At 44.8% G+C, this 68,025-nt stretch overlaps 1 protein-coding gene across 2 annotated transcripts; it reads left to right on the forward strand.

The window, feature by feature from the left end:
- The first annotated feature begins 20,643 nt into the window (after nucleotides 1–20,643).
- On the forward strand, nucleotides 20,644–59,978 carry RNF32 (ring finger protein 32). 2 transcript variants are annotated; one of them, XM_080819062.1, is made up of 9 exons: nucleotides 20,644–20,780; nucleotides 22,416–22,502; nucleotides 23,584–23,848; nucleotides 27,446–27,588; nucleotides 36,200–36,232; nucleotides 36,773–36,897; nucleotides 37,080–37,188; nucleotides 58,840–59,007; nucleotides 59,692–59,978. In XM_080819062.1, exons 2-9 carry the CDS (start codon nucleotides 22,488–22,490, stop codon nucleotides 59,941–59,943), a joined length of 1,110 nt encoding a protein of 369 aa, XP_080675188.1. In that variant the 5' UTR covers nucleotides 20,644–20,780; nucleotides 22,416–22,487; the 3' UTR covers nucleotides 59,944–59,978. The 2 variants fall into 2 exon arrangements, with proteins under 2 accessions (XP_080675188.1, XP_080675189.1); XM_080819063.1 differs by lacking the exon at nucleotides 20,644–20,780 and having other exon boundaries at nucleotides 22,187–22,502.
- The last annotated feature ends 8,047 nt before the right edge of the window (nucleotides 59,979–68,025 follow it).

A 68,025-nucleotide genomic window follows, 5' to 3' on the forward strand; every position in this document is an offset into this window, starting at 1 on the left:
AGCCCTATGTTAGGGGTGGAGCTTACTTAAAAACAAATAAATCAGGGCACCTGGGTGGCTCAGTTGGTTAAGTGACTACCTTCAGCTCAGGTCATGATCAAGTCCCGCGCTGGGCTCCCTGCTCACCAGGGAGTCTGTTTCTCCCTCTCCTCTGTCCCTGCTCCTGATATCTCTCTCTCTCCATCAAATTAATAAATAAAATCTTTAAATAAATAAATATTACTTGGTCTGATTCTGCCAGATTTTCAATCAGTAATGGCTTTATGTGATTTTTTATCAAGTACATTGAATCCCAAATCTTACACAAGATTTGTAATTTGAGCTTTGCAATCCCTTTGCCTCGTATTTTTACAGATTTGCAGTATCCCTTCTGCAAGACACTCCCAAGGATCCTGATAGCACAGATGACAGTGGGACAGGGGAAGGGACATTCGCTAATCTTATGTTTCAGTAAAGAAATTTGATAGTGAAAGTAGGATATCAGTACCTCAATGTTTTTATAATTTTCCCTATGCTTTAGAAAAATCTTTTAGAAACAAAAATTCAGTAGTAAAGAACTTTTATCAAATAATAAAACTCAATAATTTTTATTTTAAAATAGTAAATATGGTGTGATTCCCTTTATCTCAAACTAATTTTCACAATCTATCTGTGTATGTGCATTGGAAATACAGCTAAATGATGTTCACCAAATGTTCACAATAATTACTTCTGGGAGGTGAGATGTTAAGTATGTGTACACATGTGTGCATGCATATGTGTTTACTTTCTTCTTTGCACGGTTACATATTGGTAGAAATATTATAACAAATTTCTGTCATTTGATGAAAAGGTAAGGGTATTCTTTTAGAAAGCCCAAAACTTTAAAATATACAAATGAAGATCTGAATTCATTTATTCAATAATTTCCTGACAATTTATGAAGGTAAGAAAACCAGAGAAAAGTTTAGAAATATGCAATGCCAAGTAAACCGTAGACACTAGAGGACAATGTGAACATGGAAAAACATCCTGGGGTCATAGAACATAAGGGTAGAGAGACTAAAAGGACAGATAATGAGGGAAAAAGGAAAAAAAACTAAGGAAAGAGAATGAAAGGAGCTAAAAACACAGTTAAAGGAAAAACAAAACAGTCAAACAAACAAAAGCTTATCCAAACTCACCAATTCTGGTTTTCACTCCAACACACACAGAGCTTGCACCTATCACTCCCACCCTCACACCAAGAGAAAAGCTGAGTAAACTGAAAGTCAACAACTCTTCTTAGAGCAACCAGAGGACTGGGGTCACAGGGCAACCCCCCCCAAAACACCAGAGATAGACAGGAATACAAGACACCTCGGCTTAGTGGGTGGGGCTGCCACTGGCAGACATGCTACACAGTAACTGAGAACGGCTGGGTGCTGAGTGTGGAAGAGCTTTGGGGTTAAAAACCACAGCAGAGAAAAGAAATTAAAAAAAAAAAAAAAAGGAGATCTAACTAACTAAAAAAAACAAAAAAACAAAAAAACACAGCAAATGCCATCTTATGGGGCCACCACACTTTCATGAGTTTTACCTATAGGAGCCTGACCAGGTTCTCACAGTGAATATTTCACAAAAGTCCCCTAGTGTTTGCGGCAGTGGGAGAGGTAAGTAGGCATTCTGAAATAAAGCCAGAACATTCTCTTCTCGTCACTCTGCTCTAGGGATCTGCCCTCGGGGGACGCGTTCTTGTTGGAACCTGTGTGACCTAGACTGAGACCCTGCTTGTTTTCCTGTCTCACGTAATGGGAGGGGGAAAGGACTGAGGGACTCTGTAAAGGTCACAGCCCAAGGATATTAGTCCATTAAAAGAACGAGGATTCAATCATAATATTATAGAGTGCTTCTCCTCCCCAACACCTTGCCCCCATCCATAGAGCTCCAGTATCATCAAAGTGGGTCACAACTCAGTGATCTGATAATGGAGGCACAGCATCTATTTAAAAAGGAGTCTCAAGGGAGGAGTCAAGATGGCGGAGGAGCAGCAGCTGAGACGACATCGGGTAGCAGAGATCAGCTAGACAGCTTATCTAACCATTGCGAACACCTACAAATCCAACGGGAAATCGAAGAGAAGAAGAGCAACAATTCTAGAAACAGAAAATCGATCACTTTCTGAAAGGTAGGACTGGCAGAGAAGGGAATCCAAGGCGACGGGAAGACAGACTGTGGGGGGAGGGGCCGGCTCCCGGCAAGCGGCGGAGCAACGGAGCACAAAATCGGGACTTTTAAAAGTCTGCTCCACGGAGGGACATCACTCTGGAGGCTAAACCGGGCTGAAGCCCATGTGGGGTCAGCGTAACCCCAGGTCCCGTGGGGTCACAGAAGGACCGGGGCTGTCTGAGTGCCGCAGAGCTCACAGGTGTTAGAGCGGGGAAGCCGGCTACAGTGACAAAGCCAAGGAGTGAGCTCTCAGCTCGGGGTTACCTTGTGCTGGTCGCAGGCTGGGTGGGCTCGGAGCACGGCCGGAGGCCACGGAGACGGAAGCGACCGGGCGCTTTTCTCCAAGTGCCAGCAATTGACTGCTTTACTCCAGGTGCGACTGCAGGCCAGGGAGGCAGGGGCGGTTGGGCGCTTTTCTCTGAGGGCGCACTGAGGAGCTGAACCCCGAGCTCTTGGCTCCTCCAGGCCAGAGATTGGGAGGCCGCCATCTTCATTCCTGTCCCCCGGAACTCTACGGAAAGTGCTCAGGGAACAAAAGCTCCCGAAAGTGAACCGAGTTGATTCCTTAGCCCAGCCCCTGGCAAGGGTGGTGTAATTCTGCCTGCGGCAAAGACACTTGAGAATCACTACAACAGGCCCCTCCCCCAGAAGATCAACAAGAAACCCAGCCAAGACCAACTTTACTCACCAACAACAGCGGAATTCTAGAGGAGGAGAAAGCAAATCTTATCTGGACAAAATGACAAGGCAGAAAAACACGCCACAAAAAAAGAACAAGAGGCCATACCAAAGGCTGGGGACCTAATCAATACGGACATTGGTAATATGACAGATCTAGAGTTCAGAATGATGATTCTCAAGGTTCTAGCCGGGCTCGAAAAAGGCATAGAAGATATTAGAGAAACCCTCTCCGGAGAGATAAAAGCCCTTTCTGGAGAAATAAAAGAACTAAAATCTAACCGAGTTGAAATCAAAAAAGCTATTAATGAGGTGCAATCAAAAATGGAAGCTCTTACTGCTAGGATAAATGAGGCAGAAGAAAGAATTAGTGACATAGAAGACCAAATGACAGAGAATAAAGAAGCTGAGCAAAAGAGAGACAATCAAATACTGGACCATGAGGAGAGAATTCGAGAGATAAGTGACACCATAAGACGACACAATATTAGAATAATTGGGATTCCAGAAGAAGAAGAAAGAGAGAGGGGAGCAGAAGGTATATTGCAGACAATTATTGGAGAGAATTTCCCTAATATGGCAAAGGGAACAAACATCAAAATCCAGGAGATGCTAAGAACGCCCCTCAAAATCGATGAAAATAGGTCCACACCTTGTCACCTGATAGTAAAATTTACAAGTCTTAGCAACAAAGAGAAAATCCTGAAAGCAGCCCGGGAAAAGAAGTCTGTAACATACAAGGGTAAAAACATTAGATTGGCAGCGGACTTATCCACAGAGACCTGGCAGGCCAGAAAGAATGGGCATGATATATTCAGAGCACTAAATGAAAAACCATGCAGCCAAGAATACTACATCCAGCTAGGCTATCATTGAAAATAGAAGGAGAGATAAAGAGCTTCCAGGACAAACAAAAGCTGAAAGAATTTGTAAACACCAAACCAGCTCTACAGGAAATATTGAAAGGGGTCCTCTAAGCAAAGAGAGACCCTAAAAGTAGTAGATCAGAAAGAAACAGAGACAATATACAGTAAGAGTCACCTTACAGGCAATACAATGGCAATAAATTCATATCTCTCAATAGTTACCCTGAATGTTAATGGGCTAAATGCCCCAATCAAAAGACACAGGGTATCAGAATGGATAAAAAAACAAAACCCATCGGGGCGCCTGGGTGGCTCAATGGGTTAAGCCTCTGCCTTCAGCTCAGGTCGTGATCCCAGGGTTCTGGGATCGAGGCCCACATTGGGCTCCCTGCTTGGCAGGTAGCCTGCTTCCCCCTCTTTCTCTGCCTGCCTCTCTGCCTACTTGTGATCTCTCTCTCTGTGTCAAATAAATAAATAAAATCTTTTAAAAAAAAAAACCATCAATATGCTGCCTACAAGAAACTCATTTTAGACCCAAAGACACCTTCAGATTTAAAGTGAGGGGGTGGAAAACAATGTACCATGCTAATGGACATCAGAAGAAAGCTGGGGTGGCAATCCTTATATCAGATCAATTAGATTTTAAGCCAAAGACTATAATAAGAGATGAGGAAGGACACTATATCATACTCAAAGGGTCTGTCCAACAAGAAGACCTAACAATTTTAAATATCTATGCCCCTAACATGGGAGCAGCCAATTACATAAGCCAATTAATAAAAAAAATCAAAGAAATACATAGACAGTAATACAATAATAGCAGGGGACTTTAACACTCCCCTCACTGAAATGGACAGATCATCTAAGCAAAAGATCAACAAGGAAATAAAGGCCTTAAATGACACACTGGACCAGATGGACATCACAGATATATTCAGAACATTCCATCCCAAAGCAACAGAATATACATTCTTCTCTAGTGCACATGGAACATTCTCCAGAATAGACCACATCCTGGGTCATAAATCAGGTCTCAACCGGTATCAAAAGATTGGGATCATTCCCTGCATACTTTCAGACCACAATGCTCTGAAGCTAGAACTCAATCACAAGAGGAAATTTGGAAAGAACCCAAATACATGGAGACTAAACAGCATCCTTCTAAAAAATGAATGGGTCAACCAAGAAATTAAAGAAGAATTGAAAAAATTTATGGAAACAAATGATAATGAAAACACAACAGTTCAAAATCTGCGGGACATGACAAAGGCAGTCCTGAGAGGAAAACATATAGCGGTACAAGCCTTTCTCAAGAAACAAGAGAGGTCTCAAATACACAACCTAACCCTACACCTAATGGAGCTGGAGAAAGAACAACAAAGAAAGCCTAAACCCAGCAGGAGAAGAGAAATCATAAAGATCAGAGCAGAAATCAATGAAATAGAAACCAAAAAAACAACAGAACAAATCAACGAAACTAGGAGCTGGTTCTTTGAAAGAATTAATAAGATTGACAAACCCCTGGCCAGACTTATCAAAAAGAAAAGAGAAAGGACCCAAATACATAAAATCATGAATGAAAGTGGAGAGATCACAACCAACACCAAAGAAATACAAACTAGTATAAGAACATACTATGAGCAACTCTACGCCGACAAATTCGACAATCTGGAAGAAATGGATACATTTCTAGAGACATATAAACTACCACAACTGAACCAGGAAGGAACAGAAAACCTGAACAGACCCATAACCAGTAAGGAGATTGAAACAGTTATCAAAAATCTCCAAACAAACAAAAATCCAGGGCCAGACGGCTTCCCAGGGGAATTCTACCAAACATTTAAAGAAGAATTCATTTCTATTCTCCTGAAACTGTTCCAAAAAATAGAAATGGAAGGAAAACTTCCAAACTCATTTGATGAGGCCAGCATCACCTTGATCCCAAAACCAGACAAGGATCCCATCAAAAAAGAGAATTACAGACCAATATCCTCGATGAACACAGATGCGAAAATTCGCACCAAAATACTGGCCAATAGGATCCAACAGTACATTAAAAGGATTATTCACCGCGACCAAGTGGGATTTATTCCAGGGCTGCAAGGTTGGTTCAACATCCACAAATCCATCAATGTGATACAATACATCAATAAAAGAAAGAACAAGAAACATATGATACTCTCAATAGATGCTGAAAAAGCATTTGACAAAGTGCAGCATCCCTTCCTGATTAAAACTCTTCAAAGTGTAGGGATAGAGGGCACATACCTCAATATTATCAAAGTCATCTATGAAAAACCCACAGCAAATATCATTCTCAATGGAGAAAAACTGAAAGCTTTTTCTTTAAGGTCAGGAACATGGGAAGGATGTCCGTTATCACCACTGCTGTTCAACATAGTACTAGAAGTCCTAGCCTCAGGAATCAGACAACAAAAATAAATTAAGGGCATCCAAATCAGCAAAGAAGAAGTCAAACTATCACTCTTTGCAGAGGATATGATACTATATGTGGAAAACCCAAAAGGCTCCACTCCAAAACTGCTAGAACTTGTACAGGAATTCAGTGAAGTGTCAGGATATAAAGTCAATGCACAGAAATTAGTTGCATTTCTTTACACTAACAACAAGACAGAAGAAAGAGAAATTGAGGAGTCAGTCCCATTTACAATTGCACCCAAAACCATAAGCTACCTAGGAATAAATCTAACCAAAGAGACAAAGAATCTATACTCAGAAAACTATAAACTACTCATGAAAGAAATTGAGGAAGACACAAAGAAATGGAAAATATTCCATGCTCATGGATTGGAAGAACAAATATTGTGAAAATGTCTATGCTACCTAAAGCAGTCTACACATTTAATGCAATCCCTATCAAAATCCCATCCATTTTTTAAAGAAATAGAACAAATAATCCTAAAATTTATATGGAACCAGAAAAGACCTCGAATAGCGAAAGGAATATTGAAAAAGAAAGCCAAAGTCAGTGGCATCACAATTCCAGACTTCAAGCTCTATTACAAAGCTGTCATCATCAAGACAGTATGGTACTGGCACAAAAACAGACATATAGATCAATAGAACAGAATAGAGAGCCCAGAAATAGACCCTCAACTCGATGGTCAACTAATCTTTGACAAAGCAGGAAGGAATGTCCAATGGAAAAAAGACAGCCTCTTCAACAAATGGTGCTGGGAAAATTGGACAGCCACGTGCAGAAAAATGAAATTGGACTATTTCCTTACACCACACACGAAAATAGACTCAAAATGGATGAAGGACCTCAATGTGAGAAAGGAATCCATCAAAATCCTTGAGGAGAACACAGGCAGCAACCTCTTTGACCTCAACCGCAGCAACTTCTTCCTAGGAACATCGCCAAAGGAAGGGAAGCAAGGGCAAAAATGAACTATTGGGACTTCATCAAGATCAAAAGATTTGCACAGCATAGGAAACAGTCAACAAAACCAAAAGACAACTGAGAGAATGGGAGAAGATATTTGCAAACGACATATCAGATAAAGGGCTAGTATCCAAAATCTATAAAGAACTTAGCAAACTCAACACCCAAAGAACAAATAATCCAATCAAGAAATGGGCTGAAGACATGAACAGACATTTCTTCAAAGAAGACATCCAGATGGCCAACAGACACATGAATAAGTGCTCAACATCACTTGGCATCAGGGAAATACAAGTCAAAACCATAATGAGGTACCACCTCACACTAGTCAGAATGGCTAAAATTAACAAGTCAAGAAATGACAGATGCTGGCGAGGATGCGGAGAGAGGGGAACCCTCCTACATTGTTGGTGGGAATGCAAGCTGGTGCAACCACTCTGGAAAACAGTGTGGAGGTTCCTCAAAAAACTGAAAATAGAGCTACCCTATGACCCAGCAATTGCACTACTGGGTATATATCCTAATGATACAAACGTGGTGCTCCGAAGGGGCACGTGCATCCGAATGTTTATAGCAGCAACGTCCACAATAGCCAAACTATGGAAAGAACCTAGATGTCCATCAACAGATGAATGGATAAAGAAGATGTGGTATATATATACAATGGAATACTATGCAGCCATCAAAAGAAATGAAATCTTGCCATTTGCGACGATGTGGATGGAACTAGAGGGTATTATGCTTAGCGAAATAAGTCAATCGGAGAAAGACAACTACCATATGATCTCTTTGATATGAGGAAGTGGAGATGCAACATGGGGGGGTTGGGGGGAGGTAGGAAAAGAAAAAATGAAAGAAGATGGGATCGGGAGGGAGACAAACCATAAAAGACTCAATCTCAAAAAACAGACTGAGGGTTACTGGGGGGAGGGGGGACGGGAGAGGGTGGTGGGGATGGACATTGGGGAGGGTATGTGCTATGATGAGTGCTGTGAAATGTGTAAACCTGGCAATTCACAGACCTGTACCCCTGGGGATAAAAATACATTATATGTTTATTAAAATAAATAAATTAATTTTTAAAAATTAAAAAAAAATGAGTCTCAAGGGATACCCAAGAACAGTGGAGATGTGCCCAGTAAGAGCACGGGAGGAAATGCAAGTTTTGACACCTACAAGTACAGTGAAGATTAAACACAACACAACTACTTTCCAGATAAAAGTACAGCTCTCATTAGAGGCCTATTTGCCTTAGTTCTTATTACCCAATACATATGTCTGGCTTTCAACAACAAAAAAGAGATGCCAAAAGGGGGGGGGGGAGGCAAAAACAAAAGCAAGAACACTGTCTGAAGAGACAAAGCGAGCATCAGAATCAGACTCAAATATGGCAGAGACCTCTGGAATTATCAAATGAAAAATTTTTTTAAACTATGGCTAAGATGTTAAGGGGCCCAGGAGGAAAAGTGAACAATATTCAAAAACAGATGGGCAATGTAAACAGAGAGATGGAAACTCTGAGAAAGATCCACAAGGAAATGCTAGACATAAACAACACTGTGGCATAAATAAAGAGTGTCTTGATGGCCAAGGAAATCGGTGATCCTGAAGATGTGTCAATAAAAGCTTCCAAACCTTGTGTTCAAATAGAAAAAGTAATGAAAAAAATGGAAGAGAATATCCAAGAAATCTGTGGCAATTACAAAGGATTTAACATACTTGTAATGAGAATACAAGAAGAAAGAGAGGTGTATAAGAAATATTTGGAGTAGTAATGGCTAAGAATTTTCTAAAATTAATGAAAGATATCAAGCCACAGACCCAGGAGTCTCAGAGAACATCAAGAAAGATAAATACCAAAAACTGTACGCCAAGGCATATCACATACAAACTGCAGAAACAAAGAAAAAGAGAACATCTTGAAGGAAGCTGGAGAAAATCACCTTACTTATAGAAGATTAAGAATGACACCAGACTGCACTTCAGAAATCATGCAAACAAGAAGAAAGTAGAGTAATTACTTAAAGTGTTGAAAGAAAAAACCCCACTAACCTAGAATTCTGTATCTAATTAAATTACACTTCAGAAGTGAAGGAGAGGGGTGCCTGAGTGGCTCAGTTGATTAAGCAACTGATTCTTGGTTTCAGCTCAGGTCCTGATCCCATAGCTCATGGGATCAAGCCCCACATTGGGCTCCACACTTAGTGGGAGTCTCCTTGGATATTCTCTCCCTCTGCCCCTTCCCCCACTCATTCTCCCCTCTCGTTCTCTCTAAAATAAATAAATAAATCTTCTTTTTTTTTTTTTAAGTGAAAGAGACACTAGCAATGAAAAATTTGATAAGGAAATTAAGAAAATAATTCCAGGAGAGGCAAGATGGTAGAGGAGTAGGGAACCCATTTCAACTCATTCCCTGAATTTAGCCGGATATCTAACAAAACATTTTGAACACCCACAAAATCATCCTGAGATAAAAGACTATATATCTGGATCTCTACAAGCAGAAAAGTGACTGCTTTTTGCAAGGCAGGACATGTGGAGTCATGAATCTGTTGGGGAGATACCAGAAGATAAACAGAAGGGGGAGGGAGCCTCCATAAGCTGACTCCTGGAAAGTCGTATAACACTAGAGTGCAAAACCAGAGCCCTAGAAATCTGCTCTAGTGAGAGACATCCCTCTCTGAAAGGGCCTCAGGAAATGAAAAAGCAGAATTCTAGGTAGGGCATTGTGGTCTCGGGATACAAGGAACCACAGAGCAAAAGGGGTTGCCCGAACTGGTAAAGTGCCCTAACAGAGAAGCCAGGAAGCAGGTGATGGTCAGCAAGCCAGGATGGGACTCTCAGCTCAGATCACCATAAACTCTGAGCCAGGCCTGTGGATAACTGCTCTTTTCCTGAGCAGCCTGGAAAAGTCTCGAACCCGCACCCACAACCGGGCAAAAACTCACAGAACGAGCGTGGCCCAGAAGGGGCTTTAGGGCAGCACCCAGACATGATCCGAGAGCTTCTGGTGTGCACACGAGCCTGTGGCCACTTGAGGTTTTGAAATTAAAAAAGGGCAATGGCACTCCCGGGCCCCTGGGACTACCTCTGAGAGAGTTGTTGTGGGCACGCACTGTGGGAGACTGTGGGAGCATACAGAAGTGGAGACTGTTCTTGAGGGCTTATCAAAGAGAGCAGACTGTGTTTTTTTCTGCTCTAGGCCATAGGTTTGGGGTGTGGGCCATTTTTGCTCTGATCCTCGGAAGAGGCATGGAAAGCCTCCAGGGAACAAAAGCACACAGAATCAGTTCCCACTGAGCCCATTCCCCCAACGAGGGGCAGAGCAACCCTGTCCCGGCAGGGTTACCTGAGAAATAGCACGGCAGGCCTCTCCCCCAGGAGACAGGCTGGAAGAACAGCTGGATGACAGCCTTATGGATCCCAAGGCCAAGAGGAAATGGTACATTGAGCTCCAGGTGTTGACTCACAACTTGTTTATTCTTCAGATAAAATTCTCCTTTTCTTTTTCTCTGTTTTTCTCTTTTTACCTTAATCTCATTTCAACTAGATGTTTATTATATCAACTTTTATTTCCTGGTTGCTTTTTAACTTGTATTTTTTCACACCTATATGTTTTATAGATACATGCCTCATTTTAGTCCTTCTCACTCTCTTCAATTTTACCTTCACATGTATATATATATATAAGTTCTACATTCCTTGGAACTTGGGAATGTGTGTCTGTCCTCTAACACACAGACCAAAACACACCCAGGAGCAACGGGAACATCCTGCTTTGCCCTCACAGAGATCAAAGGTCCCCATCCCCATTTCTTTCTTTCTTTCTTTTTTAAAATTTTTTTATTTTATTCTTGTGTTTCATTTTGGCCTTGTTTTTTGGTGGTGGCTTCTGACCACTCCAGATTTTGCTAGGTGCATCTTTCTTGGGTCATGGTTGGTATTTTGGACTCTGCTCACTCACTCAACCATCCCTCAACAGGATGACTAGGAGGAGGAACTCTCAACAAAGAAAAGAACCAGAAACCATGTCCCCTGCCACAGAACTAATGGATATATATATATATAAACAAGAGGTCAGAGATAGAATTCAGGATAGAAATCATAAAGTCAGTAGGTAGGCTTGAAAAAAGCATTAGTGACAACATAGAATTTCTAAGGGCAGAAATGAGATCTAACCAGGTGAAACTTTAAAAATGCTATGAATGAGAATACTCTAACAGCCAAGGTAAATGAGGCAGAAGAGAGAATCAGTGTTCTAGAAGATAAGCTGATGGAAATGAAGGAAGTTGAGGAACACAGAGATAGGCAACCAGTAGCACATATTGGAAAGATTAATGATGCCATGAAACATTCTAATGTCAGAACTCCTGGAATCCCTGAGGGGGTGGAGAGAAAGAGAAGGCTACGAGGTATATTTGAGCAAATCATACCTGACAACTTCCCTAATCTGGGGAAGGAAACAAGCATTCAAGTCCAAGAGGCAGAGAAGACCCCTCCCAAAATCAATAAAAATAGACCCTCATATGTAATAGTGAAGCTTACAAATTTTACAGCCAAGGAAACTATCCTGAGAGTAGCCAGGGGGAGGATGTTCCTTACATATGGAGGGAGGAACATCATAATAACATCAGACCTGTCCACAGAAACCTGGCAAGCCAGAAAGGGCTGGCAAGACATATCCAGGGTATTAAATGGGAAGAACATGCAGCCAGGAACACTTTATCCGGCAAGGCTGTCATTCAGAATGGATGCAGAGATAAAGAGCTTCTAGGATAGGCAGAAACTAAAAGAACATGTGACCACCAAGCCAGTCCTGCAAGAAATATTAAGGGGGATTCTGTAAGCAAAGAGAGACACTGAGAGTCATGCAGACCAGAAAGAAACAGAAAATCTACAGAAATGGGGGCTCTGCAGGCAATACAATGGCACTACATTCATGTTTTTCAATAGTTACTCTGAATTTAAATGGGCTGAAGGCTCCCATCAAAAGGCCCAGGGTTTCAGATTGGATAAAAAAGCAGGACCCATCCATATATTGTTTACAAGAGACTCATTTTGAACCTAAAGACAACTCCAGATTGAAAGTCAGGGGATGGAAAACCATTTATCAAACTAATGGACCTCAAAAGAAAGCTGGAGTAGCAATCCTCATATCAGACAAATTAGATTTTAAACCAAAGACTGTAGTAGGAGATGTAGAGTAACAATAAAGCATACTTAAAGGGTCTATCCAACAAGAACATCTAACAGCTGTAAATATCTATGTCCCCAACATGGGTTCAGACAATTATATAAACCAATTAATAACCAAAATAAAGAAACATCGTGAAAATAGTACATTAATAGTAGGAGACTTCAACAGTCCATTCACAGCAATGGACAGATCATCTAAGCAGACGATCAGCAAAGAAACAAGAGCTCTGAATGATAAAAAAGATGGACTTTGTAGATATATACAACATTCCATCCGAAAACAATAGAATACTCATTCTTCTCGACTGCACATGGAACTTTCTCCAGAATAGATCACATACTGGATCACAAATCAGATCTCAACTGATAACAGAAGATTGAAATTATTCTCTGCATATTTTCAGACCAAAATGCTTATATAGAACATAAGGAATACTGCAGGGTGCCTGTGTGGCTCAGTTGGTTGAGCGACTGCCTTTCGCTCAGGTCATGATCCCCCTTTGTCTGTAATGACATTTGCAAATATCTTCTCCCATTCCATGGGTTGTCTCTTTGTCTTATTGACTTGTTTCCTTTGCTGTGCAAAAGCTTTTTATCTTGAAGAACTCCCAAAAGTTCATTTTTCACTTTTGATTCCCTTGCCTTTGGAGATGTGTCTTGAAAGTGCTGAGGCTGATGTTGAAGAAGTTACTGTCTATGTGCTTCTCTAGGATTTTGATGGATTCCTGTCCCACATTGTGGTCTTTCATCCATTTTGAGTTTATCTTTGTGTGTGGTGTAAGAGAATGGTAGAGTTTCATTCTTCTATACATAGTTGTCCAATTTTCCCAGCACCATTTATTGAAGAGACTGTCTTTTTTCCATTGGATGTTTTTTCCTGCTTTGTTGAAGATTATTTGACCATAGAGTTGAGGGTCCATATCTGGGCCCTCTATTCTGTTCCATAGGTCTACGTGTCTGTTTTTATGCCAGTACCATGCTGTCTTGGTGATCACAGCTTTGTAATAAAGCTTGAAATCAGGCAACATGATGCCCCCAGCTTTGCTTTTCTTTTTCAACATTTCCTTGATTCAGGGTCTTTTCTGGTTCCATATAAATTTCAGGATTGTTTGTTCCAGCACTTTGAAAAATGCCAGTGGTATTTTGATCAGGATAGCACTGAAAGTAAGATTGCTCTGGGCAGCATAGACATTTTAACAATGTTTATTTTTCTGAGAGTGTTCATCATCATTAGCCATCAGGGAAATTCAAATCAAAACCACATTGAGATACCACCTTACACCAGTTAGAATGGCAAAAATTAACAAGGCAGGAAACAACAAATGTTAGAGTGGATGTGGAGAAAGGGGAAACCTCTTACACTGTTGGTGGAAATGCAAGTTGGTACAGCCACTTTGGAAAACAGTGTGGAGGTTCCTCAAAAAAAATTAAAAATAGAGCTACCCTATGACCTGGAAATTGCACTACTGGGTATTTACCCCAAAGATACAGATGTAGTGAAAAGAAAGGCCATATGTACAGCAATGTTCATAGCAGCAATGTCCACAATAGCCAAACTGTGGAAAGAGCCTAGATGCTCTTCAACAGACAAATGCACAAAGATGTGGTCCATATATACAATGGAATATTACTCAGCCATCAGAAAGGATGAATACCAACATTTTGTATCAACATGAATAAGACTGGAGATTATGCTGAGTGAAATGAGTCAAACAGAGAAATTCAATTATCATATGGTTTCACTTACTTGTGGAACATAAGGAATAACACGGAGGATATCAGGAGAAAGAAAGGCAAAGTGAAGGCGGGGTCGGAGGGGGAGACAAACCATCAGAAACTGTGGACTCCAAGAAACAAACTGAGGTTTTCAGAGGGGAGGCGGTAGGAGGATGGGTGAGCCTGGTGGTGAATATTAAGGAGGGCATGTAGTACATGGAGCACTGGGTGTTACATGCAAACAGTGAATCTTGGAACATTACATCAAAAACAAATGATGTATTGTATGATAACTAACATAACACAATAAAAAATAATATAAATAAATAAAAAGAAAAAAGATGATAATACTATTAAGGTTTAGTACTATTAAGGTTTAGTACTACTGGAAGATCTAGTATAATTAAGTACTACCTCAAGTGATACACAGACTCAGTGTGATGAATCCCCTATCAAAATCTCAATAACATTTTTGTAGAAATGGAAAAATACATTCTAAAATGCATATGGAATTTCAAGGAATCCAGAATAGCTAAAACAATCTTGAAAAAGAAGAGCAAAGTTGGAGATCTCACACTTCACAATTCCAAAACGTATTACAAACTACAGTATCAAAACTGTATGGTACCGGCATAAGGATAGACACACAGATCAGTGGATAGAATTGAGAGCCTAAACTAAACTTTCACTTGCTTGTTTAATTGATTTTTGACAGAAGTGCTAAGACCATTTAATGGGAAAGGAATAGTCTTGAAAAAATTGTGCTGGGAAAAATAGATATCCACAAATGAATGAAGCAGGACCCTTGCCTTACATCATACACAAAAATTAACTTCAAATGGATCAAAGATTGAATTATAAGAGTTAAAACTATAAGACTTGTAGAAGAAAACATATGGGAAAACCTTCATAATATTGAATTTGGCAATGATTTCCCAGATATGACACCAAGAACTCAGGCAACAAAAGAAAACAGATAAATTGGACACCATTGAAATGAAGAACTTTTATGGATCAAAAAAGACTATCAAGAGAGTGAAAAGACATCCCACAGAATGAGAGAAAATATTTGCAAATCACATCTATGATAAAGGTTTTATATCCAGAATATACAAAGACTAAAACTCAACAACAAAAAGTGGTTTGCTTTTGTATCCTGGAACTTTATTATAATTGTTCATTAGTTCTAAGTTGGGTGCGGGTTTTCTTTGCCAGTTCTTTGGGATTTTCTACATAACCATGTCATCGATCAACAAATATAATTTTATTTCTTCCTTCCTACTTGGTATACTTTTATTTCCTTTTCTTGTCACATTGCATTAGCTAGGACTCTTGATATGAGGTTGAATAGGTGGTAAGAATGGACATTCCTGCCTTGCCAGAGGGGTAAAGCATCTAGAGTTTCATCATTAAACATGATGGTTTTGCAGTATTCTTTCTAAGTTGAGGAGTTCCCCTCCATTTCTTATGTGCTGAGAGTTTTTATTGAGAATGAGTATTGAATTTTCTCAAGTTCTTTTTCTGCATCTATTGATATGGTCATATGAACTTTCTTCTTTAGCCTGTTGATGTTATGGGTTACATTAACTGATTTTTGAATGTTAAATAAGTCTTGTACATCTAGGATAAGTACCACTTGGTCATGGTACATAATTCTTTTTATACATTGCTGAGTTCTATTTGCAATATTTTATTAAGGAATTTGGATCTGTGCTCATGAGGATATTGGTTTGTAATCTTTTATTATCTGGTCTTGGTATTAGGGAAATTCTGACCTTATATGGAATGAGAATTCCCTATACTGTCTGCTTAATTTATCAGCAAATGTCTTTAAATAAAAACTATTTAATTTAAAAAATTTGCCTTGGTTTAATCAGGAAACAGCTCCTTCTCTATGAAACATACCAGCGCACAAACCAATTTAAGTTAGAGAAACAGTGCTTTAGTGGCAGCGGTTGGCAACCAGCATGCCAGGTTATTGTAGAGTCCCAGGTTATTGTAGAGACTGTACTAGTAACCTGGAGTTTTTCCTGCTTTTACACACCTCCTAAAACTTTCAGTTTGGGCAGAAAAATCACAAATGTCTGAAATAGGTTCACATTACCCAATCAAAGTCCTTTGATACAATGAATATGTACTAATTGCTTCTGACAAGACTTTTTTAATGTCTGGTACATGGTGATCAACAGCATTTTTAACATGAATATCTTTATCATGTCAGTTTTTAGATCATAACAGGACACTCTTCTTTACCAAAGTGATAAATTGCTTCTAACTATATTGGATTCAACAACAAAGAATGAATTTGCTCCATTTTCTGTTCAGAAAACGAGTTTTTAACAGAGCTCTTTTGTTACACCCATGACTTTATAGACAAAGAACTGAAATAAGATAATTCTGCCTCATTTCTCCGGTGCTCAAGATATTTTCATCAGTGTTATTTTACCACTCTATTGTAATGTGAACAGGAATGACATAATCACCATACCTCTTGCTAGAGATTTTTTTTTTTAATGTACGCATTTTGCCAGAGGAGTTAAAACAACTCATCCTAAGCTCTTTCTCTTTCTTTATTAAAAATAAAATCTAGTATAATCTCTAGGAAAGAAAATATTTTAGGAACTCCTACCGTATACCTGAGTCTCTACGGGGATCACTGCTGTGGGAGGAGGAGAGACTGCAGATCGCCCCCAAAATGGCTGGACCTCATCCGTCACAAGATACAGAAAAGGACTTGAGTTATTTGGGGGGTGGGGAAGAAAGCACTGGGGTGGAAGCAAGTTTAGGAATAGAAATCAGTAATAAATCTAGAAGTGTTCGTAGAAAATTATAGGCAATACTAAAGATTAAGAGAAATAAAGTGCAGGAAACTTGTTTTCAGTGACAATTGAATTAAGGAAGAAGAGGGACTTTGTGCCACAGACTTCTGTTCCTCCCATTTGTTTTCAGGGTGAAGAGTTGGGCTAAGAGAGGCAGGAACAGGACAGGCCTCGCGTAGGGTTAGAGCGCTCTGTGGATTACAGAGCAGAAACGTGGGAGCACTGAGGTAGTAAATGGGAGAGGGGGAGGATGTTGAACCGCTAGAACCGTTCTGACCCACGCAGTGTCTAGTGGAGACCACGCAGGTGGGCACATGTGAACCCTGTGGACACGATGTACCAAGGGTCCATATGCTCCCAGCACCACTATCCGCGACTGGTCTCTAGGGTCATTGTGGAAAAACCTCACTGTCAACCGGCAAACTCCAGCTGTCGTTCTAGAATTTGGACACGTTCTCTGCTTTTCTCCTATGCAGACAGGATACAGTATAAGATTCCCCTCTGTATCAATGTTTCCCACTTAAATAGCCAGGCCTTCCCACCCCTGGACCCCCTTCTCCGAGATGCACAGGCATCATCTCCTTTCTCACCACATGTTTACACACACATCTCTTTAATATGGCGCCAGGCACTACAGCTCACTGTTTGGACACGGCGGAGCACAGGCGTGCAGGCCATTCATCCCAGGCACATCCCCTCCCTTCTCTGTGTGACTGAACAGAGCAACCAAACACCTCTGGTCCTCTACGTGCACCCTTAACTGTGTCTTGTTTTCTTCGGCCTTTCTCTTTGGATCAGTCCCAGAACATTCAATCCGTGTCTTGAAACCCTAAAATAAACGAGTCACATGAGTGCTTTTGCAAAGCACACAACAGCACACCACCGGGTTTTTAGAAAATGCAGACATAGTCTACCGACGTGCAGTACCTTAGGCCCATTTTTAGACAAACGAAACACTAGTGCCGTCACACGAATAAATCATCAAGAGCACTTCTGGGGAGTGAGACCAGGAACGGAACGTACCACCCGGAAGAAGGATAAGGGACGCGCTCCCCGCGGCGTCGTCTTCTAACATCAACCACGTCAGCACTGATTTTGTCAAGAACTATAAAGTGTGAATCACAAGCTTGAATTTCCAAGCAAAAGACTGCAGAGAAATATTCTATGTAGCTAACAAGAAAGACCAATGTCTTTGGATGGAAAACATGCTGGGAGTAAAACTGTTGAGAGATTTTAGACACTCAGAGGGAAGGGGGAAATTTTTAATGGGGATTTTTCTTAGAACTTTATGGAGTTGAAGAGAGATACCTTAAAATGGGTACAGAGAGTAGCAGGTACTGTACTAAGCACTTCATATACGTAAGATGGGTCTTTTTAAAAAAACTTTTATTTACTTATTTGACAGGTAGAGAAGCAGGCGGGGGAGGGCAGGGTAGGGAAGCAGGCTCCCTGCTGAGCAGACAGCCCGATGTAGGGCTCGATCCCAGGACCCTGAGACCATGACCTGAGCTGAAGGCAGAGGCCTTAACCCGCTGAGCCACCCAGGTGCCCCCATAAGACGGTTTTTAATCTAACCACAGGCATCAGGTGGTTAACAGTACACCCACCTATCATTCAAATTATTCCTGTGGCGAGCAACAGAAAACCAGTCCCAAGCTGGCTGAAGCATACAGGAACCCTAGTCACGTAGGGAGGTAAAAACACTGAGCAGGGCTGGCTTCGCGGCATTAGCTATGTCGCCAGGGCTTGGTCCCTGTCCCGAGCTGTGCGGTTTCCTGTGTGATTCTCTTCTACAGCTCACGGGATGGCCCCACAGCACCAGCTCTCACGTTGGGATGACAGGAGAGCTGGCACATCTCTAGTTTCACGTCTTCTCTTGTTTCTACGTCAGTAGGAAGAATTACAAGAATTTTCCAGTTGCTCCCACAAAAATACTGAATTCACCTGAGTGGCCCCGTTAGGTCATATGCCCAGACCAGCTGTGTCAGTGTGGCCAGGACACTGATCTCTGACTAGCTCAGGCTGGTCATACGTTCCATCCTAGAACTGATGAATCCCCAGGGCTATTGCTAAAGGGCGGGCAGATGCTGACAAGGGAAGTAGAAAATGTCCCCTTTATGTATAAGGAACCCATAGTTTCGGAAAATGAAGTAACTTGCCAAATTCAGACCCCTAAGAAGTCAGACTAGATCTGAACTCAGAGCTACCTATCTAAACCCAAAGCTTTCTCACCGTGTCCTCTGCACAGTCCTAACACTCAGTCACAGAATGAAAAACTCTCAGGTCCATAGAGAGACCCCTACTTGCATTCTAGACCCATTACCACTGAAACATAAACCAAGATTACAATATTTGTTAGAAAAGTTTAAATAACTTAAAATTAACTTAATTATGAACTTAATTTGGTTTCTCAAAAAAAATTAGCTTGTTTTTAGTCTGTCTTTTGAAAACTTCCAAACAGGACTGGCCAGCTTAGGAAATTTAATTCCACCAAGAAAACAGTTACGAGAAGCAGAGCTTAAGTTACCTTGTTTCACAGTAGAATGCTATTTATTCCAAAGTCATGTCAGACATTTTCACTCGAAGGTCTTTTAATGACCAATGATCAATTTCTATTCAACTTGGTAACTTCCTTAGAACTTTCAGAGAAGTAAAAAGGGGGGGGAGGACTATTTGCATTTTGTATGTCTTCTTTATACTTTCAGCTGAACTTTATTTCAGTAAACGTCCAAACGTAAGTTTAAATAACACAATTGAGTCACTTCATTAAAAATAATAATAATAAAAGACGAACGTCTAGTAATTTCTGCTTCCGGCCATGACGGAGTTTTAGGGACCAGACGGATCGCGTGAACCCACGGCTCTGGGGCGCGCGCCACCGTCCTCGAGCGCAGGGAATCCAAGTGAGGCGGGTCTGCAGGCCACGAGCGAACTGACCCCCGGCGGGCCCGCGGACACAGACTCAAGACCCGCAGGAGGCCCCACGCGGCGCCAGGCGGACCCTGAAGGCCCGGCCCGGGGTCTCCCGCCGCGTCCCGCCGGCCGCCAGCTCGGGGCGGGGAGCGGGGCACAGCGCCCGTCCGAGCTCCCGCGCGGCCCCCGGAAAGTGCTCGAGCTGTTTCGGGTCCTGGGGACCCCGCGGCGCTCGGGCGTCCACCCCCCGCCCCCACGTGACTCCCGCTGCGCCCCACGCACGAAGCGCAAAGTCACGCCAGGGCCGTGAAAACGCGCGCAGGGACACGGCGCCGCCGCGGGGCGACCCGTCCGAGCGGCCCGCGCCCACGGGGGCAGGACGCGGAACGCGGGGAAGCGCCCGGAGCCGCCGGCGGGGGCAGGCAGGGCCCTGCAGGGGAGGAGGCGCCCCGCAGGCGCCCGCAGCAGGGGGGCGCGCCGCCAACCGAGCACGCGCGAGCCGACAGGTGCACACGCGCCCGAACGGACCGAGGTAACGGCGCTCGGAGGGGCGGCTGGGAGCCCGTCCAACGCGCCGAGACCCCAAGTGCCCGCGGCTCGGGGACGTCCACCCAGGGCGCGAGCGGGCGCGGGGCGGGGCGGGAGCGTGCGCCGCGTGGGAGCGCCCAGCCGGCGAGGCCGGGGCGGTCGGGGGCGCGGGGCCGAGCCGCCGAGCATGCGCGCTGTGGTCGTGCGCGGGGCCGAGCCGCCGAGCATGCGCTCTGTGGCCCCGAGCTTGGCGCCGCGCGGGGCGGGGCGAGGCGGTTGAGCATGCGCGCCGGGTTGCTGGGCAACGGCTAGCGGCCCGGAGGCCGCGGGTCAGGGTCGGTGCGGGAACTGCGGGAGCGAGCGGGGAGGGTCCTCGGTCCGCAGCACCGCGGGCTCATCGTGGCCGCTCTCGGGAGGGCGCCAAGGCGGGAACGGTGTCCGGACGTGGTGACCGGGCGGCGCCCGCAGGTAGGGCCCCGGAGAGCGTGGGAACCCGGACGCGCTGCCCGCTCGGGGCGGCCGGTCCAGACACCGGGGAGGGCCACCGCGACGGGGCGGCCGCCAGCGACCCGGGCCGCCGGTGTTCGCCGTAGCTACCGAGCCCGGGCGCCGTTCACAGCGGGTCGCTACGCACCGGAAGGCACCGCCCCCCGGCGGCTCCGCCCCCGACGCCGGCTCCGCCCCCTGCGCGAGGACTACCGCGGCCGACGGCTCCGCCCCCGACGCCGGCTCCGCCCCCTGCACGAGGACTACCGCGGCCGACGGCCACGCGGCACGAGGACCTGACGGACCCCCCGAACCGTCGGGACGCCGCGGGCGTGACGGGGCAAAGCTGTCGGAGCTCCCGGCGGAGACGCTGCGGTGAACTGCGGCCCGTGCGGAGGAGCGGCCGTGGGCCCTGGCGGCCGGGCGCGGACGGAAGGTTCTGGAAGGGCCCCGGCGGTCTGAAGGCGCCGCTCCACGGGTGCCGTCGGCGCCGCCCCCGTGACACGGGCGGAGGCTTCTCACGCGCGCCTTGAGGCCGGAAGGGGCCGCGGGCGCGGAGAGCACGCGGGGAGCGCGGCCGGCGGGTTCCCGCGCGGGACGCCCCGCCGCTGTCCGCCGCCGCCGCGTGTCCGCCCTCGAAGCGCGTGCGCGGCCCTGCCCGTCTGGTCCTGCGGGCGCGCCCGCCTCTCGCTCGCTGCGGCGACGGCTGCGCGCTTCCGGGTGGTGGTCGGGCGCCGCGCCTGCCGGAGGCTGAGCGGACCGGCTCGCTTCTGCGGCCGGTTTCCCAGGGAATCGGAGCGAAACCACCGTTCGCCGAGTGTCTTCCGCAGCGGGGGCCCGTTCGGGTGCTTCACAGAGGGGCTTTCGTCGGCGACTGGGTCGTTACACTTTCCCGGGGAGGCGGCTGGGAGTCCGGGGCGGCCTGGGTCCGGCGCAGCGAGAGCCAGGCTGGACGCGGGGTCGGCCCCGCGGCCTGTCGCGCGTGTCCCAGACCGACCGCCGTGCCCCCAGGGCGCGCACTGTTCCCTACCACCGTGTGCCGCGCTCCTGAGGGCCTGTGCTGCTCTGGTCCCGGCGCGCCGTGTGTCCCTCCTCTTGCCCGTCCTGCGCATCCCGGTCGAATGTTCTCTCCTTGAGACGTGCTTCACTGACTGGGCTGCGCAGGGCGCTCCGTCGGTCCAGCGTCTGCCTTGGGCTCAGGTCATCGTCTGGGGTCCTGGGGTCGAGCCCCGCACTGAGCTCGCTGCTCCCTCTCCCCCTGGGTGCGCGCTCTCAAATAAAACTTAAAAAAAAAAAAAAAAAAAGTATTTCACTTAACTATTCTCTGATCTTTTCAGTCTCAAATTTTGTTGTACTAATTTATGTGTAACATTATATGAGCAATGGACTGTTCTCCTTCCGACTCATATGCTGCCTCCAGCCCGCTGGACGTTGGAAGGTGGGGCCCCATCACCCACGACTGGCTTGAGTCCCGCCAGAATCACAGTGCGGCGCTTAGATCTGTGCTCTCTGGGCATTCCCGGGTCCGTCAGACTCAAACGGATCTCCCCTCCGGACTTTACAAGGGATGTTGACACGCACTCTAACTTGGACTTTCTGTTGCTTACGTTTTTACAGTGGAAGAATTACAGGAATGTGACATGATGATATAACTTGATAGAGCCAAGGAGCAAGTGTGCCTGACTCAGCATGTCAAAAAACAAGGTACAGAATCCTGTTTTAAAACAGTGTTTTCAGTGAATCTTGCCATCTGCAATCACGTGGATGGAACTGGAGGGTATTATGCTAAGTGAAATAAGTCAGAGAAAGAGAGTTACCATATGATTTCACACATATGTGGAAGTTAAGGATCAAAGGGGAAGGGAGGGAAAAATACAAGATAAAATCAGAGAGGGAGACAAACCATAAGAGACTCTTAATCATAGGAAATAAACAGGGTTGCAGGTAGGGAGGGGGTGGAGGACTAGGGTAACTGGGGCCGGGCGTTAAGGAGGGCACATGATGTAATGAGCACTGGGTGTTGTATACAACTGATGAGTCACTGACTTTTGCCTCTGAAACTAATAATACACTATGTGCTAATCAATTGAATTTAAATTTTAATTTTTTTAAAATAAAACAAACACTTTTACTCATGACTGTTTTTTTGTATTTTCATCATACTTTATTTTTTCTCATTACGCTAGTCACCATACAGTACATCGTTAGTTTTTGATGTAGTGTTCCATGATTCATTGTTTGCGTGTAACACCCAGTGCTCCCTGCATTTTAATTCAGCTATATAAAATATATATATAAAAATATCTATCAGCTGTATAAAAATATAGTTGCAAACCTCGCTCCAATGAGGAACTATCCACCATAGTACCGATTGGAAGCATGTCATAGGCACCCAGCAGTTTTCTTCTGTGTTAAGTTGTTGCCAAAAGAGCATGTACTTAAACGCAGGATTCCCTTTCATATTACAGAAGCAAGATTTTGCCTAGAGTCTAATTTAATTGTAATAAAGCAGAATGTGTTCAGACATGCAGAGCTTTTATAGGTCATAATGAATTAATTCATATTATATTTAAGACCTTTGCAAACAGATGAAAAGACATTACCATGTCACCAACATAAATGAGGAGGCTGGGCTTTCCCACACTTTCATAACGTGGGTCAAGCATTCTGCACCATTACATTGGGTCTAGTATCTCACCCAGATTGAGTACTAAAGCTTAAGTTTTCTTCCAAATGATATATTACAAAATGTTCCATAAATAAGGCTTTTTTCCCTAATTTTTAGGGTCATTCATCTAAACAAGATAACTTAGCAGTCACTGCAGTTGCTTTACAAGATCACATTTTACATGATCTTCAACTTCGAAATCTTTCAATAGCAGATCATTCTAAGACAAAGGTACAAAAGAGAGAGAACAGAACCAAATCTCTAAAAAGAAACACGAAAGCAATAATAGATACTGGACTTAAGAAAACTATACAAGGCCCTAAAGTGGAAGATCCAGAAAAAGAATATGTTCTTGATCCAAAACCACCACCATTAACTTTAGGTGAGTTAATCTTATCATTCATATTTTGGCTTATTAGAGCTGAGGAATCTAGTTGAGATTAATACTGTAATTTTTTCTGGAACAGAAATTCTAATTTATAATCTTATAGAAAGAATGTATGTACTAAAGTTTAAAAATGATGATGGGGATGATATGAGCAAGAAAATAAAGATAGAATAAAAATAAAAATAGTAGAATACAGTCAATATCCACTCATCCACATGGGTAGAAATTAATCAATCAATAATGGAAAAGAAAAAGTTCTCTCTTCCAGTAGAATGACAACTGATAAATATATAGATGGGGCCAGACAGCACAGTAAGAACAAGCATCAGTGGCTGCTGAGACACAGGGTGTGGGCACAGCCTCCCAGCATGCTCACGCACCACAGACGGAAGCACAGCCGCCTCCTACTGGGGACCCTGTGCCAGCAGCACTCTGACCACGTGACCCAAGTCCCATCACCAAAGGGACACATGCTGACATGCCCCCCGATCTCATGCTCTGAGAAAGGCACAGCATCCCCTCCAGGGTATTCTTGCCAACATGCATATCTGAATTTAATCATGAGGAAATATCAGACTCACCCAAATTGATGGAAACACTACACACTTCCTGGCCAGTACTCTTCAAAAGTGTCAAGTCAAGGAAAGCAAATGAGGAGAGAGAAACTGTCCCAGATACAAGGGATGAAGGGGACATGACAACTGAGTGCTAGGTGTAATCTGAGTCCAAAAAAAGGACTTACATGAGACAAGAATGAAATCCAGTAGGGAGTACAGATTAATTGCCAGTGTTAGATCAACGTTAATTTCCTCACCTTGATCATTGAACTAGGGATATGAAAATACTAACATTTGGGAAAAGTGGGTAAAAGGCCCATGAGGATTCTTTATACTGGCCTTACAACCTTTTGCAAGTCTCAAATTATTTTAAACTGTAAATCTAGAAATAGAAAATATTTTTATGCAATGCTGGGCATGGAAACTAGGTTTGTCAGGGGGCGCTGTGCCCTCATGCAAGTGTGATGGCTGCAGGAGGCCCAGGGAAGCCTGCAGTCTGCTGCACGGTGTAAGGGGAGCCTGTGGCTGCAGCAGGACCAATGGACACTCAGAACTTCCCGCTGCACTGCAGACAGTGCTGCTTGTCTTCTAGGAAATGGCACAGCCCGAGAACATGCAGACGCTAGGAAGAACGTGACACAGTCATGTGCATAGTGGGTCTCTTGTGCATATATAATTTGTGGAGACAACCAACTAGATGATTGTCATAGTGAGTTTAACAGGAAAGGTTTAAATTAGACATCAGGAAGAACTTCCCAATTTGGAAAAAGAGTGAGGTTAAAAAGAGTAAATGAGTTATTTTTCCAGGAGCTCTTTATGAAAAAGGAATTTTTAACTATTATGCATATTAGCTACCAGTAACTGTTGAACCATATGCTCTTCATTATTCTCTATACATCGTATTGCACTCAGGTCTCTTCTTGCTGATTTCATGGAGCTCTTTATGTACTCTACATACTAATCCCTTGTTGATGGAGCCACTGAGATCTCTCAGTCTGGCACGGTCTTTTAATTTTAGGTGTTATTTTATATTGAATAAAACCTTCATTCTGATTACTGTGAAATCCATCAGTTTTTCTCTTTATTGTTTATGCTTTGGGTGATTTAAGAAATCCTTACCCATTCTGAGATCACAGAGGTTTTCAAAACGACATTTTATTTACCTTTACAGTTTGCCTTTCACATTTAGACCTCATCACAGTTTATTTTGCATACAGTATTCGCAAAACCAATTGATAGAAAAACTTACGTTAGATTTTTCCCTAAAACCATCCTCTATCCTTTCTTGGTTGACCAGCAGCACCACATTTTGCCTTTCCCAAGTTTTCCAAGTTCATACAAGAGAGGGAGGAAGAGTCAGAATGTATGATTAGGGGCTTCTGTTTCTACGTCAGGATTTTACTGTTTTAATTCATAATAGTTTTGTAATATGTCTTAATAACTGGCACAAAGGGCCCAAAATTCATTCCCCAAAATCTCAGAAGTATATTCTTTCCATACACTAAAACAGAGTGCATAAGAGTTCCTTATGGAGACATTCCTTCTAAAACCTCCCATTACTTTGCTCCCCTATGGCCCAGTTGCTCTCTGGGGCTGGCACAGAGCCATTAGCCTTGGATGTCTTCTCAGCATCACCTTTGGTTCTCCTGCATTAGCTCCTCTCTCTCTGATTGCAAAGCTTCCCCTTTTTGTTTATGCCCTCATTGGGGTGAAGCCACTCCTCCAGCAGCTTCCGGGAAAAGAGTGCAGCAGAGACCAGTGTATAAGCTTATGGACACAAAGATAGCTTTATCCTATCGCAGTCCATTGATAGCTAATAAAGAATTTCAGTATGGGAGTCCTTCTCAGATTTTGAAAGATTTGCCTTCTCGTGTCTGTGTTGTTGGCAGTAAGTCTGATCTAATTCTGACTTCTGACCCTTTTTGAGTCCTCTTGTGTCTATCACACACAAAACTTTGAAATCTGCGTTTTGTCTCCACAGCTGTGATGTTTCATAGTGGCGGGATTTGGTGTGAATCCTTTGTTCTGGGCCTTCCTGGGACCTCTCAGACTAGAAACTCACATCCTCTTGTGGGAAGTGTTTTAGGCTATTTTAAGATCTTTACTCTTGATTTTCTGTTTTCTTTATGGAATGTCTGTCTTTCAGATGTCAGGCCTCCTAGTCTGGTCCTTTAGTTTTCTTATCTTCTGTCACCTGCTTTGTCTCATCTTCCTACTTTCTATGAGATTAGTTTAACTTTCTCTTCCAGTATTGAGTTGACTTTCACATTTCTACTATAAGATTTTTGATTTTTAAGAGCTCTTTTTTGTACTTTGAATGTTCCTGGTACAACTTCCTGTTCTTGTTTTGTAGATGTAACACTTCACTTTCTATCTGAAGAGAACCCACAGGGTGGCACTTTACCCATTCCTTCATTTGGGGGTGGACATTGGTGCTCGCACCCTGCCAGCACCGTGCCCCAGCTGTGGCAGCTCCTACTGGGATGTAAGCTATGCTTGACCCAGAGGGGAGCCCCAGGGGACTCTCAAATATTGCTGAAGTAAGGAATTGATCCTGACAATAATTATACATCGTAAGAATTTTTAGCAAGAGAAGAACCTGATAGATACTCATTCTGTGAAGGTCACTGGTGGCAAAACCAAAACTAAACTAAACTAAACTGGCAGAAGACAACACTGAAAGGCTGAAAGACAAATTAGGTGAACAGTGAGAACCTTTGGCCAATACATGTGAAAGCCTAGTATTCTTCAAATTTTCTTTCTGAAAATTGGATAGCAGTCCTGCCTCCTGTAGAGAATATTGTGAACATGATATAGGTGTAGGGAATTCTTCACAAATAAAAGCATAAACGACAAATGGAGGTATTATTACCATTGACTTCTATGCACCATGGAAGATTAGCATTCAACATTTGGTGGAAGTACATGGTATGTTTTGCTTTCAAATTTGTTTACACAAATTTGAATGTCATTAAACTATATCTGAGTACTATATTCTAAATAGATTGCAACTGCTGTTTCGTATTAATGTTAGCACAGAAGCTGGGCCTCTTTGAACCTCCCCCACCGCCACTATCCTCAGATGAATGGGAAAAAGTGAAACAAAGATCCATCCTGCAAGGGGACTCTGTGCAGCCGTGCCCAATATGCAAAGAAGAATTTGAACTTCGCCCCCAGGTGTGTAGCCTGAGGATCAGATAAGCAGGCTTGGGAACTAGACTGAGCTGGAGCTAAGATCCCAGGTTTCATTTTTCTAGTTTCTTCTGCCTACGTGACCTCAAATACTTTTACGTTTTCTTTTCCATTAATTAAAATGTGTGTGTAAGAAAGAGCTAAACACCCTCATCAAACAGTTTTGTTTATTTACCAAATGATATTCTCAAGTATAAAGTTCATACAAAAGGAATGCTTCCGTTCCGCTGGCTGGAAATAGCTGAGGAGGGACTGGAGGCACCACTAAGAGGAGCCTAGGGCAGGAAGAATGAAAGCAAATGGAAATTTTAAGTTGTTTTGTGAATTGAAATGATAAAAGAAATGAAAAACTAGGCTTGCATATCTCCAAAGAATTTGTGTAAGAATCTTTAAGTAAAATCTTTTAATAATCTTTATTTGTGAAACTTTACCACAATAAGGTTGATGACATGACATAATAGATAAAATCCAATCAATCTTGGTCATAGGTTTCCCTGTACATACTATGTCTGCCTAATCTATTGTCATCTCCTGGCAGTTAAGGACACTTCCACTGCTAGAATTTTGTGTGTTATTTTAAGCTAGCGGCCACCCTACAGCAGTTTCCCATGCGTGCAGCATTGTGCTTCCTACAGAGCAGGCACTTGGACATTTGCTGGAAAAAAACAGCAAACAAGAGTCAAAGCAGGCCCAAAATTCATAGCCTGGGAACCTCCAGCTTTACTCACTACCTGACACTTAACTCTCAAACTTAATTTGTTTTAATGAGTTTCATCGTTAACAAGTTAGTTCACAGTCATAAAACATTTGTTTTTCACTAATTTGATTTTACAAGTTATTTTAAATATACTTATTGTATTCCAGTTCTCTATCAAGACCTAATCTTACATGTATGAAAGCTAGGTATTTTAGTAAAATGTTAACCCTTAAACCACAGAATCATCATCTAGTATAACTTAGTATTTTAGTGTAGCAAGAGTTAATAGAACCACACAGAGTCTTTCCGGCCCCAGCAGCCTCTTTTTTTACTGTGCTGTAAGTATTGAGCCCGACTGTTGTATGAGGGATGAAAACTTACACTGAGTATCATAAGCAGGGCAGCAGGAGCTCAGGCTGCATCATCCCCACCATTTCCTCTATTCTGTTTTTATACATTTCTCACCAAATTCTTATTTCCGTTTCATTATATAGACGCTTGTGTTTATTTTGCATTTTTAGTTAGTTATTGTCATTGTGCTTAGATTTTCCCTTCCTTGTACACAGTAGTTGGCCTTTCCCCAGCATTTGATGATTTCAGTACTTCAGACTCCAGTAATTCTTGCGCATCGCTAAGGGAAGCACTTGTACCCATTTAACAGATGAGGAAATAAGTCTAGCGATCCACAGCAGGGTGGCTCAGGAAATGTTTGCGTGGTCAGCTGGAGTCTAATCCCAACTTCTATGACATCTTTAGTGCATTTAGCATGACTTAATCATTCATTGTTATCTCGGAGAATGTTTGCCAATAACAAACATTTATGGACATTTAAAAGTCTAATACTTTAAATATATAGAAGTACAAAGTTATTCAGTAAAGATAATCAAATATCTATTGATAAAACACCCAAAGACTATTCTAGAAAGCAGAGAAGAGTTAAGATGGAGGAAGAGTAGGGGGACCCTAAGATTGCCTTGTCCCTCAAACACAGCTAGATAATTATCAAATCATTCTGAACACCCAAGAAATCAGTCTGAGGACTGAGAGAACAAAACCTCAAGTCTGTGAGTAGAAAAGCAGCCACCTTTTGGAAGGTAGGAGGTGCAGAGAGTTGATCTGAGAGAGCTACAACTGTGGGTACTGCGGCAGGAAAGGAGCCCTGTTTGCAGAGACCACCGCAAGGGATTATACAGAGCAGAGTGCGATATCTGACAAAGTCTCACGTTTTAGAAGTCTGCCACCGCCGGGGTCATGCCTGGCTTAAACATGCTCAGGAGGGTAGGCGGGGCGGACCCAGGAGTGGATAGGGTGGTCTGAGGATACCCTGGGTTGTGAGAAGAACGGGCGGCATCCACGTGCTTCGCTCTTTGCAGGCGTAGGAGCAGGGACTCCGCTCGCAGGCCGAGTCTGGGTGCCGTTTCTCTGCTCCACCTCACCATAAACTCTGCACTGCACTGCTGTGTGGCCCTGCGACCACTTTCCTGGCATGGTGCAGGCAAATGGCAAAAGCATAGTGAGACACTCCCCCAGAGGAACAGCATGGTTCCATGCCACAGGAGTCCCTAAAATTGTGGACTTGTAAAACCCAGTCCCGCCTGGGATAGAACAGCTTGGACACAGGCAGAGGGTGAAGGTAGGGATCTGAGGGAAGCTGGGAACACAAGAGGGGTGACTGCCCTTCTGTGGGGGCTCACCGAAGAGTGAGGGGGAGCCAAGACCTTTCCGTTCCGGGGCTAGAGAGCATGGCGCTGCCGTATTCATCCCACCCATCAGTGATGAAACACCTCAGGAGCAACACAGTGCAGCTGAGCGGAGACTAGCACCGCTTACACCCAGCCCTGCCCCCCTGCGCCCTGCAGGTGCATTTCCACTAGAGCAAGTCCATCTGAGAATCAGTGCAACAAGCTCCTGCCCCAGAAGGCAGCACAAACACCTTGCAGGCACCAAGTCTACTGATCGTAGAGTACTGCAAAGCTTAATTGAGGGGAAATAAGATTTAGCTTTCTTTTTAGATTTTTTTACAAATATAAAAAATATTTATATAAATATAAATATATATTAATATATAATATATATAATATATAAAATATTTATATATTATATATAAAATATATTTATACATAAAATATATAAAATGAAATATTAAATAATATAACATGTAAATACATATTTATTATATATTTATAATAAATATATAATATATAAAATATTGAGATATTTTATATTTATTAAAATATATTTATTTTATAGATAAATCTTATATAAAATTATATAAAATATATTAATATATTATATAATATAAAAATGTTATATATAAAATTGTGTATTATATATAATATAAAATATGTATAAATCTTATATAAAAATATAAAATTTTTATTTTATTTTTCAATTTTTTAAATTTTGTATTATCTTTTTAATTTTTCTTTTATGTGTGTGTATATATATATAGTGGTGGGTTTTGGTGTGTGTTTTTGTTTTTTTTTTTTTTTTTAGATCTAGCTTCTTTTAACAAGTAGACCAAAACACACCCAGGATTTAGTTGTGTTTTTTCTTATTTTTTCTTTTTTTCCTTTTTTTTCTTTGTTTTCTAAGATGGAGAAATTCACCCCAAAATAAAGAACAAGAAGTAGAACTGATGGCCAGTGATTTTCTTTTCTTCAAATTTTTACTTAAATCTAGTTAGTTGACATACAGTGAAATATTGGTTTCAGGAGTAGAATTCAGTGATTCATCACTTAACATACAATACCCAATGCTCAACATGAAAAGAGCCCTCCTTAGTGCCCATCACCCATTTAGCCCATCCCCCACCCATTCCTCCATCAGCACTCAGTTCTCTATCTTTAAGAGTCTCTTAAGGTTTGTTTTCCTCTCTCTTTTTTCACTTCTCCCTCCCATATGTTCACCTGTATTGTTTCTTAAAAGATGAGTGAAATCATATGGTATTTGTCTTTCTCTGACTTTTTTCACTTTACATAATTAACTCCATTCACATCACTGCATATGGCAAGACTTCGTTCTTTTTGATGGCTGAGTATATATATCTATATCTATATATCTATACCTAAGGGTATATCTATACCTAAGGGCTTGGATATATAGATATACCACATCTTCTCTATCCATTCATCAGTTGATGGACATTTTGGGCTCTTTCCATAGTTTGGCTATTGTTGATAATATGGCCAGGGATTTAATAAATACAGATATAAATAAGATGTCTAAACTAGAACTTAAAACAACAATTCTAAGGATATTAGCTGGGCTTGAAAAAAAGGATAGAAGACTCTAGATAAATCCTTACTGCAGAGATAAAAGAACTAAAATCCAATCAGGATGAAAGGTAAAATGCTATAACTGAGGTGCAAACCTGAATGGATGCCATAAAACGAGGATAGATGAACTAGAGGAACAAATCAGTCACATAGAAGATAAGATAAAATTATGGAAAGTAATAAAGCTGAAAAGAAAAGGAAAAGAAAGGTAATGGATCACCAAGGTAGACTTAAGGAACTTAGCAACTTATTAAAATGCAAAAACATTCGTATCATAGGCATCCCAGAAGATGAGAGAGATAAAAGGACAGAAGGTTTATTTGAGCAAAGTATAGCTGAAAACTTCCCTAATCTGGGGGAGGATACAGACATCAAAATCCAAGAAGCACAGAGAATTCCTATAAAATTGAACAAAAGCTGGCCATCGCCAAACATATATCACAGTCAAATTCACAAAATACACAGACAAGGAAACAATCCTGAAGGCAGAAAGGGGGAAAAAGTCCTTAACCTGTAAGGGAAGACAGATCAGGTTCACAGCAGATCTGTCCACAGAAACTTGGCAAGCCAGAACAGAGCGGAAGGAATAGTCAACATGTTGAATGGGAAAAATATGCAGCCAAGAATACTTTATCCAGCAAGGCTCTAATTTGGAATAGAAGGAGAGACTAAGAGTTTCCCAAACAAAAAGGAGCTCATGACCATTTGACCAGCCCTGCAAGAAATATTAAGGGGGACTCTTTGAGTTGGGGGTGGGGAGAGACCAAAAACAACAAAGACTAGAAAGGAACAGAGACCATCACCAGAAACACCAACTCTACAGGTAACACAATGGCACTAAATTCGTATCTTTCAATAATCACTCTGAATGTAAATGGAATAAATACTCCAATCAAAAGACACAGGGTATCAGAACAGTTAAAAAAACAAGATATGCTGCCTATAAGAGACTCATTTTAGACCTAAAGACACGTGCAGATTGAAAGTGAGGGGACAGAGAATCATCTATCATGCTAATGGATGTCAAAAGAAAGCCAGAATGGTCATACTTATTCATTTATTCATTTATTTATTTGAGAGAGTGTGTGTGTTCACATGCGGGGGGTAAGGTGGGGGGACAAGGGAAGAGGGAAAAGCAGACTCACTGCTGAGCAGGGAGCCTGATGTGGGGCTTGATCCCTGTACCCTGAGATCATGAACTGACCCAAAGGCAAATGTTTTGACTAAGCCACCCAGACACCCCAGACAAACTAAATCTTAAAATGAAGACCATAACAGGAGATGAAGAAGAGCATTATATCATAATTAAGGGGTCTACCCATCAAGAAGCTCTAACAGTGGTAAGTAAATATTTATGCCCCCAACTTAGGAGCACCGTAATATATAAATCAATTAATAATAAGCATAAAGAAGCACACTTGGGTGGCTCAGTTGGTTAGGCATCCGGCTCTTGATTTCAATTCAGGTCATGATCTCAGGGTTGTGAGATCAAGCCCCACATCAGATTCCATGCCCAGTGTGGATTCTCTCTCTCTCTCTCTCTCCCTTTCCCTCTCCCTCTGCTCCTCTGTGCCCTGTCATGCATGATATCTTGACATATAGCAATAATAATAATAATAAACACAAGAAAACTGATAATAATATAATAATAGTAGGGGACTTCAACACCCCATTTACAGCAATGGACAGATCACCTAAGCAGAAAAACAAGGAAACAATGGCTTTGACTGACACACTAGACCAGCTGGATTTAAAAGATATATTCAGAACATTTCATCCTAAAGCAACAGAACACCCATTCCTTTCAAGTGCACATGGAACATTCTCCAGAATAGATCACGTACTGAGTCACAATCAGCCCTAAACAAGCACAAAAAGATCGAGATCGTACCATGCATATTTTCAGACCACAGTGCTATGAAACTTGAAGTGAACCACAAGAAAAAAATTGGAAAGACCACGAATGCATGGAGGTCAAAGAACAACCTACGGAAGAATGAATGAGTTAACCAGGAAATGAAAGACATTTTAAAAATACATAGAAGGAGGGGCGCCTGGGTGGCTCAGTGGGTTAAAGCCTCTGCCTTCAGCTCAGGTCATGATCCCAGGGTCCTGGGATCGAGCCCCACATCAGGCGCTCTGCTCTGCAGGGAGCCTGCTTCCCCCCCTCTCTCTGCCTGCCTCTCTGCCTACTTGTGATTTCTGTCAAATAAATAAGTAAAATCTTTAAAAAAAAATACATAGAAGGAAATGAAAATGAAAATATTACATTCCAAAACCTTTGGGATACATCAAAGGCAGGCCCAAGACGAAGGTATATTGCAATACAGGCCTACCTCAAGAAGCAAGAATTATTGGGACCTCATCAAGGTAAAAATCAAAGGAAAATCAACAAAACTAAAAGGCAGCCTATGGAATAGGAGAAGATACTTGCAAACAATATATCAGATAAAGGGTTAGTATCCAGAATCTATGAAGAATGTATCAAACTCAACACCCGAAAACCAAATAATCCAATCAAGAAATGGCCATAAGATTGAACAGACATTTCTTCAAAGAAGACAAATAGCCAACAGACACATGAAAAAATGCTCCACGTTACTCTGCAACAGGGAAACAAATCAAAAGTACAATGAGATACTACCTCATACCTGTCAGAATGGCTAAAATTAACAAAAGAAACAGCAGGTGTTGTAGAGGATGTGGAGAAAGGGGAATGCTTTTGCATTGTTAGTGGGAATGTAAACTGGTACAGCCACTCTGGAAAACAATATGGAGGTTCCTCAAAAGAGCTAAAAATAGAACTACCCCATGACCCAACAAGTGACCTACTAGGTATTTATCCAAAGGATACAAAAATACAGACTTTAAGGGGTACATACAGCCCAATGTTTATAGCAGCATTATCAACAATAGCCAAACTATGGAGAGAGCCCAAATGTCCATCAACTGATGATTGGAAAAGAAAATGTACACACACACACACACACACACACACCCCACATGGAATATTACCCAGTTATCACAAAGAATGAAATCTTGCCATTCACAATAACATGGATGGAGCTAGAACATATTATGCTAAGTGAGTAAGTCGGAGAAAGACAAATACCATATGATCTCACTCATATGTGGACTTTAAGAAAGAAAACAGATGAACATATGGGAAAGGGGGGAAGGGTGAGAAATAAACCATAAGAGATTCTTAACAATAGAGAACAAACTGAGGATTCGTGGAGGGAGGTGGAGGGGAGGATGGGATAGATGGGTGAAGGGTATTAGGGAGGGCACTTACTGTGATGAGCTCTGGGTGTTGTACATAAGTGATAAATCACTGAATATTGCACTGTATGTTAACTAAGTAAAATTTAAATTAAAAAAAAAAAGAAGAGAAACTTAACCCTACACCAAGAGGAGCTAGAAAAGGAAAAGCAAGTAAAGCCAATAGCCAGCAGAAGAAGAGAAATAATAAAGATTAGAGCAAAAGTAAACGATTTAGAAACAAACAGCAGACCAATGAAACTAAGAGATGGTTTTTGAAAGAATTAGTAAAACTGATAAACCCCCCAGCCAGACTTATCAAAAAGAAAGAGAAAGGTCCCAAATAAACAAAATCATAAATAAAAGAGGAGTGATCACAATCAACAGCACAGAAATACAAATAACCCTAAGAGAATATTATGAAAAACTATATGCCAAAAAACTGGCAATCTGAAAGAAGTGAACAAATCCCTAGAAACCTACAAACTACCAAAATGGAAACAGGAAGAAATAGAAAATTTCAACAGACCCATAACCAGCAAAGAAACTGAATCAGTAATCAAATCAAATGTGTCTGAGACTTCAGTCATCCCCAAGAGCCTTGCCCGCCATCTCTTCTCTTGGCCCCATATACTGGAGAGAAGAGAAGCCAGTGGCTGGAAGACCAGCCCCCTGGCGGGCTCCGTCCGCACTGGTATCCTGCCCTCATCCCCCAGGTCTTCTGGGAGAACCACACACCTTCCTTCTTATCCTACGGCCCAGAGTATCACTGTGTGGTGGGGACTCTGGGCCACAGAGAGGTGACATTTTCTTGTGAGCATACTTTCCCCACATTTGAGAAAGAAGAGATGATTCCAGTGTCTCTGGACTTATTTCTGGAACTCTCTGTTTAAGTGTCACAGTCAATGAGCTGCAATGCTAAGCACTCCAGGACTGCAGCTCAGCTGAACAAAGCCCTGCACAGAGATGCCCGTCCCCTCCCTCCGCTCCCCCTTCCCCCACAGCACAGTGTGGGCTGGGCCCCCCCAACACACACCCCAGCTTGCTTCCTTTCTCAGGATCTACCCAGGGAATACACCTATTTCAGAAGCTGTGACAATTACTAGCAGACACGTGTGTTTGATGTTTCAGACTGTCGTTAACTTAGTCTTTCTTGTTGAATTATATGCCTGTGCTGTGCTCAACTTAAATGCTAAATATTAGAAATATCAAGGTCATTAATCTGCTTTTTTAATTTTTCAAAGAAACAACACAGCCTACCTTTTAAGCATTCAGAATTTTTCTTTTAATTAATGCATTTATGCTGCTGCTCTTTTAACACTAATTTAAACTTCAAACATTTTTGTCTTCGCATGCACAGGTGCTGCTTTCGTGTTCACATGTATTTCACAGAGTAAGTGACTCCCGCTCCCCCCGCCCCGCCCCAATAAAGTGAGCAGGGTGCCAGCCGCGTAGCTCTTACTCATTGAAAATCTCCTAAGACGAACCACTTATTTTATCCATAATCACCACTCAGAGTTAGAAATCTGACTTTAGGCTACAGAATAATTCATCCTGTTTTGAAAATCACGATTTTTATGTGACAAAAGACCCACACACGTTTGTATGACACAGTGCTGTTACTAACGTTCCTCAAAGTGAGTGGCAGCTGGCTTCCTGCGACCTGACTGCATGGTAGCCGTCTACACTATCTTGACACAAGAGGTTTTCAGAAGGTTTTGATGTATGTGCATGTATGTTCTTGTAAAATTTCATTTTTGGAGCAAGTTTCATGAAGAAGGTGTTAACATCTGATGAAACGTCTTCCCTTTGCAATCCAAACTGGACTGGCTGGTAATGATGAGAGAAAAGAGCGCTGTAATTACATCAGGGAGGGCGAATGTCGTTTATCCGTGACTGCTCATACGATTTAAAGTGAAATGTTCTTCTTCAGGCTTGCCTCCAGGCTTTTGAAAAGTTCACAAATAAAAAAACCTGCCCTCTCTGTAGAGAGAACCAGTATCAAACCAGAGTGATTCACGATGGAGCCCGGCTATTCAGAATAAAGTGTGCGACAAGGTAGGAAGGGTCCGTCCCCCTCCCCATGACATACCCAGCGGCCGCGCCGGCTGGTGACTCCTTTTCAGGGAAGGAGGGATTTTGCCTCCCTCCTTGGCCACTGCCTCCCCAGGGCCTCCCCCCGTTTTGAAATACCTGTCGAGGCCATCCTGAGTGAGTCGTGTCAAACATCTGTGTTCCAGGATCCAAGCCTGCTGGAGGGGACACGTGGTCAGGAAGTGGTACCAAGACCTGAGGAGAAAGGTACCTCCCACAGATGCCAAGTTGAGGAGAAAATTCTTTGAAGAAAAGGTAGGTCCAGGGCCTTGATTCCCCTGGTAGTCTGCCCACCAGTGGTTCACTGGGGTCAGGGAGGCCCGCCGAGGCGGTGAAGCCCAGAGACTCACTTCATTTGCGGGCCTTTTACAGATGCTTGAGAAGCTGCTAAAACCCCATCCCACCTGGATTTCCAACCCAGGCAGTAAAATACTTCTAGGTTTTCTTTTCTAGTTAAATCATAAGCATCATAAAACTGAAAGGAGGTTAAATTCAAAACAACTTTGGTTTGTTGTTTAATGACACTTGCTTAAATAATCTCTTCAGAGGAAGGAATGGATAAAGCTTAAGTTTTCCCATCCCCTGAGCTGCACGTTAAATTTTTTTATTTATAAAACTAGAGCTCCCACTGTGCTACAGTTTTACCAAGTGTCTCGTTGGGCCTCACGGGGTCACCAAAATGTGAGTTTCAGAAATAAATAACCTTGGTTTCTTACCCTTTCTTTGAATAGTTTTTTAGCTTTTTTCTTTTTTTAAGATTTTCTTTATTTATTTGACAGAGAGAGATCCCAAGTAGGCAGAGAGGCAGGCAGGGAGAGAGGAGGAAGCAGGCTCCCTGCTGAGCAGAGAGCCCGATGCGGGGCTCGATCCCAGGACCCTGAGATCATGACCTGAACCGAAGGCAGAGGCTTAACCCACTGAACCACCCAGGTGCCCCAACTTTTTAGCTTTAATGTTTACTTTTTGGCTTACCAGTTTTCCACCCTTGTACCCCACAAGGCAGGGTAGAGCAGAGGAGCCAGCTAGCCCGGGTTCCAGCCTCAGCCCTGTCCTCACCAGCTGGTGGCTCCGGGCACAGCCTCCATGCTCACCTGTAACAGGACAGTCATGACCTGACCCCCCAGTGCTGCTCTAGGACTAGCGCCCTGTAGGCCATGAGATGCACAACTATTTCGTCCTATGTTGTCTGAGCTCGTCTTCATGGTGACTACTTCAGATGTTGTCATAGCCCATGCTGCTGGGGACAGCACTGGATGAGGCTCTGGCGTTCTGACATCACGTTAGCTTTAAATCTCGAAGATAAAACTCACAGTTGCACTTCCCTGCAATCATTCTTCATGGAAGTGTCCCTTACACATTTATTTAGCTCTTCCCTACACTTGCTTTGTGAGCCTGCAGTCCTGTTTGGAATAATGAGTGATGGAAGATTACCCTTGACTGTGTAAAGAGATCCCTCTCGTCCCCTAACGGTTACATCCGTTAGCATGTGAAGCCCAAGTGACGGCAGCCCTGTGCTCTGGGGGAAGAGGCTGACGTTCACCGTAAGCGTCATGCTTTTATCAGACTCCCAGTCCGACCTTCTCAGGCCAAGGTGCTGTCTCTCTGTGCGTCTTGTAACCTCGCCAGCCTTGTGTGTGCCCTGGCTGAGGGGCTTCTCCAGAGAGCCCAGGACTGCGTAGGGATCCTGAAACTAAGTGCATTTAAGCTCGACCCTCAAACGAGATGACGCCAGACTTTCCCACGGCCCTTTCCTGATCACTCAAGTAGTTGGTCCAGGCAGTGTCATCATCAGTGAGTGCAGAAGAAAATCGGGAACTTGGCTGATTACGATGTCATTAAATCTCAGATTTAATTAAGAAAATACACTTAGCTGCCCTCGAGAGAAAGACAACATTAAATGCAATATAGGAACCAATCATTAAATGCGCTATAGGAACCAATAACCCTAAAATCCTGAATACCCTGAAGACAAGGAGACGGAACCACTGCTGGAGATGAGCCTGTGCGGCAAGGGCAGCCCGAGCACAGGGGGAGAAGCCACAAGTGCAGCCCTGCTCTGCGGTAGGGGGTCCGCTCCAGCTGACACAGGCCTGGGGTGGCTCCAGGAGGGGGCAGCGTCCACAGCAGCCCGCTGGTTGCAGATGTGGAGGTGAGGCGGAGCAGAGGCTATGGAGAGAACCTGCCATTCTACTTTTGAATAAGAAAAACTGTATTTTCTGAGCCATTCATGCACTTTATGGCATGAATTGGGGAGCACAGGATATGTAAGGAACGAGGACAGCGTCCTAACGAAAGCCCCCCTTCCATTTCTGCCGGTGGGGTGGACATGAGAAAAGCTTTGCATTGTTCAGCACCATCCGTTTGACGGAAGAAACAACAAATCGGCTAAAACTGCTGCGAACTTACTGGAAATGCGTGCCACCATCTTCGGTTTTGGACAGTGAGCCTTTGCTCTAAGTACTTAGAGAGCAGTGTGCTGCCCTCCTTCCTCCACCTCCACTCGGACCTTTGTATCCGGTTTCAAAAAGCCCCCGTCTGTAGACCAAGACAATGGATTCAACCTAAGCTGGGGTCCTCAGTGCCACTCCCTGCGCTGAGCCTGTCTTTAAGGCAGTCTGTCACGTCCTCCCTCTCCGTCAGAGACTGGCAGTCTCTTGAGGGGTGGCTCACACTCGAGGCAGGGAGCGACTCCATCCATGGTGAGTTGTCATCCTTCTCCTGTGTTCTCCTCATGCTCTCCTCTCTCCTGGGGTCTGACAGTAATTATAATATATTATTATTATTACTCTTAGTAATTCTAATATAATACTCTCTTGGCTTTCAAATCAGAAATGTATTAATTTTTTACAAAATTTTAATTACAGATGATAGTCATTTTATCTGTGTGTGTAAATATTTTTTCATTTGCATATATCATCTTATTATAATTTTTTAAAATACAGGCTACACTCTGCTTTCACATAAAGCAGAGTTGTGAGACTCAAACGATTATACATCTATACCCAGACACAAACACACCATCCCACCACCTATTTAACCCATCTCCCTCGACCTCCCCTCCAATGACCAGCAATTTGTTCTCTAGAGTTAAGAATCTGTTTCTTGGTTTGTGTCACTCTTTTTTTCCCCTTTGTTGATTTGTTTTGTCTTAAATTGCACATATGAGTGAGATCATGTGGTATTTGTCCTTTTCTGACTGACTTATTTCACTTGGATAATACCCTCTAGCTCCATCCATGTTATTGCAAATGGCAAGGGTTTGTTATTTTTGATGGCTGCGTAGTATTCCACTGTATGTATATATACACACACCACATCTTCTTTCTCCATTCGTCTGTTGATGGACACTTGGGTGGCGTCCATAGTTTAGCTATTGTAAATAGTGCTGCACTAAACATAGGGGTGCAGGTATCCCTTTGAATTAGTGTTTTTGTATTGGGGGGTAAATATCCAGGAGTGTGATTACTTCATCATAGGGTCGCTGCAGTGTTGACTGTTTCCTGCACTGTGCGGAAGCTTGTTATTTTGATGGATTCCCAATAGTTTATCTTTGCTTTTGTTTCTTCAGGAAACCTATCTAGAGAAAGCTGCTATGGCCAACATCAGAGAAATTACTGACTGAATTCTCTTCAAGGATTTCTTGTGGTTTCAAGTCTCATATTTAGGTCTTTAATCCATTTTGAATTTATTCTTATGGTGTAAGAAATGGGCCAGTTTCATTCTTCTGCGCATAGCTGTCCAGTTTTCCCGACACTATTTGTTGAAGAGATGGTCTTTTTCACACTGGATATTCTTTCCTGCTTTATTGAAGATTGATTGACCATATAATTGTGCATTTATTTCTGGGCTTTCCATTCTGTCCCATTGATCTATGTGTCTATTTTTGTGCCAGTACCATCCTGTTTTGAACACTCCAGCTTTGCAATATAGCTTGAAGTCTAGAATCACGATGCCTCCAGCTTCGCTCTTCTTTTTCAAAATTGCTTTGGCTATTCAGGGTCTTCTGTGGTTCCATACAAATTTTAGGATTGCCAAACCTCATTTTAAATAAGTGAAGACAGGGGCACCTGGGTGGCTCAGTTGGTTAAGCATCTGACTCTTGACTTCAGCTCAGGCCATGATCTCAGGGGCCTAAGATCAAACCTCACGTTGGGCTCCACGCTGCGAATGGAGCCTGCTTAAGCTTCCCTCTCTCCCTCAACCTCGGCCCTTCCCCCCAACTCCCACTCTTGCCCTAAATAAGTAAATAAATAACAACAGCATTTGCTGTCAGACAGTATACTAGTAGTAGGTACTGTTGTCATTGCTCCTGGCTGCCCGTATGGGTACACATCTGTCTGCCCTTATCCCTGGGGGTGTGCTCCAAGAGCCTCAGTGGATGCCTGAAATTGCAGATGGTACCAAACCCTATATATACTACATTTTTTCTCTATATACATACCCAGGATAAGGTTCAATTTATAAATTAGGCACAGTAAGAAATGAACCACAACAAATAATAAGACAGAACAATTATAAAAATATAACAGCACACTATAATAAAAGTTATATGACTCTGGTCTCCCTCTCTCTCTCTCTCTCCCTCTCAATATATCTTACTGCACCCATCTGCACCCATCCTTCTTGTGATGATGTGAGATGAAAAACGCCCCATGAAGGAGATGAAGGGAGGGGAGTGACATAGCATTAGGCTATACCGACCTTCTGACAGTGCGTCAGGGGAGGGTCATCTGCTCCAGGACCATGGTTGGCAGTGGGTGACCGACACTGTGAAAAGACTGCAGAGAGTGGGTCAGCTGTGTGTCTGAGTATCTATGTGGTCAGAGCCCAGAGGCTGTCCTTTCTTACATAGACCAGTTCTTAGTCATTTACTGAATGGCTCTTGCAATTTAATGATTTTTTTTCCTACCTTTTTCAAGCTCTCCTGCTGGCATAGTCTAGGAAATAGACCAGTTAATCTACAATTTTAATGTATAATTTTAGTGAAATCTGAAAATTACTGAACGAGGCTATTGAGAGCCACATTACCTAGGACTGTACAGATGCATCCAGACTATGTGGATATATACACAAGTGACAGTTTGTGGAGAACTTATATCAATAAATTACATTACTCTAAACTACTGGGTAAAAGATGGTTGAGGAACAGGATATTCACAAAGTCTCAAAGCATCGACCCACAGATTATGTATAATTTGCAAAGGGTATGAGAAGCCTTTACATCAGACAGGCCCAACAGACATCTCAACCTAATGACTGAAATTACCAATAACTGCACAAGTTGATACCACGTGCTCCTAATGTGCACAGAGTGCACTAGAACAAAACATCACCTTTACACTTTCATGCCAAAAATGCTTAACCTGAACCCAATCAAGAAAGCATGTGATCAAGTAAATCCAAAATGAGGAATATTCTCATAATTTTTAAAAAAGCCTAAACAAAAGTAAGAACCTGTTCTTACTGTTCACCTGTTAGATCGCAAGAATTAGAAAACGTGATGATAATTATCTAGTACTGATGAGAACGAGGGGTAAATGGACATTCTTATAAGACATCAGTAGGACGAAGAATATACATCCTTCTGGCTGACAGTTCTCTGAGCCATCCTCTAGAAGTCACCCTACAGATACACATGTATGCTGAGATGTATCCATGACTTGTTCACTATGGCAATGATTATAAAAGAGAAAGAACCAGAAACAGCCAAAGAGTTTGCCACCAAAGAACATCCACACACTGATTACTACACAGCCATTGTAAAGACCAAGTTAGATGTATATGTGGGGGTAGTAAGATTTCCAAGAAAAGGCAACAAGAAAGAATAATAAGTAGACAAGGTATCATGATAGGGTTAAACTATAATAGTAATTACAGCAAACATGAGATGAATTTCCTTATTAAATAACAAACTTGAATTACATTGAAAATCCACTAATAGCTGCTTATGAGAGAAACATTTGAATCAAATGAAATAAAAATGCCTTATATAAAGGCATACTCAAAAATAAAAGAGGCAAATGCAAATAAATAAATAAATAAAATAGAAAATCACAGGGCACATGGGTGGCTCAGTTGGTTAAACATCTGCCTTCGGCTCAAGTCAGGATCCCAGGGTCCTGGGATCAAGCCCCGCATCAGGGTCCCTGCTTACCGTGGAGTCCGCTTCTCCCTCTCCCTCTAGCCCTCCTCCCGACTCATGCTTTTCTCTCTCTCTCTCTCTCAAATAAATAAAATCTTTTTTAAAAAGGCAAAAGCCATGAAAAAATAGAAAATCACAATAAAATAAAGGAGTATTAAAACACATCAGGAAATTCAGAGTCTAAATTACATACTGTCCTGGTGCTCATGACAGTGAACACACTAGTATTCTATGGTATGTAGCTAATGCTGTATTTAGAGGGCAACTAGTATCAAGCACATTTATTATTAAACAAGAAAGATGAAAAATAATGAACTAACCATTTAAGTCAGAAAGCTATTTAAACACTAAAGAATTTTTAAATGTAGGAAGTGGAAAGTATAAAGATAAAAAGTAATTTATTAGGATAAAAGTAAAACCAGTAAGTGAAGCCAATAGCTGGTATTTCAGGAAAGAGAAACTAGAAGTGAATATTTTTTCAGTGACTGAAAAACTACCAAGTACAAGATAAAGTCTCACCAGGGTTAAAACAGATAAAACAATGTAGACACACAGAATGGAAGGCATAACCATATATGTGGAAATCATTTTAAAGTGATAAGACTTGTATGCAAATTCATGCTCTTAAATCTGAAATTATTTACCTCCTATCAAAATAGGAAACACAGAAATATATATAAATGACTGAGAAAAATGATATTAAATCATCTCAATCTTTACCAAAAATATACTAAACACCCTTTCTTAGTAATGACAGCAATCTCAAGCTAAAGTGGCATTTCCTTATCACAGTAAAGACCATATATCAGAAACTAAAAACATATTTTTTAGATACTGAAACCCTAAAGATGCAAAATAGGTTATCTATTGTCACACTTTGGCCAATCCTTGCCAATGCAATAATACAAGAAAACAAAATACAATGTGTGTGTGTTTGTATTATATAATATTTAGTACATATATTATCTATACACATGGATTTTAAATCAATAACATCATTTGAAGAGTTATTAGAATTATTAGATATTCCAATTCAAGATAAACATGCAATAATTTTTTCCTATAGAGCAACAAGAATCAGATACAAAGTGCAGTGGAATAGGATCCCTTTGTAATAGTTAACACCTAATAATAAATTTAACAAGGAACGTACAAACTCCAATCAGGAAAAAAAACCAATGTTTTCTGGGGTTGACATTAGCAGCGTAGCCAAATAAAATGTTCCTCACTATAGCCACGCCCTCCTCCAGCAACAAGAGTCTGGCATCCAACCACAGGTAAGAGTGCCTCTGTGGGAACTGTGGGTTCCAGCACCACCAAGCAAGCGAGTCAGGAGTCTCACCCACCCATGTGTTCAGTAATAGGGACACATACCTTGGTTCCTGTGGACCCTGAGGTGCGCCAGCCCCTCTTGGCCACAGTCTGTGAGCCCCTGGAGAGCACTGCCTCAGACAATCACCCACATCCGAGAGAAACTTTGTGAAGTCCAGGTTTCCAAAGGAAACCTCCACAACGCCCATCGGAATGCCTTGGAGAGGGCCAGAGGACTTACACTTTACCCATGTCACCCCTCCCCCAAGGAGGCACATCTCGGGCCCAAGAGAGATCTTCTTGGCCACGATTTCTCCTGTGGGGGAACGTGAGAGCTTGTGAGTGAGCACCCAGCTTCTTGGCCTGTGTGGGACATACCAAAGGGACTCGTCCTTCCGCCCAGCATACTGAGCCATGAGCTGCGTGACCGGAGGAGGGAAGAAACTGGAAGAGCGGCAGGTAGGACCCCTGAGGGCATGAAAAACGCAAGGACCCTACTGATTGTTGCAGCCTCCATCAAGAAGCCCCAGGGGAGGTGCTTCCCCTCACGTGGCCCCCAGTGCCACATGTGCCTCACCCACACCCTGTGGCTGGTTCCCTGCATGCACTCCTGATGGCGATGGCCAGGAAGCACATGCAGAGAGCCAGCCTGCATCTGGAGGCCGGGGGGAGAACGCAGACTGGAGCTTCAGCATCACCCTTGGGAAAGTCGAAGGGAGGCCATCGGCACCTGGCCTGGCGTGACGCAGAGTCCAGAGAAGGCACACAAGCGTAAGAATCCTGCCGTAAGAGGAGCACAACATGGAGCAGGTGTATCCACAGGAGGTCTGAGAAAGCCTCAGAACCCATACGGGGCTGACAGACAGGACTTCTCTCCTGACGCTACTCAGTAAAGACATAGGAGGCCACGGTTACTTTGGTTTGGTGACAGCAACACAGGACTGAAAGAAACGTGAAAATCAGGAAGATATGATACCACCAAAGGGTCTCGGCAGCCTCCTAGTCACCAAGCAAAGACGTGGCGAGCCACCACCTGGTGAAGAATTCGAAACAGGTGTTCGAAGAAAGCTCAGGTGCAAGAAAACACGAGAGACGCATTTGATGGAATCAGGAAAATAATACGTGAGCAAAGTGACAAGCTCAATAGAAATAACAACAAAGAACCAAAGAAGTTCTGGAGCCTAAGACCAGGGATGGTGTGACGATCAGAACGGATCAGGCAGAAGGAGGAACCTGTGAATTAGAAGAAAAGAACTTGGAAGTTATCCAGTCAGAGGCAAACAAAGAAAAAAGAATGAACAAGAGTGAAGAAAGCATATGTGACCTTTGTGATTCTATCCAAGGAAACGGTCTGTGAATTAGTCTCAGAGGAGAGAGGAAGGGGCAGAAAGCTGGTCAAAAGAAACCATGGGTAAGAACTGCCCGAATCGGTGAGAAATTTGGAGAGCAAAGTTTATGGAGCTCAGAGTCACCAAACAAACTCAGATGAAAGAGATCTCCCCCAGGGTGCCTGGGTGGCTCAGTTAGTTAAGCGTCTTGCCTGCAGCTCAGGTCATGATCCTAGGGTCCTGGGAATGAGCCTTGCTGGCGCCAGGTTGCCTGCTCAGCGGGGAGTCTGCTTCTCCTTCTCCCTCTGCCCCTCCCCCACACGTGTGTACTCTCGCTCTCTCTCAACTAATAAAATCTTTAAAAAATATAAAGAGATCTTCCCCAAAATATATTACAATAAAACTCAAAAACCTAAGAATCTTAAAAGCAACAAGAGAAAAAAATTCCACACACACAGGGGAACACCCATAAGGCCGTCGACATATTTTCCAGCAGAGATGTTGCAGGCCAGGATAGAGTGGGCCAAAATACTCGGAGTACTGGAAGGAGAAGTGGGACAAAATACTCGGAGTACTGGAAGGAGAAATTTCAACTGACAACACTCTCTGGCAAAGGTGGGCTTCAGAAACGAAGGATGAATAAAGATGTTCCCAGACAAACAAGTGAGGGAGGCCATCACCACTGGGCCTGCCTTACGAGAATGCAAAAAGCTCTTCTCAAGCTGAGATGATAGGAGGCTAATCAGTAACATGACAATACAGGACTATGCACAGCACGGCAGGAAAGCTAAATACGTAGGCAAATTCAGACTCCTCATACTGTAACATGATGGGTGGGAAACTCTCAACTCTGTGTGCAGATTAAAGGACAAAAGTATCAAAAATACCTAGGTCTACACCAATTTGTCAATGAATGTACAGTACAAAAAGGTAGACCGTGGAGCATCTGGGTGGGTCAGTGGATTGGGCGTCCAGCTCTTGAGTTTGGCTCAGGTCTTGATCTCAGGGTCCTGAGATCAAGCCCACCATCGGGCTCCGTGCTCAGTGGGGGTCTGCTTGAGACTCTCTCCCTCTGCTCCAGCCCCCGCTTGCACTTGCTCATGTGCCCACCCGCTCCCACTCAAATAAATAAAATCTTTTAAAAAAAAGGAATATAAGCTTGCCAGTAACACAAAGCTTGAAAATCTAGAAAGCACAGACTAAGATATTTGAAATAAAATGCAGCTCTGAGCCTTGGGTTCTCATGACACCCGTCCCGCTGGTGTCAGAACTGAAGGCACGCACTCAAGTCCAGCTCCCGGGGAGGCGGTGTGTGCAGCTTTCCTAATAATCCACCTTTAAAAAAAAAAAAAAACAAATTCCAAAGCCAGAATGAACGACGACTTTATCAAGCCTCCTCTGGGTGGGAGCCTAGCTTTGTAACATACTCAGTGACATTCCAGAAATGCCGGCTTCTCCTCCAGAAGTGAGCCTGCGGCCCGTGCCTTCTCACGGGCCTGGCCACCCGCCACCCTCCCACCACCTAAAAGTGCACGGAACTGTACATTAGTAAACAGTTAGACATCTGATGTTTGAATTTGAGAAATTAGTAAGTTTACAAAGCAAAATGTGCAGTAACAACATGCTACCTTCAGGGGGAAAGTCTATAATAGGAAAGAAAGGCAGAGAGGGAGAGCAGTGTGACATTTTTAGGCATAATAAATGAGAAGGTGCTTCCGTTTCGAGCTTCAAGATCTCACCAAGATGGACGTGTTTTTAATACTGTAGATTAGATTAGCGCAGGTCATTCTGTTTTTATAAACTGATCGCTCTTCCTTATAGTGGAACTCTGGCCTCGCCTCTCCCTTCCTCTGTTACTAGGGGGACTAGTGAAGTCTCTTCTAAACTTTGGCTTCCATGCACCTATTGGATGTTAACTAATTAATAAAATACAGGGTTCGTCTTTTTACATGTAGTAATGCTTCCACATGCTGAGAATTTCTTCTTGCAGATTTGTCTTCCTTTAAAATGTCATTGGCGCATTCTTAACAAACTGAACAAGAACAAAGTGATGTTGTGTTATAATGTGGGATCTTTTCAATAGATTTCAGTCCCATGTAAAGAACTGAACCGATCAAATGTTGGATTTTGTCTGAGTGTCAGAGAATTCAGCTGGAGTCAGCAGTGCCTTTGAGCGGGCACTGGGGCTCTCAGGGATGGCGCAGCAGTCCTGGGGCACTCTCACAGCACGGCTCGGTGAACTCCGGCCGGAGCTGCCTGGAGAGGTCAGGAAAGCTGCTGTGCTCATACCTGTCACCGGTGTGTACAGAAAGCCCGAGTGTTGCCCACAATGCAGTGCTTGGTCCTTGAATGCCTTTGATCCTTATCTAGAAATTCTGCTAGCATATGTCATATAATTGAGGTATGGTCTTTTATTGCTGCAATTAAAACTTTTCAAATGCATTATACTATCTCCACCCAAGCTAAAAGTCCTGACCATTGTTTAAAAAGTATGGTTAGTGATTTGTCAGATGCCCTGGTTGACTTGAGGGGCCGCCCGCTCCCACACCCACCCACATGAGATTTCTCTTACTTTTTTCATTGACATCTCACCAAACAGCATAATGGTCTTAAAGTTTGTTTAGTCCTTTGACTTCCTTTATCACGTAGAGATGGCAAACATTCTGTTGCTAACTTGGAGTGGTTCCAAGCAGCAAGACTGGGAGGATATTAAACCAGTAAAAGCTTATCAACTGATTCATTGATATGCTGTAAATTCCAGGCTTTTCATTTTGCTTTTGAGGGTGGTCATAAGTCAACACATTAGTAAGCAATTTGCTGACATCCAGACGGATCACTTAGAGAGGCCTCCCGGGCAGACAAAGTTCACCTGGTACTTTTGTTAGTGTATTTTTTTTTTAATGTTTAGCCGGTATGTTACTTGTAAATGACCAGTAATTGCTTTACATATCAATAAGCTAAACTCCTACTTATCAAATATCTGAAATAGAAGACTTAAAAGGAAAAATATATGAAGACATTCATTCTTCTTAAAACTGATCATTTTACACACTTTGTTTCTGTAGAATTAGTAATATTAATCATTGGTTTAAAAACTAGAACTCAACTGGCTGCTTTTGGGGGGGGGGCAGGTTTTGCCCTTTCAATGACTAATGGCATCTGACCCAAATACCAGTAAGGAAATAAAGAAAGCAAGAACACATAAGAACTTGAGATGTGAGAAATAGTTAATAATGGCTGCACTTAGGACGTGGCTTAGAATCGGCCACAACAGGTGGTCAGTAAGTATCGCTGATTTAACTTTATAACCATCACCCTCGCTGGCTTTTGAATGTGTGCAGCTACAACAGCAAGGTCACAGCAGTTCGCGCGTAGGATTCTGCTGCAAATGCATACTGAAGGGTTCTCAGTATCTATATTAACAAGCTAATGTTGATGTCATGATTAAAAGCTAAATGCCGATGCTTTGTTGAATCTTGATAGTTGGAAATAACTTCACGTCATTCCTCGGAGGCATCGTTCTTTTGTTTTAATCCCAGAAAGGACGCCGTGCTGTCCTCCTTTAGAACATGGACGCTGGGGCACGTATGCGTCCTTGTTTCTAATCTACTGCAAACGTAAAATCGAGATTTTTTAATGAATGCTAAGGGCCTTAGCATGAATCAGGTGCTTCTCTGGACCTAAGGAATTCATTCGAGGAGATAAGAAATACACACAGGAAAAAGATAACAGCATCCCGCCAAGGCTAAGTGCCCAGGGCAGGGGCCCCAAGTGCTCTGTGAGAGCTGAGAGAGTGAGCTCATCTGAGAGGAGCCATGCACGCTGGGTACACATGCGGTCCTTGGAAGCCATTGGTACAGGAAGTCACGGAAACAGGAAAACAGGACAGTTATTCATGGGACTCTGTAACGATGACCAGCCGGCTGGGAAATTCCTACAGGACAGTAATGAGAGGAAAGGTTGGTGCGAGGCCCCCGGGGATCCTGGAGGGATCTCAGCCTCCAGACAGGCCCAGTATGAGGAGTCTGAGATCAAAGAAGAGGTGGTGAGGCCAGTGCTCCAAGAAGACAACTCGGGCATCAGAGGAGAGCGGGAGGCAGCCCGGCTACTCCTGCCACACCGGCCCCCGGCCCCTCCCACCTGCTGCCTGTCACAGCTGGCAGAGCCCCCCACCCCGCCCTGCTCCTGCTGGGCCTCTGAGCCCTCTGCTCAGCCCTCCTTGTTCCCACCCGGCCTTCCTGCAAGCTGGAGGCCCCCTTGTTAAAGGTCACCTGGGTCCCCGGGTCACACAGTGCGGTGCCAGCCGTTCCCACACTGTTGTACCAATCCTGTTAATCACTCACCGCGCAAACACCGAATGGTAGTTACTTAGCTTAGAATGAATAAACTACGTTTTAGTAGTCCTTAACCACCATCACATATAAAAGGAATCATTGCTTCACTCATGAAATGCTTTCAATTGTAACTAAGGAAGAAAGTACGATTCGTTAGCAAGTGGGAAAACACGAGGTTCGCTAGGCAGGCTGAATAGATACCAACCACAGATGAAACTGTTCCAAGCCCCCTCCAGTGACTGATGCCTGCAGTTCTGCACTTTGCAAAACTCGTCCAGCTCCCTCCCTTCCCCACCAAATCCCTAGGGCCACCCCCCTGGGGGGTGGTCTCTGTCTCTGCTGCCCCCCACTTCGCCTTCCAGAGAGGAGACAACAAATAACATGTGCCATTAAGAATGTAAATGTCAAAAAGCAGTGAGAGTCCAAAGGAGGAAAAGATGCCGGAGGCAGGGAGCAAAGTAGGGAGCAATGGGTCTTGGGACGGGGGACTGCTGATGGCCGGGGCTGGGGGAGAGAGGTGCAGACCCCAAACTGGAGAACTTCCCAGAGAGGGTGAGTGGCTCCGGCCTGCACCGGGCGGGGGCTCCCATATGGGGAGCCCGGTGCAGGCGTGGGTGGCCAGTCACCGCTGGCATCTTGCTGAGGTGAGAGCCGCAGGGGTGCTACCCGGCTGCTCAGCAAAGGGGTGGCCTGAGAAAGAATCCGGGACACAGGAACCCTGACCAGCGGACACTCGGACACTTGGTCAAAACTGAAACTTCCCTCTCCGGCCGTTCTCAGTCTGCCTGCCCCTCTCTCTCTCAGTCTGCCCTGGGGGTTCTTACCTGTTATTTAATATTGTTCCAAGCAAAGAAAAAATTTACATTACTAGCATGAATTTTACACTGTACAAAGCCAATTTTCAACAAAAATATGAGCATTTAGTTCACATGTGAGATCCCCAAAATTACAGCCTGCATCTCCCACCTCATACATGTGCGCTTAACCCGCGCGCAAGAAGAGAAAACGCTAAACAACACTGAGTCTGGACCCTCGCTCACAGCTGGGAAGGGGCTCTGGGTCCCCTCGCACCTCCCTTTCCTTCTGCACCATCATCCCCCTGGAAGGGGCACGCTGCGGAAAGGACGTGAAGGGCTCCCTCCAGGAACCAGAATTTAGGAGGGAAAGGGAGCGTGGGGACATCTCGAGGCAGAAAGGCTAAGAATTTTTCATATGGGAAGGAGATACACAGACTTAAAAAGCCCAAAGAACCCCAATACGATTTTTAAAAAAAGAAGGCGCCATGTGTAGTGAGCTGCAGATTTGTTGGAAGCAAGAGCAGAAGCCAGAGGACTGAGCACGACACCTCGGCCAGCCTGGAACTCTTCATGTATCAAATGAAAATTCCAGCTGGGAACAGAGGCCAGCGGTGTGGGTCTGGCTCAGTCCGAGGAGCCGCTCCTGCTCTCGGGGCGTCAGGTCAAGGCCCACACTGGGCATACACATTACTTAAAAACAGCAACAACAACAACAACACAGAGGCAAAAGAAAGCCAGGTTCAGAGGAAAATGGGGAGAGAGACACTAAAATGTCTTCCCTGAAGGACATTCTGAAAGATGCCTTTCATGAAGAAAGAAAATGATCCGAGATTCCAAGACACAAGAAGGGGTGACGTGCGAAGAAAGTGGTAAAAATGTGGGTAAACGGAATCGACACCGAGTCTGCGAGCAAGACTCCCGGCGTCTTCCGGGACGAAAGGAGAGGAAGAGCGCGCCTGACCACACGACAGTGACCCGCCTCCGGAGCGCAGCCGCGCCGGGGCTCCGAGCTCCTCGCTTGGAGAGGGGAGGAGATTCGGACGGGCTTCCGATGCTAGCCACTTCCGTGTGCGTTTCAAAGATGACCACTAAAAGACTGAAATGGAGTTTTAACATTCGAACCAGTGGAGAGAAAACTGGAGATAGAAATTTCCACAGCAGGGCGCCTGGTGGCTCAGTTGGTTGAGCGCCTGCCTTCAGCTCCAGTCATGATCCTGGGGTCCGGGCATCAGCTCTGCAGGGAGTCTGCTTCTCCCGCTGACCCTCCCCTTCTCATGCTCTCTCTCTCTTATTCTCTCTCTCTCTCTCAAGTAAATAAAATCTTTATTTTTTTAATTAAATAAATAACATTTCCACAGCAGAAAAGAGCAGAGATCAAAACAAACGGGTGGCAGGACGACTAGAAAACACAGGGCGGGAGCACGCCCAGCGACGTGCAGACTGAACGTGCCAGTGAGAACAAGCCCAGCCACAGGGCGCTCGGGAGAGACTCTGACGCAGGCAAAGAAGGAGGAAGCGTGCGTGACACACGCATAGACAGACGCACGGAGCACTCGACACAGGAGAAGACGTACTGACGTCAGGCCCAAGAGACGTTGAGGCCGAGGCATCAGGGCGCGGGACACACACAACACCCGCCAGCATCGGTAGCGCCCGGGCTCGGTCAGAACACGAACAGGCCACGTACAAACCCTGACCCCTGACCGGAAGACGTCCCATCGCACTGTAAAGGATTGAAATGTGCAGAGCACGGTCTCGGACCGCAGTGTACTTAAGCTAGAAACTTAAAATAATTCATAAATAACTAGAAATGTCTCACACATCTGGAAATTTGGAAACAGTTCTAAATAACCTGCTGGTCAAGAAGACGTAATAATGGAAACTAGGAAATATTTTGAACTGAATTGACAGCAAAATACATGATCAAAACTTACGGAATATACTAAGGCAATATTTGTTTCTTCTCTAATGGTATCCGTTGCAGAATCAAACACTTGAAGATGGGATTAGTGTACAGTCCTCACATACTGGAACGTCCTGAGCATGTATTTGCTGTTTTGCTGTGTGACGCCAGTTAGCGTTCATATCGGGACGCGGAGCTTTAAGACCCAAGCTCCCCGATTTACGGGCTGCAGGACCCGGCAGGCCCATGTTCTCGGCAACGCCGAAGGGCCTGCCGTGGTTGGTGCACAGCCTAAGCCTCGACAAATGGAAAGATGGAGTGGGAAGCCCTGAAGAACCCCTCAGGCTGTAACAGCACGGGGTCCGGCACTCCCAGCCCCAGACCCGTAGCCATAAAGGCAACTGCGGCGTGTGCCAACGGCCCCGGCGAAGGCAGGAGGAGGCGCACCTGGGTAAGGTGACAGGGCTGTCCTCGCCAGGGCCCCTTGGGAGTCACCAAACACAGCTATTCAAAGCGTGTCAGCTGTGTTTCCTTCTAAGCTGCTTTATCTCCAGCTGCGAGAACTCGTCCCCGTGTCAGAACGGTTGGGGGTCCCGCAGGCATCCGCGCGCCCGCAGATCTAGTCTCACACACAGCGTCTCCGCCGACACAATACGAACTGTGCGCACGCGGCCTCCACGCTTACTCCGTTGCTCTCTAAGGGCCCTCTGAGAGCTCACAGTGGTCCCTAACACCGGGGGTTGGGAGGTCACACCGCCAGGAAGGGGGATGAAAGCTGTGGTGAATAACTTTGACTCTTAAAATCAAGCAGGTGACTTCAGCAACAGTCCTCAAACTTGAGCAAGCATCGGAGTCCCCTGGGGAGGCAGAACACCGCCGGCTGCCGCTGCCCAGGTTCTGGTCCAGCAGGTCAGGGCACGGCTGGGAATCAGCATTTCTAACAAGCTTCCGGGGGAGGCCGAGGCTGCTGTCCCAGCACGACAGTTGAGGATGAGCCCCCAGGTCAGTCATTCACACTCATGCATCTTCTCCAGACAACATTTCTGTGTTCAGAAATAATTTCAGAATATGCCTCATCACCCGAAATTCTTTGTAAGGTCTGGAATAGAATGTGACCCCTTTTTTCTGAGCATAATTTTGGAGGAAGAAAAGACCTTACATTCCATTCCATGTATATATGGAGATCGCTCTCACTTCAAGAAAACTCAACACACTGGGTCACGAAACACGAATCAGAGGCCATCAGACAGATTTCCAAGGAATTCTCCCTTTTACACAGTAGGGAACTCTTCTCTCAATCATTTGTTTAGAGAGTGTCAAATAGTCGAAGAGCCAAAGAACAAAGAAAAAATCAAAGCCCTAGGATATACCGATCTACCCTCAGTTGAAGAACCTAAATTAAGCTACAGCTCCCTGGCAGCTCCGGCGGAGAGTTTCTTCACAACAGAAGAGGCTGTTCCTCCAGGCCTCCAAATACAGACGTTCCTCGACTTATGACTGCACTAGCTCCTGACAAACCCATCATAAATCAAAAATATCATTAAGTCAAAAATGCATTTCCCACACCTCCCCTAGGCAACGTCACCGCGGAGCGCGGCCCACCTGAAGTGCGCCCGGAGCGCTCCCGCGAGCCCGCAGGTGCGCGGTCAGGAAACACGAAGCCTGTTTGACAGTACGGTGTCGAGTCGCTCCTGGACTGCACGGAACGCTGTCCTGAAAGTGACGGGCGGCAGGGCGGCGGGAGCACACCCAGTTGTCACCCTGCCGGCTGTTGACCCTCGTGACCACACAGCTGCTGGGAGCTGCGGCCACCGGCCGGCATCACCGGGGAGGGTCAGACCGCGAATCGCTAGCCCAGCAAGAGGTCCGCGTCCTGAACTTGGAGAACGGTTTCTACGAGTGTGTCACTTTCCTACCATCGTAAGGTCGAAACGTTGCAAGTCAAACTCCTGTAAGTTGGGGGGCATCTTTATGGCTAAAAAAATAATTGCAAACAAACCCCCAAAACAAAGGTGCCTGGAAGATTCCCGCACACATCATTAAAACCCCAGCCACCAGCTGTGTGGGTGCCTTTCCCTGAAACCCAGCAGTCATCCTGTACCAGCCAGGGACAAAGGCCAGCAGGGGCTCACTCACCACAGCTGCCCTCCCTCCCTGTGTATCTCCACGACGTCTTAGGGGAGGAAAAGGAGTGGAAGGGTACACTTCGCCCCCGAAGGCCCCTTCTGAGGTCTGACCTCGGAGCCGTAGCTCTGGAGGGGACCTCTGCACTGTTTGGACAGGTGGGGCCACATAAAAACAAACAAACAGAACACACACGTGAGATATCCCGTAGACCAGAACACATGAGAGCTGGAAATTCTTACCACCACCTAGAATCTACGTCCCCTGTGTCATCCATCTCATTGTCTCCGAGATTCTGACGGGCTTCGTTCCCATCTCCAAGCCCGGCAGCACGGGACACTTCTAGCTGCTGGAGCAAACGGCCCCCGAATTTCAGGGACTCGAAGCAGGAGCTTTGGTCCCACCCAAGAGGGCAGCCAGCCACCCTGTAGGAGGCAGACCCTGTCCCCTCCAGCCTTTTGCTGGGCTGTCCCCGGGGCAGCAAAGACCTGCGAGTCCGGCCCGGAGACCCCGCTTCCACTTGGAAGAGCCACGGCAATGGCCCCGGCTAGCACGGGAGGAACGGAACTGTGGGTCTCCGGACGGGAAGCCGACTCCTACAGACAGCTCTGTGCTGGGGAGGGAACAGCAAGAGAGTAAGAGGGCGGCAGCCAGCACAGCCCTTGGAGAAGATGATTCCATAGCTATTTACGTGTTCAATAAGGAGCCCCCCGGTGCGGCCCTGGCCGAGCGACATCCCTGGGCCTCGGGCACTATGTCACTCTCCAACAACCCCGCTCTCTGTGGCAATGTCCGCGGGAGCCTCCAGCCACATGCCATGTGTGCCTCTCGAGTCCTTGAAGTGAGGCCAGTCCAAGTCGAAACAGGCTAGAGATACACAGGATCTCAAGGACTTAACAGGAAAAAAAGAATAAAATACCTCATTCATAGTTTATTCAATTTTGAAATGATATTTTGGATATGCTGGGTTAAGTAAAACTTTAAAATTAATTTCACCTTTAAAAATTTTTTTTTAAATGTGGCTTCTACAAGTTTTAGGATTACAGGTGTGGCTCACGTTACATTTCTTTTGCAGAGGGACGATCTAGAGTAGCTGGCTCTTACATTTTAGAAAGTTCTAAAAACAATGAAGCTTAAAGGGGGTTTTCTAAGTGTATCACACTATTTTGAGAAGATAAAGAAAAATAATACAGTCCACCCCCAAAACCCTTTTTTAAATTTGAATATAGCTGACACATGATGTTACATTTATTTCAGGTGTGCAATACAGTGACTTGCAAGTGTATCCAGCGTGCTGTGCTCACCACAGGCGTAGCTCCCTTCTGTCCCCACATGGCCCTGTCCCAGCACCGCTGACCAGATTCCCTGTGCTGGGCCTTTCACCCCCGCGACGCGTCCGTCCGTAGCTGGAAGCCAGTCTCTCCCACGGCCTTCCACCCACTGTGCCCATCCCTCCAAACCCCTTTCCCTCGGGCAACCGTCGGTGTGTTCTCTGTACTTACGGGTCTGTGTCTGCTTTTCGTTCTTGGTTTTTAGATTCCACATATGTGTGAGATCATGTGGTACTTGTCTTGCTCTGTCTTGCTTATTTCACTGAGGATAATACCCTCTAGGTCCATCTGTGTTGTCACAAATCACACAATCTCATCATTTTTATGGTTGTCTAATATTCCTCTGTGTGTGTGTGTGTGCGTGTACCACATCTTACTTATCCATTTATCTATGGATGGACACGTTGCTTGTTTCCATATCTTGGCTATTATAAACAATGCTATAATAAACATAAACGATACATATATCTTTTCAAATTAGGGTTTTCTGGGCAAATATCCGGTACTGAACTATTAGATCATATGGTGGTTCCAATTTTTTGAGAAATCTCTATACTGTTTTCCACAATGGCTGTCCCAGTCCACATCCCCACCAGCAGTTGCATGACCTTTCTTCCCCAAAACTCTTTAACAAAAACCATTCACTCTGCCCCCACCCAACGCCCTAGCTGTTTCCAGTCTTTTCTCAAGATTCTCTCACTAAGATTGCCTTTTCTCTGATAATCCAGATCGTTACGACCTAACTGAAAACCATGAAACTATTCTTCCTTCCAAGCCTAGCAAAGGAGGATGACTTCCGGACTCTTGAAGCCCTTTGTAATCACAAAATCACTTTTCTATCTAGGCATTGTTCCTAACATGTTTGTTCCTGGGAACTCACACAGGACTTATGGCAAGATGGACAAACCATCCAAAACCTGTGTAACTGTAACCAAGACACTAACAAAGCAATAGCTGTCTTAATAAAACCCCTACTAAAGATTCAGACATGTTAAATTTTTAACAAGCCAATAATTGTAGAACTGTTCCCTTTTTGAAAAGAAGTGGTGGGAAAACCAGGGAGAATCACACAGTAAATATTTCCAAACCAGAACATAGACCAAAACAGTCTGAGGGAGGAAGAGTGAAGGATGTCATGTTAAACGACTTTGCAGTTAGCAACTGTGGCTTCTACAGGATGGAGGCAAGTTCCATTTTACTAATCAGATGCCAGCGAATTGTCCCACCAGTCCGTGCGCTGTAGCAGGAGGGTCTGTAGAAATTTTGCCCCACCCTGGCAATCCCCGCTGGTTGTCATCAGGAGGTGATGACAACCATCCCACAACCTGCTAAATCGTTTGCCTAAGATCACTGTGTTTTTCTAAATCCTTTTGTATCAAAAATGTAGTACTTTATAAAGAACTGAGCAGGGGCGAGCATTAGAGAACTCTAGGACAGTACTTTCAAGGCAAACTTCTTTAAAGTTTGAGATAAAAGTAATATGCTGCCTCCATGGTGGTAGACTGGCAAGGGAAACAATTTTAAAATAAGTCCTAAAGATCTGTTCTGTAGCAAGGGGCCATACAATTATCCATAAATCAATTACCTCCCATAAGGAGATTTTTAAGGTCCTTGGGCAATGGGAGTTTTCAAATTATTATTTTAGGGTTTGGTGAGAAAAACAGAATGAATAAACTAGTTTAGAAGAAGGGGATAATTTTTTTTTTAATGGACACGCTAAGATGATCGCTCATAATCTGCAACCACATTGGGAAGACAGCTGGCAAGCAAGGGGACGGGAAGAGCGCTGGTTCCAACGGCCAGGCAAGCAGGGCACTGTGGCCGCACTCAGTGAGCGCCCCGCTTACAGATCAGAACAGATGCTGCCAGGGGCGCCTGGGGGGCTCAGTGGGTTCAAGCCTCTGCCTTCGGCTCAGGTCATGATCTCAGGGGCCTGGGATTGAGCCCGCATCAGGCTCCCTGCTCAGTGGGGAGCCTGCTTCTCCCTGTCCCTCTGCCTGCAGCTCTGCCTACTTGTGATCTCTCTCTCTCTCTCTCATATAAATAAATGAAATCTTAAAAAAAAAAAAAAAAAAAAGACGCTGCCAGAGCAGGGTGGTGATGGGATGAGTTTTGTGCAGTTCTAATTCCTTTCTTCTCTCCACTTCCTTTTCCTTTTTTTTTTAAATTTTATGTATTTGACAGACAGAGATCACAAGTAGGCAGAGAGGCAGGCAGAGAGAGAGGGAGGAAACAGGCTCCCCACCGTGCAGAGAGCCTGATGCGGGGCTCGAGCCAGGACCCTGAGATCCTGACTCGAGTCGAAGGCAGAGGCTGAACCCACTGAGCCACCCAGGCACCCCTCCTTTTCCCTTTCATTAGCTCTCAACTTATAGTTACAATGTATTCCTTGTTAACGACCACCAAGACTTAAACCAGGTGGGCATTTCTGAATCTCCTTCTATCAGCTATCTGGACATGGCTTTATTAGGTAAATATCCATATGTCTGTTTCCCCAAAAAGTCTTATTCAAAGGTAGAGACCTGAGGAAAGTTAGTAAAAAAGGTGGTCGGGACCCAGGAAGGCACTGCCTTTGCGCCTACAGGTAGAGTCCCCCTCTGGGCCTGTTAGTGCACTGCCTCCCGTGTCCTTTCCAGTTCACAGAGATCAGTCACCGCCTTCTGTGCTCCTACAGCACAAACATAGAGGACCTCTTCTGGGAAATCGACCGCTGCCTGGCCATAAACCGAAGTGTTCTTCAGCAGCTGGAGGACAGGTGTGGCCGCGAGCTTACAGACGCAGACTGGGAAAAGATCCAGATCCAGGTAGGCTTGGGTCACTAACTGGAAGCGGCAGAGCCCCCGGAGTCTAGGCGACACTGGAGGGAAGACTTGGGGACCCTGTGGTGCCGAGCTTTCTGCCCCGGCTGTACCTGTACCCTGAACATTTGCCGTCCGGTCTGGGGTGAGGTCAAGGCCCTTCCGTCGGAAACTGCTTTGGTGACGCCTTTTTGTGAATAATGAAACCACCAAAGGGAAGACCGCCCGCGCCTCAGCTCCCTGGTTTTCCTTCGAGCCCTGGGCTGCCCTTCTCTGCCGTCCGTAGTAGCCCTGGGAGGAAGTGAGACTCAGAATTCAACAGAGGAAAAACTTACTTAGAAAATCATTAAAATATGAAAATTTATAAAGAAGTTTGGAAGCTGTATAGGGTCAAGGATTTTGAAAACGACCACTCTTTGCTGCTCAACGAAAAGGAAATCTATACCATGAATGTTCAGCATCTGATACAGTAGTTTTGTTTTAAAACTGCTAATCACAAGCAGGTTACTCCCCCTTCCCATCTTCCGCGAGACTGACAGTGCACGTATAATTGGTGCCATTGTAACATGGGATGAGACTTCGTTTCTAGAAGTCCGTGTCTCTTTTACACAGTTCTCACTTAAATTTAGGAAGTGCCCCATTATGACAGAGCTACTACCTGCACAACTCACGTGCTCTCCTGTGTTGCAGGCTCTGCACCGGGAGTCCTATGAGTGTCCCATCTGCCTCACCCCGCTCCCAGCCAGCGCCGACGGTCACCAGGACCCACGCGAGACAGGCTGCAGCCAGTCGTCCCGGGAGACAGTCCTCCTGTCCTGCTCACATGTGTTCCACCACACGTGTCTCCTTGCTCTGGAGGAGTTCTCCTTGGGGGACAGTTCTCCTTTCCACGTCTGTCCCCTCTGCCGCTCTGGCTATCAGAAGAAAATTCTTGAATGTTGAATTCACAGGAAAAATTATATTGTTCCTGGGCAGCGCTGGGGGAGAGGGATTTACCTCAATTTTGTAAAAACTGTATGAGTTTGGGGTTAAGTACTACAGTGTAATCTGCTCTCCAATGAAATAGACTCTTAGTAGTTGTACTTGGGGACCCTACATATATTTTAAAAGCTGACAACCTACCCAATTTTAGTCTTTAGTTTATAAAAGTTTCAAATTGATGAGTTTAGTCAGTTGAAATAAGTGAGGAATGGATAAAAACTTGAGGTTCAGAGGTTCTCTCATTTAGTGACTCGCTATGCTTCTAGTTGATCGGTTTGGACCACTCCCAACAGTGGAATCACTCCCCTGCTTTCACAGTCGTCTGGCTAAGTGGCTCTGTTTCCACATGGTTCTGACTGGCAGCAGGTAGACCTGCCAGGATGGTCACGGCACACTGGTCCCAGGCTCACCAGGGTATACGCGGTTACTTAGATCCAGCTAGTATCTAACCAACATGCTGGTAACTAAAAACACTCTTCCAATTGTCTTGGGCCCCTGCCGTTCCTAATTTTTTGTTTTGTAGTAATTGCTTTATTTCCATGTGATAATTTACCATTATACTTCAGCACTTCAAATATGTAAACCCAAAGTATAAAAATAAAATATTCAGTGGTATTCATCAGCAGAGGCTGGTAAATCACATTGTCATGACTTAGAGCCACACTATTGCAGCTTGTACAGGAAGAAGAAATCCATGAAACCGCTTTGCTCAGAAGCATCTGACTCTGCTGTACTCTTCCTGGGGGCTTGGTTGTTTATGATAACAAGTACAGTCGTAGAGATCAGGTGTCTGGCTGCTGTCGCAGGTAAGACCCCCATTTCAGTGGCTTACAGAGAACCCTGTTCTTTCTGAACCCCACAGAAAGGGTGGGGTGAGGGCTGAGGGGCTGAGGGGCTGCTCCAAGTGGCCTCTGGCTCCCAGGCGCCTCCTGAGTCTGTGGATGTTCTCGTCGCTGGGGAAGAGCAGGCCAAGATGTCTCATGGCCCACGTGCGGGCAAACAGGCGCACATCCCCGCAGCCACAGCTAACTACGGGACAGAGACAGGGCGTGAGAACACGGGGGGGAAAGACGCAGGTCACCAAGCCCACGTATGTACATGTCAAGGGTGTAGGACAATCCTGGTGTCTTATGGAAAGAAATAAAATATGTGTTCCTATGTTTTTAATCTCATCCTTTTAAAATGCTAGTCTGGTATGTTTTATTTCTAAACAGCTGTATACAAACATATCACTTATGAATAAAGACACATATATTGGGCTGTGGTCAAACATTTTTTAAATGATGGAGTATCCCATTGCAAAATTTGGACAAGAAAAATTTGTTCAAAATTTGTTACAGTCATCCCCCTCATCCATAGGAGACGTGTTCCAAGACACCCCCCATGGATCCAGGAAATTGCATATGGGGACCAAACCTTACTTTTCAACTACATTTTCTCCTACACATACACACCTATGATAAAGTTTAATTCATAAATTAGGCTGCAGTAAGAAATTAATAATAATAAACAGAATATACTCTAATAAAAGTCATGTGAGTGTGGTCTCTCTCAAAATACCTTACTATGCTGTCCTCACCCTTCTGGTGATGTTGAAGCTGGAAGATAAAATGCCTACATGGCGAGATGAAGTGAGGTGACCGGTGTCGGGCCCGGGACGCAGCATCGAGTTACTACTGGTCCTCTGATGACCTGTCCGGAGAATCGTGTGCCCAGGACCATGGGAAGCGGGACTAGGGAAGGGGGTGGTGCGTGTAGGTGTGGGGGACAGCTGTACGTCAGAGAGTGCTCTGGACAAGGACTGAGCACTTCTATGCTGCCACGGCAGACCGAAGCCGCTCACAGGTCTCAGGGGTCCGTTCAGAAAGCCAACGAGGCAGGCGCGTCTCTCTCTGCGCCCCGACAGGAGAGCAGAGCCAGGTGACCAACGCCCGGGCAGTCTGATTCCACTGCCCCCATCTCGGAAGCTGGAGGGAGAGTCCAAGTTTGCACGGGTCACTGAGTGACGGGGTCCACTGAGGACTGTGTGTGGCCACATGCCAACATGTTCCTGGGGATGACGACCTCGGTCTTGCTGCCCAGACCCCTGCGTGCCCGCCTGCCTTCTGACCCCCATTTCTCGAGCTTTCCCACTGATATCTGTGCTGCTACATGGCCTTCCAGCAAACTTTTTCCTGCGTATGTGGGCAGAATCCTTTTCTGCTCTGCACAACCGAGTACTTTACTCGACATAGGAATGAGTGAGTTGTAGGCAACAAAGTCAGGGCAATCAGTGGGGATGGCATCTGGAATTGGTCCTTACTGGGGATGAGGGCAGTGAAAATCTCGTGAGTGCTCAGGGATGAGTCTCAGGCAGCTGTGGCAATCAACGTCAAGTCAGGTCACTTTCTTGTCGAGAAACCTTCTGGAACGGCATTCCCATCAAAGGCTTGGGGAGACCCAGCTCTCGGCCACAGGGTGATAAGCAAGTACTTCGGCGGAGTAGCTGCTTCTCTGGGCAGTTTGACGATGATGACACATTTTCAGGTCAAGTCACAAAACCCACGCAGACTTCTGTATGATTACAGCACAGCCTCAGGTCTCTTGTAGAAAAACTGGGTCACTGACCAAGAAAAAGCTGGGGCTCCAAGAAGTGGGGCATCCGTGGAGGACGTGAGAAAGGAAAATTCTGTGATTCTACTTAAATCTGTCATCGTAGTCATGTTTCCATTCCCAGTGGTTGGGTCCTTGGCTTATTACCATGCTGACGAGTAAACTCCTAGGACAGGGAATAGGATTCATCAGTCCCGTCGCCGGAACAGTGCTCGCTGCAACAAGCCTACCTCCCGTGTGCTGCAGGGGGCCCGGCTGGCCTGCAGTGGGCTCGGCTGGGCTCGGCTCCGGACTGTGAGTTAGATCCAGATACGTTCCCTGAGCTGGTGCATTTGGTTTCTGGCACCTGCAACCAAAGGGTTCTGATGGATACCAGAAAGCACAAACTCCGGTGGAACCAAAGAAGAGAAGGCAACGAGAGTGGAAACAAAAAGCGGAAGGAAGGAGGCCGAGCTACACGTCACAAACGCCCACGTGCGCTTGCTTTAGGAGCAACGCACGCTCGGTTCTGAGCTTCCTAGTCGTGGACCCAAAAGGGACACTCATGTCTGTTACACTATGCATCATGTCCATGAGTAAAAAATAAGGCAAGTGTTCAGAAAAGAATGACTACTCTTTTTTTTTTTTTTTTTTTAATAAGTGTCTCCTTTCTTCCATTCTTTGAATTGGTAATTGGGGAGGCCTTGGAGGAGCAGCCTACAGATCACACTTCAAGACGATCAACTGTGAGGAGTTAGTGAGCTGACATCCTCCTGCCACGGCCCCTTCAGATCTGAGTGCTCGTGGAGGCCAGGCTTCCAGGCTGCGCCTTGGCACCCCGGGGGTCCAGACCCTACCACGGGGGAGCCCACCGTTCGCACAGGTACATATTCTCACCTCATGGGCAACCACTGCTCGTCCTCAGACATGACTTTTGCCATAAAGACAAAATTAAATGACAATAAAATGGCGCCCACTTGGGCGTCCCTTCAGATAGGTAGTGGAGAGTTTCATGGGACAGATTTTGTCAAACGTTCCTCAGTCTGCGGGCCACACCACAGCCAACGACAGCAGCCTCTGTGCAGCTCGCTCTGGCGCAGTCTGCTGGGGGGCTCGCTCTAGAGCATCCGGCCGGCTCGTCCGGAACGTCTGTACGGGAGCACCAGCGGCACGTGGTCTCACGGGAAATCACTGCTAGTGCTGTCTTGATAAATATTGCTGAAGTTTCAAATTTACTTCCTAGTAAGCACCAGGACTGTTTGCTTCTTCCATACGAGACAATCTGCACCTAAGTGATATACCTTAATAGACAACAGCATGTTCAATACAGTTAAGCACTTTCCGGAAAAGCGGGAGCCTGTGAAGCACACCTGCCGACAGAGCCGCCCTGACTCTTCTCTGAGGTGAGCCACTAGCAGCACCAGAGTTTCCACTTAAATTAAATGAATAACGCAGCACAGGGAATACAGTCAATGATATGATGGTGACAGACGGTAGCTAACGTTGTGCCCCTGAAACTAATGTGACACTGTGTCAACTTTATGCAAAAAAAAAAGTCAACAAAAATACAAATAAATAAACAATGGATGGGTCGGATTTCTCATTCTAGCAAACCAGGCAAACTCCAATGCCTTCTGCACCAAGCAGGTGACGGGTTAGTGAAGAAAGCAGTTGCTTTGCCAGGATTCCAAAATATGGAACTCAATGTGGCCAGATTCTCTAATACTTCAAAAGCTTATCTCCCAATTGAAAATGCTTAATCTTTTGACACCGACAGCAATATGGCACACGCATAAAAATAGGTCAGTGAAACAGACAGCCCAGAAACAAATCCACACATATAAGGTCAATTAATTTATGACAAAGGAGCCAAGAATATGCAATGGGGAAAGCACATTCTCTTCAACAAACGTTGCTGGGAAACTGGACAGCCACATGCAGAAGACTGGAACTGGACCACTATCTTACCATACACACAAGTGAACTCAAAATGGATGAGAGACTTGAACCTAACACCTGAAACCGTAAAACTCCTAGAAGAACACACAGTGGTAAGCTCTTTGACATCAGTCTTGGTGATAACTTTTTGGATTTGACACCAACAGCAAAGGCAACAAAAGCAAAAATAAACAAGCGGGACCGCATCAAACAAAAAAGCTTCTGCACAGCAAACAAAACCGAAACCAAAACCAAACCGAAAAAACTCAAAAAATAAAACACAAAAAAAACCCCGCAACAAAATGGAAAGGCAACCTACTGAATGGGACAAAATGTTTCACGTCACATACCTGCTGAGGGATTAACATCCAAATAGATAAAGGACTCACACAACCTCATAGCAAACCGAACAGTCCGATTTAAAAATGGTTATATCTGAACAGACATCTTCCCAAAGACACAGACAGCCAACAGGCACGTGAAAAGACGCGCTGCTTGTGGGAAAGCAAACTGGTGCAGACCCTGTGGAAAACAGTACGGAGCTTCCTCAGAAAACTGAAGGAGGCCTACCTGATGACTTTGCAATTCCACTTTTGTATACTTACCCACAGAAAATGAAAACACTAATTCAAAAAGGTATTAGCGCCACTGTGTCCACTGCAGCATTATTCACAACAGTCACAGTATGGAAACAACCTGAGGGTCCGTCAATAGATAAAAAAAATGTGGGGTCCAGATACACTGCATGTACACATACACACACTGCAGCTGTGCAAAAGGGAAATCCTGCCCTTCGGGACATGGACGGACCCTAAAGGCATCCTACTAAATGAAGCCAGTCAGAGACAGATACCATATGATCTTTCTTATCTGTGGACTCTGAAAAACAACAACAAAAAACCCAGATTCATCAATACACAGAACACAGACTGGGGGTTGCCTACAGTGGGGGATGGGGAGTGGGTGAACGGGTGGAAGTGATCAAAGGTACACACTTCCAGTTATAAAGGAAGTCGTGCTGATGTCATGTGCAGCACGGGACAACAGTTAACAATACTCATTCATTATGTTACGCACCTGAAACTAACAGAATGTTATATGACAAACATATTTCGATTAAGAAAAGACACTGAGGTTACAGCTATAATATAGCTCAAACAGCCGTGGTATCACGGACCTTTTGTGATTCGTTGAATGCTGACTAAATCTTTAAAATGCCGAAGTGGCAAAAGCACGCGTTTTGAACTGAGCCGCCCCACACCGCCAGTGTGCCATGCGCGTATCACACACACACACCGGGGAGGGAAGCCGCGGAGAGCAACGCCCTGCTCTGTGGCCAGGACGTCCCGGGCGTGCGGAGTTTTCTTTTAGATTGATGACCACAGCGACACCCCAGTACGGCATCCAGAGCATAAGTGGCTTTGAAGAACGGCATTTCTTAACCTCATTTGCTAAAGCCTCGCACTCAGGCAATGCAGTGACTCAGCGGACGTGACTGCCCGGCGTCGGGAAGCACCCGCCCCGGGAAACGTCGCCTTGAGCCGAGCCCATCGGGGCCAGCGACCGGGAGCAAGAGCAGTCGTCTGGACGCATCTGGGGTCAAGATGAAAGTACGAACAGTATCACAAGACAGCAGAGGGGACAAAAAGTCTTCCTTGACCCTCTCGGATCCCTGGCTGTGTCGCAAAATTAACCCGACAAAGGCTGCTCAGCGGGAGGAGCGGGCAGTTGTGGGACACGCGACAGGTCGGGAAGCGCGAGGCAAGCGTGTCGATCGGGGAACTCGGCAAGGCCTGTTAGGACTGTCGGAGGTGAGGGTGCTCCTTTCCTCTGGGCCCCGGGAGGCCGCCTCCCGCAGGAGGGTCTTGGACCTGTTTAAAGGAAGAAGGGTAAACCCCAAAGTCTTTCAGCTTAGAATATTCAAGATGTGAGAGTGGTGTGTCCTGAACCCAAGCCCATGTTTCTTTCTGCTTTCTGCAGGGGTGTAGACACACATCTAACTTCTCTAAAATGGTATGAGAATTTGACATTTTTATCTCTGGCTCTCCCAGTAGTGTTATGGAATGAAGTTCTTTATCGGCCCCAATAATCAGCAGTAATACTAAATTCATAAGCCTAAGTTATGACCTATTTCTGCTCAGAGAGGGAAAGACCTGAGATCAAAGACTGCACTGTCCTTGGCAGATTTTCCATGAGTTTTGTTGAAAAATTGCAAGGTTCCCAGGCCTGCGTGTGGAAACACACACAGAGCTTGTCAAGGAAACAGCTGCTGCACGGTATCCAAGGATGCCTGTACAAGCCTGTACTGGGTGCCCGAGGTCTTTGTGAAGACACGATCGTCTCCGGATGCAGCCTCACTAGGCCACGTCTGCAGGGCTGAGACGGGCCCGTCAGGGACCACAGACATTTGTGCCCTTGAGACCACACACTTGTTTCCGTTCCACCCCCCCCAAGCACACGGCTTCCATCCTGAGGGCGCCCTTGCGGATGAGTTAAAATTTTTAGGTACATGTTTCTGAACCAAGTATAACTTTACAGCACAATTCTTTCTTACACAATGTCTCTGGGATTTTTAAATACTTTAAATTGTTGCAAATGATTAAACAGTGGCAAAAATAGACTTCCCATATACCCTTCACCAGCTTCCCCTCATGTCAACACACCGCCGTAAAATCATCTAAGCCAGAATTGACAATGGCACAGAAGTGTTAACTAATGTACACATTTTATTCAAATTGTGTCAACTGTCTCTGGAATGTTTTGTGAATACGAATTTTCTTTGCCAATGTAAGTGCTAATGTGTCTAAAAGAATACATCTTCCAAATTATAATTCAAGTGTATACGGTAAAGTCACCATATTAACTGGAGGTTTCCAGACAGAAGAACGAGTCACTGACCAGGAAACTGCAGAAGAGCCAATTTAAGTGTTACTGACCCGACACACAAGGTGAGTGCTCGTTCCGTACGTGAACGGGGGAGAACATTCTTCGAGATCCGTGTATGAGATACGTTAATTAGAGGATTTGGGATAGAAAATTTAGGGGCAAAAGCTCAATTTTTATGGACATTTAGTTCATGAAAACAGCATTCAAATCACACACACTGTTTAATATATGGTTCTGCCACACTGGCCTGTCACCTGGGGAAACAGGAAAACCAGTCAAGGGCAGGTTAGACTTGCGCTCGGGCGCTCCCGTCAGACCCGAACGCGGCGGTCTGGACACACGAGGAGTCGCCGTCTCCGCAGAAGCCAGGCGGGGAGGCTGGACAGCGGAGCACTCAGTGGGCATCCAAACTCTCCCAGCTGTCTCCACGGGCGAGTCGCGATCCGAAGTGGCTCTTGCGAGTCCCCGCTGTCCCATCCGGTCCCAGCCACGGCACCGGCAGCAGGAGGGAACGGGGGAGGTGGGATGGTACTTCCTCTGGCGGACTGGCTGCTTTCAAGCCATCTTTCCGGAGGTCCCACAGGATAGGCTGCAAGAACACCCAGGTCAGATCCCAGCCCCACGCCCACGCCCACCTGCACGGGAGCT

Source organism: Martes martes (genome assembly GCF_963455335.1).
Source record: "Martes martes genome assembly, chromosome: 11".
In the NCBI taxonomy this organism is placed as follows: Eukaryota; Metazoa; Chordata; class Mammalia; order Carnivora; family Mustelidae; genus Martes; species Martes martes.

Coding starts and splice junctions, on each gene's coding strand:
- RNF32 (XM_080819062.1), top strand. Junction 36,233..36,772: donor GTTCACATGTATTTCACAGA/GTAAGTGACTCC, acceptor GTTCTTCTTCAG/GCTTGCCTCCAGGCTTTTGA. Junction 37,189..58,839: donor GAAAATTCTTTGAAGAAAAG/GTAGGTCCAGGG, acceptor TGTCCTTTCCAG/TTCACAGAGATCAGTCACCG.